We start from the raw sequence: 72,089 nt of genomic DNA, 5'->3' as shown, positions 1-72,089 counted from the left end.
AGAAAGGTGTGCTTTAGCCCCTCTCAGTGTGACTCTGATGGCTGAGGGTCCCTCTCAGTTCTCCTCTCCCTAATAAAGATCTGCTGCTTATGAAGGTTGCATATTCTTTCTCAGTATGTCTCTCTTATCAACTTCTTCACTTTCCTTTCACTGGGAAGTTCTCTGATAGGTGGATTTAAAAAGATCCCTTATATGGCATGGGGAAGAAGGCTTTTTTTCCCCCCCTTCTGTACTCAAGATTGAACTCAGGACCTACACCTTGAGCCACTCCACTAGCCCTTTTTTATGATGGGTTTTTTTTGAGATAGGGTCTTGCTAACCATTTGTCTAGGGCTGGCTTTGAACTACAGTCCTCCTGATCTCTTCTCTCTTGAGTAGCTAGGATTATAGGTGTGAACCATTAGTACTGGGCCTGCATGAAGGCTTAAAGTTTTCTGATAAATGGGTTAAAGGATTCCTTACATGGCTCTTGCAGGAAGTTCCTGGCTATTTGGTCTTTGTTCCAAGGTGACTCCCTCCTTCCCCTCCTTATGCCAGGCTCATGTCTGAATTCTTAAAGGCCTCTGTGCTGTCCTGAACTTCTACACACCCATCTGTTTCCTTGCTAATCCTGCACATTCACATTCTTTGTTCTTTTATCAACCTTTGGTCTGACTGCCTAAGGCTAAGTTACAGCCACTTTCTGGTCACTGCCCTGACTTCCCAAAAACCAAGTTAGCTCCTAACAATGTGCATGCTAAGCAAACACTTAACAAGTGAGCTACACCCCAGCCCTTGCTTCAAGCTCCTTGAGTACATATTCAGTCATGTGTATTCCCATTTGTGAGACTGAAAAGCACAAAGATATAGACAAGGAAATGGCCCATCATCAGCACCGAGATCTGGAAGCAGCACTTTATTGGCAGAGCTGCAGCCCAGCAAGATAATTCCCAAAGTCTGAGCTCCTGAACACAGTAGGGGCTTTTATACATAAGCAAGTTCTGAGTGAAGAGGAAGATAGCCTTGAAACAGGGGCTCCATTGACTACAGGTTGGTGGGATCCTGCTATATATCATGAACCATATGTTAATGTCAACAATCTGGAATGTGATCCCTTATCAATATCTCAGCCATGATTCTTGGACCTATGTTTCCTAACTATATGCTTAGTCCCCATAAATATTTACCTGTGTTTTCTGGTGATTTTGTCGGGGTTTTGACTAATAAGGTAACGGAGTCATGTCCATTTAAGAGTTGGTTTATGTAAAACTTTCTAGATGACCTCATGGTTAAACTACTGTTGTCTTGGGTGATTCTAATGCAGTTGGTACCCCATATGTGTCTATAACTGGGCTATTTGGGTCACTGACACCGTTCTCTTTCCCCAAGTGATGAAAAATCTAAGGTTTTACTTCAATATTAACAACTAAACTAATATGTGTATTAACCCCTATAGAGCTGTGATGCTGTTGCTGGTTCCTGTGTATTAAGTATATTTATATTTTTCAAGTATATCAAGCCTTCTACAATACAAAATTTAGATAAACATGGTAACAAAATGTTAATGGTACTGATACGCTGTTCTGTTAGTTGCTAAATTGTCCATCAAAATTTTAACCATGCCTCTTTTAAGTTTTTGTCATTTCAGTCTGATCCTTCTGGGACATTTACAAGCAAATCTATAAAAAATGACTCTAATAAGTGCTATGTGTGAACCAGGTTAGCTTCTTAGACATCTGCTTCTGTTAGATTGTTTTTTACTGTCCTTGTCTAGAAGCCCACTGCCTAAGAGCCACTGCTTCTAAGCCTCTTTGTTGCTTAAATTTGGCCAAAAGGGTCTAGTTGGCACTGACTCCCACCTGATCTGCTCGTTATTCCCTCTCAGTGTGGGACCAAAACCAACCAAACAAACAAAATCCAGGAAAAAAGCAGCCAGTCAAAAAAGATCTTCAGTCTATGGCCATACCACCCTGAACGCGCCTGATCTCATCTGATCTTGGAAGCTAAGCAGGGTTGGCCTGGTTAGTACTTGATGGGAAACAGATCTTCAGAAGAGACTGCTCAGAGACAAGCAGTTTGGAGACAAAGGGGGGAATGCCATCAAAGTTCCAATGGAGTCACTGGTGCTGGACCTCTCAAAAGTAACCAAGGCAGAGAGGATTAAAGAAATGGTTCTTATGCATGTGTGCCTATCTGACATCAAGGCTCTTCCAGACACAAACTCCTATTTTTAGTCAGGGACTAAAATAGAGACAAAATAACTATTTTTACTGGCTCCAAACATGTCCTTTAATACTTAAAGTTGGTGGTTTTAACTTTTTTAAAAAACGAGTTTTCTTAGACATATATACTGACAGTATATTGTTGCCAAGGTAATTCTACTCAGTTAAAAAAAGAAGGATATGATAAATAAAAGATTTTTAAAAAACTACTTCAACTCAGTTGGACAGGTCCCCATGTAGTAATATTAGCAACTCTTACAGCTGTTAAAGTTGTAGGTATCACTCCTGGATAAAAGGACAGCCACCCCTGCAGAGCCCAACATCTGATAGGCTGTCTGTGATTCAACTAAACCCCCTCAGATTAAGGTTCCAGAGAACGTCAAAACAGCATGCCATCACTTGAGAGATCTTTAGCCCTCCCCAGCCACATCCTGGAAGCTTGTTGGTCAATGCACGGCAGAAGCCTGAGGATTCACCCACCAGGACACAAATGTATCTTCTTTTCTGCCACCCATACCTTATCCTGCCAATTAGCATTGTTGCCATCTGTTTGCACTAGGACTGGCTGTCACTGCTCCCCAGGATTGAAATGTAGGCCAAAGATTACTGCTGGCCGTCTTTTATCTCCTCATAGTAGGAAGACTTACTGCTGTTTGGTGCTATCTGTAACTCAGATCACAGTCTCAGGCATGAGGTCTCTGATGTGTTATTGCCTTCTGACTCTACTGCATTTTAACGTTGTTCAATCCAGAGGCCAGGATGACTGCTCAGCCTGTGTAAAGCCACTTTCCTTCCAGGGAAAATTGCGGTATGCTTTCACCTTTTATCAATATCTGTCACCCATGTACAGCATATCAATTTCTAAATGCATCAGGGGAGGGACAATTTACTATAAAAAAAACCTGACAGGCATAACCAGGTCCTGCAAAAACAAGGGCACTATAGGGCAGATGGGTTGCTGGCAGAAAGATAGGGACCCCTTAAAGGCATGGAACAATGAAATGACAGGGGGAGGAAATAAACCTCTTTATTTCTGGGCACCCTACCCTTCCACCCCCACCCCCATATCAGTTGACTAAGGGGAGAGTTGCAGATCTAGAAGGGCCACCCAAAGGTGATTACTAAGGTGGACATGAGCCTGTAAAAGACATTGATCTGCCACCACCACGACCCCATTGAGGCTTCTTTCTGGGACAGGGAAACTTAACTTGAAATCTCAACTGTACAGCTACTGCCATTAGATGTACAGTTGACAGGCTATGATGCAGCAGCCTGGGAATCTTCTTTGTCTGCAGGACCCTTGCTTATCAGTGCTTGCCAGCTAACTGGAAGGGCATTTGGACATTAGCATTTCTCACCCTCCCCAGATAAATACAGTGCCTAACAATCAAATCCTTCCCGTACCTTTAGTGGTTCATATGCAGTTGAAGAGAGCTATCCAGTTCATACCTTTATTAATTCGACTGGGGATAACAGCTGGGATAAAAACAGGCATAAGAGAGATTGTTTCATCACCCGCCTACTATAATCAGTTATCTGTGGACTTAACAAATGACATAAAACAAGTGACTATGTCTCTAGTGACCATGCAGAACCAGCTGGACTCCCTAGAATCAGTGGGCCCCCCAAATCGGAGAGGGTTGGATTTACTCACTGCTAAAAAGGGAGGGCTTTGCCTTTTCTTAAATAAACAGTGTTGTTTTTATGTAAATCAGAAGGAAATAGTCAGAGATATGGCCCACTCCATTATCCGGCCCCCTCCTCATGCTTCTATTGGCACTTGGGTTTCATCTGTGCATTCTTAACGTCATAACTAACTTCATTAGCTCGCAAACGGAGGCGATAAAGTTGCAGCTCCTGGTAACACAATATAGGTCTTTGGAACTACAGAAACCTTATTTCTAAAGTCTAGTGTTGATGCTTGTCCACAAGTGGAAAAAGCATCAATAGGGGGAACGAAGAGGAAGATAGCCTTGAAACAGGGTCATAAAACATGGTAAGCTGTCAGTTAAAATCTGTAACCTCAGACAGGGCTGTAAAGCATGAGGACTTGCCCATTAAAGCCATGCAAAAAGTTCAGGATAACGGGCACCATGCAGAGATAAACACTCATTCCCGCCTTCCTTTGTCTCCACTTGTAAATAAACTTTCCAAAGCGGGTCTCCCCTGCTGTTCTTATCTAAACAACATTAGGTATCTAACTCACTACTAGCCCCTAATTGATTGGAGAGCACATTCCTTGTACCCGATGCCCTGCACTGCCTTTTAAATATCTTGTGAATCCTTTGTTCAGGGCTCAGACATGGTACACTTCTGAGCCCGCTTTTACATCCCTAATATAGATACAAGCCTGTCAGTAGCACAGCAGGGCTATTGCTGGATCAAATGGTAGATCGATGTCCAGCTTTTTAAGTAGCCTCCAAATTTTTTTCCAGAGTGGTTGTACTAATCTACATTCCCACCAACAGTGTAAGAGGGTTCCTTTTTCCCCGCATCCTCGCCAACACCTGTTGTTGGTGGTGGTGGCTGATGATGGCTATTCTAACAGGGGTGAGGGCAAGGGGTGGGGAAGGGAAGGGCAAGGGGACTTTTACTTTTGTTTTTTACTTTTGCCATTATGGTACTCTTGCTGCAAGCACCTGTCAGCAGCTGCAAGCCTCTGCTTCTGCCTCTGTGGTTAAGTGTCTGTGAACTTGGTTACTGCCTGTCAGCAAAGCTGTTAAAATTGATTTTTACATTTTGCTCTACCACATTCCTTGAAGCTTGAATCTGTCAAGATTAAAGAGTGTCACTCTCATACTCTGGGTTGGTTACAGGATGATATTTTCACATAGGTAACATATGAGAAGCAGTTTTTTGGTTTTTTTGTTTTTCTTTTTTTGATTAATATTTTAATAAAGGAGGAAACTCAGTTTGTGATTAAGGGAAGGATACAAGGGAGAAGGAGGAACTTCCCTAGTAGCAGTACGATGACCCCTACAAGAGTTTTGAATCCACCCAGAAATGAAACCCATCCACCAAAGAGGTTATTTGGACTCCATCCCTTCCAGGTTTGTACTACTTTTTTGATATTGGTGGCAATGTTTTTTACTTCTTGTCCATTATCATTTATCTGGGGGCAACAGTCTGATTAATTTTTTTACATATTCTTCCTTTTTATGCTAATAGATAATCTAATTTTAAGCAATTTTGATATATTGTGGTGTGCATTTGGGTTTGTTGTTTGGCTAGAAGTTCTAATGCTGTAGCAGTTTGGTTAGTTACAACTTTTACTATTGCTTGTAATCTGATAGTTGTATTTAGCATATAGATGGGGGTTTTATATCCCCAGCTACCATCTTGTGCCCAGGTAGTTGAATCATAAGTTTTAATAATCCTTTGGAATGGCCATTTATCTTCTGTCTAGCATGTGTGCCTCCTATTTTTGAGAGATCTTTTAGTTCAGGAAGGTCCCCTTTTTCGTCTCTTTGTTGTAAGTCCCAGCTTTGTGTAGATCAGTCAGCCCACAGAGTGACTGAAGCAGGGAAAATTGTCACCATGGAGCTGTGATGGGTTGCCAATGGAGGATGAGCTTTTCTGGCTACTGTGGATCTGGAAAGCACCTCCACTCCACTCCACTCTGGTGGATGCTGCAGGTTTTAGACCACTATGATGAATCCAGGGGGTCACCTCAGCCAACTTAACAGCAGTGGGGGTAGATAAAAGGATAAAATAGGAGCCCCTCCATATTCCTTTACTCATACTAAATCTCCTGGTTGATAAGGGTGTATTGTTGAAGAGAGGTTTATTGGGAGACATTCCTGGACCCATTTATGAACCTTGACTGGAATTGTCCCTAACCTTGTATCTGTTGTTTTAGGGTAATATTGCCAGCTTTTGATAAAGGCAGGCCCATTGTCTGATCCTATGGTGAGAAGAATGCCACAGCAGGGAATAATCATTTCCTTTAGGAGGAGCCAGGCCACTTTTGGGGCTCTTTTGGTTTGGCCTGGGAAAACTTCCACCCAACCCAAAAAGGTGCAGACACATACTAGTAGATACTTATTTCCATTGGCCCAGGGAAGCCCTGTAAAATCCATTTGGATGTTTTAAAACAGGACCCTTCCAATACTCTGGATGCCAGATGGTGGTTTGAATCTCTGGTTGGATTGTTTTTTGGCACAAAGCATGCATCGCCTGCAAATGGCACAGACTATGATGGACAGTCAGGGGATGTAGAGATATTTTTTGAGAGTGGCTTCCAATGCGGTCTGGCCAATGTGGGTGTCTTGATGGTAAGATTGTACCAAAGTGAAGGCTAGAGTTTCTGGGATAACTATCCATCCATCTTTGAACTGGTACCATCCTTCCTCAAGGAGTCTTCCCTCCTCAGTGTCAAGCCAATTTTGTTTATGTTGAAAATACTCAGGGTTCCAGTTTTTTAATGGTAGGAGGGCAGCCTTCAGAACAGGTGCAAGTGTTACCTGCTGGTGTCAAAGTGTTGCAGACCAGGGTTGAGGGTCCTTGCCTTGACAGGCCAGAGAACTTGCTCGTGAGACAGCTGAATGATGAGCCAAAGCTGGTATGTGAAGTAGGATTTATTAGAGAGAAAAGAAAGGCTACAGCTAGAGCACTGCAGCAGAGCCTGGAAACCAGTAACTCCCTGCTTAGGTGAAGGCTGGGGCTTTTTATGGATGGTTTAACTCTGGGTTAGGTGGTTTTTTTCTATAGGCCATGCATTTGCATGCAGGCTCTCTTAGATGAGCTGGTCTGTTTGCCCCTTATTGCAGGGGGGAACAACCTTGAGAGCATTTTGTTTATCAGCCCTGTGGCAGATTTATGAGACCCTGTATTTCCTCCTCAGGGTGTAGGAATGCAGAGTTATAACTCCTTCTCAGGATGCAGGACTCATAGTGCTCTTCATGGGGGATGGGCTACTCACTCATCTGCCTTAGGTATCCAAACCCAACAGAAGGGAGGTGGATTCACTGCTAGCTGCTATTTGTCGTGCCTGGATCTGCCTTTTGGTTTCCCCAGGCAGTGATTGAGTTTACCTTTTGATGGCCTTGGCAGTGTATTACTGCTACTTTCTTGGGGGCCCAAACAGCTTTCACTAACTCATGTATTTCATGTATTTCTTGGCCATACTTAATGTCTTTACCTCCTGAATTTATGAGTCCTTTTCTTTGTACAAAGCTCCATGGACATGTGGGGTAGTAAAGGCATACTTAGAGTCTGTGTAGGTGTTTGCTTGGACCCCTGTTGCCAGTTGTAGGGCTCAGGTAAGGGCTATGAGTTCAGCCTTTTCAGCAGAGGTTCCTTTGGGTAACTTTCTGGCCTTGAGGACAGCATGGAGAGTGACCACTGCATAGCCTGCTAGCCTTTCTCCTTGATGAACAAAGCTGCTTCCATTGGTGAAGTGTTCCACATCTGGGTGATCAAACAGTTGGTCACTTAAGTACGGATGGCCGGGGAAGACCTCATTCATAATTTCAATGCAGTCATGGTGTGTTCAAGCACAGGAAGGAGCATGGCAGGATTTAAGGTTTTTACCGTCTCAAGTGAGATGTGTGGGTTGTCACATAGCATGCCCTGGTATTTGGTGATGTGGGAATTTGTCAGACAATATTGTCCTTTATATTTCATGAGAATTAAAATTGCATGAGGAACTTGTACTGTCAGTTTTTGTTCCAGAGTTAACTTGTCTGCCTCAGCCACTAACAGTGCTATTGCTGTTAGTGCTCACAGGCAGGGAGGCCATCCCTTGGCAATAGAGTCTAACTGTTTAGACAAATACACCACTGGCTGAGGCCATGGTGTCTGAGTGAGCACCCTGATTGCTATGCCATTTCTCTCGTATACATGAAGGGAGAATGGTTTAATTTAAATTTGGAAGTCCCAGCTCTGGAGCTTAAAAAAGAGCCTGCTTGAGATCTTTGAAGGCTTTTTCCTGTAGTCCTCCCCACTCCAGCAGGTCCCATTCCCCCCTCCTTTGTGACTTCATAAAGGGTTTTTGCTAAGGCAGCAATGTTAGGGATCCAGATTCAGCAAAATACTGCTGTTCCTTGAATTTGTTTTTGGGTAGTGGGAATAGGGATGGAGCACAAGGTTTTTTTCCATTCGTTCCCCAGGCACCTAGTTCCTTGAGAGATGTGGAAACTGAGATTTGACCCTAGACAGCAGATTTGAGCCTTTTTAATTGGATACCTTGTAACCAGGCTTCCAGAGATGTTTGAAGAGTAGATGAATTCCCTCCTTCATTCTTCTGAAGTCCTTCTTGTTAATGTTAGATCCCTGACATCCATAGGATGGGCAGAAAGTCCTGGGGCTATCATTGAAACCAGGTCCCCTGGCCCATAACTGCTTGCAAAATCTCCCTGCTTGCAAAACTGCAGAAAACTTCCTGTTTTTCAACTAGCTGTACATACTGAGCCGTTCCACCTGGTGATCACTGACAATCAGGGCCCAACAACCCAGTTGTTCTCTGAAACAAATACTCTCCCCACTTTGATGGATGGTCCCTCCTATAAAGCCCACAACTCAATCTACCTGGGCTGCTGCACTCTGAACCTGAGAGTCAGCCTGGCAGTCTGGCCTCCAATAAATCTTTCTTTTCTACATGTGGTGTGGTCTCTGTTTGGCAGTTCCTTACATCTGGTGCTGAAACTCAGGAGAGGTTAACAGGATGCCTCTGCCCTGGGCTAGTCCCTTGGCTTTTGTGTCCTGCCTTCTCCTGGACCCAGACTGCCGAACTGACCCCACATGCCTACAGACTTTGGATCTTGGACCATTTTGCCTTGCTGGCTCTCCCACCCACCACTAGACTCCCTTCCACTACTCTCCACCTAATCTACTCCTCTCCTCTGACTTGGTAAGTGTCACCTTCTTGGGGCTGCCTGTTCGTTTCTCTCAGAAATTGTAGCTCTACATCAGGTTCGCCTCCTACACCTGCTGGGGCACCCACTGTTTAGCATGGGGATGCCTGGCTAACCGGTTGGGCTTTCTGTATGGACCGTGACCTAGATTGGGGATGCCTGCCTCTGGGATTCCACTCTGGTGACACTTCTCCCTCTCATTCTCTCTCTCTCTCTCTCTCTCTCTCTCTTCTTTCTCTCTCTCCCCTCCCCCATCTCTCCTCCCTCTGTCTCTCTCTCTCTTTCTCTCTCTCACTCGCTCTCCCTCTCTGTCTTCCTTTCCTCCACCTAGAGTGAGAGCTTGACAGTCCCCTCCAGCTTACTTTGACCAAATGGCAACTGGATGATTCTGCTGTTCTTGCCTGAGTCATATAAGGGAGGCTAGATCTTGACCTAGATCTACACTGGCCTGATGAGTAAACTCACTGAGGCACCTGCCTCTCTCACACTTTCCCTCCCACTCTCTCACTCTCTCTTTTTCTCTTATTCTCTCTCTCTCTCTCTTTTTTCCAACTACACCATGGGGACCACACACTCTAAATTTGATAGCTAGGACTTGGTCTCCAACAAGGTATTAAGCCCAAGTGATTAATCTTTTACTCTAACACTGTTTGGCCTCAATACAAATTAGATAATCAGTCCCAGTGGCCTGAAAATGGCACTTTTGACTTCCATACCCTTACTGACCTGGACAACTTCTACCACTGCTATGACAAATGGTCAGAGCTACCTTATGTCCAAGCTTTTTTCTATCTTAGATCTCGACCCTCCCTTATTAAATCTTGCCACACCTTCCAAATTCTTCTCACCCATGACAAACCCCCCTCAAAGTCTGTGTCTCTCCCTCCCACTGACCCCCCCCTTCAGAAGATTCCTCCCTTACTTGTGACCTCACTGACTCAGTCCACCCACCTCCCAGCTCCTCTTCTCACTGACTCTCCCCGCCACCTCTTCTTCTACCCCATCTTCCCACTGCTCTGACCCACTGCCTTCCTCATCCCCTGCCAGCTGGCCTAAACCCCCACCACCATATTCCCCTTCCACAGTGGTCACTATTGACCCTGTGCCATCAGCCCCCCTATGCCCTCACCCTCACCCTTCTCTTCTCTGCCAGTGTCTCATACGTGTTCCCACACCTCTTCCCAAACCCAGCCAGCCCATCTATACCCTCTCCAGGAGGTGGCAGGAGCTGATGGTATTATCAGGGTCCATGTGCCCTTTTCCATGACTGATCTCTCACAGATAGAGAAAAGCCTTGGCTCCTTCTCTAATGACATAGCCTCCTACATTAAAAAAAAAAAATTCAAATATCTAACTCAAGCATATGACATGACCTGATATAGCATATATGTCATCCTTTCCTCTACCCGAAATTCGGATGAGAAGGAAAGAGCTTGGCTGGCAGCCCAGACACATGTTGATAATGTACACCACACTGATCTCATTCTCCCAGTGGGATCCATGGCAGTGCCACATGAGGACCCACATTGGGACTATTAAGATCCCACAATTCTGGCTGTCTGAAATTATATGCTTACCTGCCTCTTTGTGAGGCTACAATCTGCTTCCCACAGGGCAGTTAATTTTGATAAGCTTAGAGAAGTTATCCAGCATCCAACTGAAAACCCTGCTGACTTTTTGGGATGCCTGACAGAAACCCTAACCTGCTATACTAAGCTTGACCCTTCCTCAAGGGCAGGAATGCTTATTCTCAACTCCCACTTTATTTCCCAATCCTTCCCTGATAGTCAAAAAACAAACAAACAAAACAAAACAAAAAACTTAAACAGGCAGAGGATGGCCCTCAAACTCTGCCAGGGAGAGCTTGTGAAAATGGCATTTAAGGTATTTAACAACTGAGAGGAGGCCCGAGACCACTGTAAGGCCAAGCTCTTGGCAGCTGCCCTGAGGCCACCTCCTCTGTCTTCAAAAAGGGCTGGACAATGCATGCCTCCAGGGGCCTGCTTCAAATGCAACCAGATGGGACACTGTGCAAAAAATTGCCCTTCACCTTGCGCGTTGCCAGGACCCTGTCCACAATGTGGCCAGAATGGACACTGGAGGGTCAACTGCCCCTCTTTGTCTCCACAAGGTAGGTCAGTCTCCCATCCCCATTCCCACCAGACTAAAGGCCTCATGGACCTCTTGGGCCTGGTGGCAAAAGACTGACACAGCCCTGGAACCTCTTTTCATTGGCCATGGATTCTTAGATGAACTGATTTGTTTGCCCCTTATTGGGCGGTGGGGTGGCAAAAATCTTGAGAGTATTTTGCTCATTAGCCCTGTGGCAGATCTCCTGTACCTCCTCTTCAGGATGTAGGAATGCAGGTTTATAACTCCTTCTCAGGGTGCAGGAATCATAGTGTTCTCCATGGGGGGATGGGATACTCACTCATCTGCCTTAGGTCTCCAGACCCAACACCAGCATGCAGACAAAGAGGGAAAGAATGTTAGTTTAATTAACAAGCAGAGTAAACAGGCAAACTGGCTACACAAAACAATTTTTCTTCTTTTGTGGTCCCTGTTACAAGAAGGGAAACTATACCATTTTAATAAATATTTAAAGGGACAGACTCAGACACCGAAACAAGTAAGTAAAAACTAAAAGCCAGAGCAGCTAGCTCCCTCCCATCTCCTTTTAGATGTTAAATTACAGGAACAGGGAAACAGAAAGGTGCTACCTGCATCTGCCTTCCACTTTAAGATATTAACAAGCTGCAAGAATCCTTGAATAGGTAGAGGAAAAGGCTTATCTGGCAAAGGGGAGTCCTAAAGCTCACTTACTGTCCCTGTTTTGGGTGGGTCTAGATCACATCTCCGTACTTTGCAATAATAAACAGCACCCATCTTGGGCACTCAGAGTCATTATCTAATGGTTAGGGTTGCTAGACTTTTGGTGATGCAGAGTCTTCTATCCAAAGATAGTAAAAGACCATATATACTAAACCACCATTTTGAGTCTTTGCTCCCATTGTTTTCCTGGGGAACAGGAAATGTTTCTCTCTCTTTTTCTCCCCATCCCCCACCTTGTCCATACTAAAGGACTGAGGACAGGCCTCAGGAGGTCAAGGAGACACTTCTCTTCCCTAGGAAACGCCTGTTTGCATCTGAAAGGGATCTTCTGCCATCAGGCAATGCAAATAGGCTATAAAACCCCACTCCCCAACCTGGCCCACGGGATCACCAGTTTCCAGGTCCCCCTGCATTCTCCAATATGCAGTCTTTCTCTTCTCTTTTCTCCAACTAAATTCTCTACAAATAAAATCTTTCCGATTGTGGCGGTCTTCTTTCCCTACTCGGAAGCTACCGCTGCCTCGGGACTCTCAAGATGGCGACCTCTCTGGGTTCCAACACCTACAACAGGCAGAACTGGGAGGATGCGGACTTCCCCATCCTGTGCCAGACGTGTCTTGGAGAAAACCCTTATATCCGAATGACCAAAGAAAAGTATGGGAAAGAATGTAAAATCTGTGCCAGGCCATTCACAGTGTTTCGCTGGTGCCCTGGGGTCCGAATGCGCTTCAAGAAGACTGAAGTGTGCCAAACCTGCAGTAAATTGAAGAATGTTTGTCAGACCTGCCTTTTAGACCTGGAGTATGGCCTGCCCATCCAGGTTCGTGATGCAGGATTATCTTTTAAAGATGACATGCCAAAGTCAGATGTCAATAAAGAATACTACACGCAAAATATGGAGAGAGAAATTTCTAACTCTGATGGAACACGGCCAGTTGGCATGCTGGGGAAAGCCACATCCACCAGTGACATGCTGCTTAAACTAGCCCGGACCACACCCTACTACAAAAGGAATCGGCCCCACATTTGCTCCTTCTGGGTGAAAGGAGAATGTAAGAGAGGAGAGGAGTGTCCATACAGACACGAGAAGCCTACAGATCCTGATGACCCCCTTGCAGATCAGAATATTAAAGACCGGTATTATGGAATCAATGACCCTGTAGCAGATAAGCTTCTAAAGCGGGCTTCAACCATGCCTCGTCTGGACCCCCCAGAGGATAAGACTATCACCACACTATATGTTGGTGGTCTGGGCGATACTATTACTGAGACAGATCTCAGAAATCACTTCTACCAGTTCGGAGAGATCCGGACAATCACAGTTGTACAGAGACAGCAGTGTGCTTCCATCCAGTTTGCCACGAGGCAGGCTGCAGAAGTGGCTGCTGAGAAGTCCTTTAATAAATTAATTGTCAATGGCCGTAGACTCAATGTGAAGTGGGGAAGATCCCAAGCAGCCAGAGGAAAAGAAAAAGAGAAGGACGGTACTACAGATTCTGGGATCAAGCTAGAACCTGTACCAGGACTGCCAGGAGCTCTTCCTCCTCCTCCTGCAGCAGAGGAAGAAGCCTCAGCCAACTACTTCAACCTGCCCCCAAGTGGTCCTCCAGCAGTGGTGAACATTGCCCTGCCACCACCCCCTGGAATTGCCCCACCCCCACCGCCAGGTTTTGGGCCACACATGTTCCACCCAATGGGACCACCTCCTCCTTTCATGAGGGCTCCAGGACCGATCCACTATCCTTCTCAGGACCCTCAGAGGATGGGAGCTCATGCTGGAAAGCACAGCAGCCCCTAGCACAGTATCACCACTCAGGGCTCTGTGGAAGAAAGGGCGCTTTAAAAATCCCAGTAAATGAATCTTGGAATAAATATATTTTTCCTTTCTTTTTAGTTTCCATGGTAGCTAAATGTGTTCAGATATAGGCAGTTGGAGAATAATAGCCATGCTTCCCTACACATATTCAAAGGATCAGTGGACCTCAAATAAGCTGCCATGAACACAGCTGGTTACTACTATAATATTACTAAGAAAACCTAACGCCTGTTCCTCTTAAAACTGTATGGGGAACAAGCAGATGGATGAGTTGGAATATCCAACGGCTTTACCATCCCAATATGTTCACTTTGTATCTTTTTGGGTGGGACGCAAAAATTGACCTGTGGTTAAAAAAACCTTTTGACCATTTTTATTGTCTATTGGAAATTTTTTTATCATCTAAAAAAATTAATACTAATCATTGTAGTGGCATAAGTGTGATTTAACTCTTGAAGTCACACCCTCAGAGATAAGCAGAAACCAGCACCCAACACAGCTCAGATCTTTTCTTTCCTTTTCCTCCTTAATTATAAAGGCATCTTGACAGTTTTACCTCTCTATGCTGAAAGGAATATGAGGTCTCAGCGGGCCCCAACCCCCTTGTTGGAGAAACCAGTACCAAACATCCCATGTAGATAAGATAAGCAATGAGGCAGGGCTCAGTTAGGGCATATAGAATGTGAGGAATGCAAGATGTGAGATACGAGCAAGATGTGAGATACGAGCAAGATGTGAGGTACGAGCAAGATGTGAAGTACGTGCAGGATGTGCTCTGCCTGCTTGTCTAATGTTGATAACAAAAATATGCACGCCACTGCAGTCTATATAAGATTTCCCCCTAAGAGGCTCAGGGTCTTGCTTTCCTAACCGGTCCTGCGTGTCCGTGTGGGAGCTCGACCCTGGCTAGCCAGTCCAATAAACTCTGCTTTGTTGATTGCATTCACGCCTGGCTCTCTGTCTCTCGGGGGAATAGGATTCCGGGTCCTAACATTTGGAGGTCCCACCGAGATTTCATTTTTCTCGAGAGACAGAACCTGCCTGCGAGAAAGCAGGGGCGATCCCAAGTCCTAGGCGTTGGGAGGGGATCCCAGACCCTCATTTGGAGGAACTTGAGTGTTCCATTTGGGCCGCGGCGGGGATTCGGCCAATCCCCAGGGAGATTCATTCTGGGAATCTCGCAAGGAGGACCACAGGGTCCTATTGGGAGAGGCTTTCCTCTCATTTGGGCTCGAGCATTTTAGGAACCCTGGCGCCAGGTGAAGAACTAATTGAGCTAGTCGACCGACCACCCGTCAAGTGGACGCCTTTCGGCCTGATATCCCAGTTGGACGGTGAGGAGGTTGAATGGGGTGCGCACCAGTGTGAGAGAAGGACCGGTCCGAGCGAGTGCTGGAGAGTGTTGTGTGTGTGTGGAATTATTGTTGCCTTTACCCTTTTTGTTCTATCTCTCTTGGTGTTTGAGTCTCCTTCCACAATGGGACAGGGACAAACAACCCCAAAGTCTCTGATCCTTTCTCACTTTCCAGAAGTTAAAGAAAGGGCCTTAAATGCGGGTCTGGTCATCAAGAAAGGTAAGTTCGACACCTTTTGTTCTGCAGAGTGGCCCACCTTTGGAGTCGGGTGGCCCATTCAAGGTTCCCTCTCCCTAGACCTGATCACTAAGGTTAAAGCAGTCATTTTTCAGCCAGACAATCGAGGCCATCCAGACCAAGTTCCTTACATTTTGGTTTGGGAGGATCTGGTGAGGAACCCTCCCCCTTGGTTAACAGTTTTTCTGACCCACCCCTCCAGTTCGGCCCCCGGGGCTAAAACCCCAGTCACGCCCGCCTTGGTCATAAAGGAGGAGGAAAAACTTCCTCTTCCCACCTTGACCGGTCCTCAAATTAGGGCATCTCCTTCACCATCTCCGGTCTTACCAGAGAGTTCCCCCCTTTACCCATCCCTCGCAGGGGCAGAGGAAGATCGGCCGCCTCCATACGTGACTCCCCCTGGCCAAGCCAGTGCCCCGGAGGAGGAAATTTCCTCATCCTCCTCAACAGGACTGGCAGCAGGAGGAGGAATGGGTCGAAGACTTCGCCCCCGAGGGATCCGGGAAAGGGAGGGGGAAGACGGGCCCCCCTCATCAACACAGGGGGAGGAAACTGTCCCTACACTTCCAGTCCGGATGGTGGGCCAAGGGGGACCGGGAGGAGGGCAACAGTTTCAGTACTGGCCCTTCTCCTCCAGTGATCTATATAACTGGAGGACGCAGAACCCGCCCTTTTCTGAAGACCCCAAGTGTCTCATAGATCTCCTGGAGTCCATCATGCATACACACCGCCCCACTTGGGATGACTGTCATCAGCTGCTCAATACTCTTTTTACGACGGAGGAACGAGAGCGCATCCTCAACGAAGCGAGGAAGAATGTCTTGGGGGATAATGGGAGACCCACAACTCTCCAACCGGCCATAGACGAGGCTTTTCCCCTACGCCGCCCTGATTGGGATTTCGGGACCGCAGAAGGTAGGGAGCGTCTTCGGATCTACCGCCAGACTCTGATGGCCGGTCTCCGAGCGGCCGCTAGAAGGCCCACCAATTTTGCAAAAGTAAAAGCAGTCATTCAAGGGGAAAACGAAAGCCCAGCCGGTTTCTTAGAGCGCCTCTATGAGGCATACCGTCAGTACACCCCTATTGACCCTGAGGCGGACCTCCACCGGTCTGCTGTGGTACTCTCATTCATTAATCAGGCAGCCCCAGACATTAGGAGAAAACTCAATAAACAGGAAAACTTAGGGGAGATGACTATAAGGGAAATGCTACAGGTAGCAGAAAAGGTCTTTACCGCTAGGGAAACTCCAGAAGAAAGGGAGGAAAGACAGAGAAAGGAAGACAGGGAAGCCCAGGAGAAATTGAGAAAGGAGGACCGGGAGTTCCAGGCTAAGGAAAACCGAAAGCAACAGAGAGAAATGGCTCGTATTTTCCTAGCGGGTGTCCGGGACCAACCCAGAGGAGGGGGCCACGCCAGGACCCCGGATAAGGAACACTGTTTTTACTGTAAGGAAACGGGGCATTGGAAGAGAGAATGTCCTAAGTTAAAGGGAAGAAGAGGGTTTGGAAGGAGACTGGGGGAAAACAGGGAAAGGGAACGAGCAGTAGAGCAGGCCAGAGTCCTACTAGCCGGAGAAGAGGACTGAAGGAGACGGGGCTCAGACCCCCTCCCCGAGTCCTGGGTAACAATGCATGTGGAGGGGAAGCCGATGGGGTTCATGGTGGATACCGGCGCCCAATATTCGGTTTTAAACAAGGCACATGGACCTTTGAACAAGGCACGAACAAGTGTTGTTCAGGGGGCCACCGGTACGCAGTTATGTACATGGACTACCAAAAGAAAGGTGAACTTAGGAAAACACCAGGTCACACACTCCTTCTTGGTCGTCCCTGAGAGCCCCGCTCCCCTGCTCGGACGGGACCTACTCACCAAAATAGGGGCCCATATCCATTTTGAACCAGATGGAATAATTGTGACTGATCGAGAAGGGAGCCCGATTCATGTCTTGTCCCTATCATTGGCTGACGAGCATCGTCTGTTTGAGAGTCAACAGGAACCAGGAGGGGACATGACTCATTGGGTAAAAAGATTTCCCACGGCCTGGGCGGAGACTGCGGGAACCGGCCTCGCCAAACACCTCCCGCCCGTAGTTATACAATTGAAGGCTTCTGCTCTCCCCATTCGGGTGAAACAGTATCCTATGCCTGAGGAGGCCCGAAGAGGCATAGCCCCTCATATCCACAGGCTAATAAAGGAAGGAGTACTGCGACCTTGTCAGTCTGCCTGGAATACTCCTCTGCTCCCTGTCCGAAAGCCGGGAAGCGGGGACTATAGGCCTGTGCAAGACCTACGAAAGGTAAACGAGCGGACGGAGGACATTCATCCCACCGTTCCAAATCCCTATACCTTGCTCAGCCACCTACCCCCCTCGCAAGTATGGTATACAACCCTTGATTTGAAAGATGCTTTCTTCAGCATTCCATTGTCAGAAATTAGTCAGCCGCTATTTGCTTTCGAATGGCAAGAAGATGGGGGCCAATCCGGACAGCTCACTTGGACCAGACTGCCGCAAGGATTTAAAAACTCTCCCACCCTGTTTAATGAGGCCCTGAGCCAGGACCTGGAACCTTTTCGTCGGAGCCACCCACGAGTCACTCTATTACAGTATGTTGATGACTTACTGTTAGCGGCAGAAACCCGAGAGGAGTGCATCAAGGCTACTGAACACCTGCTAACGGAATTAGGTGAGCTGGGGTATCGGGCAAGTGCCAAGAAAACTCACATCTGTAAAAGGTCAGTGACGTATTTGGGTTATCGGATTGCAGATGGGGCAAGGTGGCTGACTGATGCCATGAAACAGACTATTCTGGCTATCCCATCCCCAACATCCACTAGGGGGGTGAGAGAATTCCTGGGCTCCGCGGGGTTCTGTAGACTCTGGATTCCAGGATTTGCGGAAATAGCCAGACCCCTATATGAGGCCACCAAAGAAGCTCCAGATTGGAGTTGGGGAGAGAGAGAACAACAGGCCTTTGATCAGCTAAAAGACGCTCTTTTGCAGGCCCCTGCCTTAGCCTTGCCAGATCCTACAAGACCATTCACTCTGTTTGTAGATGAGAAAAAGGGGGTAGCCAAAGGAGTCTTGACCCAACAGCTAGGTCCCTGGAAGAGACCAGTGGCATACTTTTCCAAGAAATTAGACGCAGTAGCGGCAGGATGGCCCCCCTGCCTCCGCATCATAGCGGCCATTGCCGTGCTGGTGAGAGAAGCCGATAAACTAACCTTTGGACAGGCCCTCTGGGTAACGGCCCCTCACCCGGTGGAGGGAATCCTTAAACAACCCCCTGGGAAATGGATGACGAATGCCAGGCTCACCCACTACCAGGGGCTCTTGTTGGATTCCCCTCGGATCACATTCACAGATCCCGTAATCCTGAACCCTGCCACCTTGTTGCCTAACCCGGAACTGCAGACACCTGTCCATAACTGCAAAGAATTCCTCTCCGAAGTTACACAGGTACGGGCTGACCTAAAGGATACCCCCCTGTCCGGCTGCAAATTAAACTGGTACACGGATGGAAGCAGTTTTTTCCAAGATGGAGCCCGAAGGGCAGGGGCAGCTGTAGTCGACCAAGAAGGAAATACGGTATGGAGCAGCGCCCTCCCACCCGGAACATCAGCCCAAAAAGCGGAATTAATTGCCTTGGCAGAGGCCCTGGAGAGGGCAAAAGGAAAGCGAGTCAATATCTACACCGATAGCCGCTATGCTTTCGGTACCATCCATGTCCACGGGGCCATCTATCGCGAAAGAGGATTCCGCACAGCAGAAGGAAAACATCTAAAGAACCTAGCCGAAGTCCAGCGTCTATTAATGGCAGTGGAAAAAACCGAAGGCAGTGGCAGTGATGTATGTCCCAGGCCACCAGTCTGCCAAGACGCCGGAAGCTGTCGGTAACAACAGAGCAGATCAAGAAGCAAAGAGAGCAGCAATGGTGAGTCCTCCCATGGAGACAGGGCAACCTTCCACGGTTGCGGCGATAGACGTGCCGGTCCCAGAGCTCCCTCCACTACCCCCCCGACCAGAATACTCCACAGAGGATTTCACTTGGATGAGAGCCCACTCCCCCTTTAGAGAAGGGGAAGACGGATGGAAAAGCGACTTGGAAGGCAAGTTAATTCTGCCTGAAAAACTCGGACGATTCCTGTTGGCTAACTTACATAAGTCCACCCATTTGGGGCGGAGAAAATTACTAGACTTGTTGACATCTGCGCAGCTCCGATTTCCGAACCAGACCATAGCAGTCCGCCAAATTGTGGAAGATTGTGCCAGCTGCACAATCATGAAACCAGGACGAAGGGAGGGGCACCATACAGGTACTCGGGAACGGGGGAGGGCTCCGGGAAGAAGTTGGGAAGTGGATTTTACTGAGGTAAAACCGGGAAAGTTTGGGTACAAATATTTGCTGGTATTCATAGATACCTTTTCAGGCTGGGTGGAGGCTTTTCCTACAAAGAAGGAGACGAGTCAGGTAGTGGCAAAGGCTTTGCTAGAGGAAATCATACCCAGATATGGGGTGCCCGAGGCAATTGGGTCAGATAACGGTCCGGCTTTTGTTAGTAAGGTCCTGCAGGGACTAGCCCAGACTATGGGGGCCAATTGGAAGCTACATTGTGAATATAACCCCCAGAGCTCAGGGCAAGTAGAAAGGATGAATAGGACACTAAAGGAGACTTTAGCCAAATTGGCCCTGGAGACTGGCGGTGATTGGGTGACGCTCCTTCCCTTGGCCATCTTCCGAGTCCGGAACTCCCCCTATGTCCATGGGCTAACTCCCTTTGAGATCCTGTATGGGGCTCCACCCCCCATCATTCAGAGGACCTTAAGCCCAGAACTAGGTGATCTGGCCCCAAATTACCTGACCATGTTGCAGGCTTTAGCTAAAGTGCAACAACGGATTTGGCCCTTAATTCAAGCATACCACGCTGTTAAGAGGGACCCGGCTCCGGAACATGGCATAGTCCCGGGTGACATGGTATGGGTTAAAAGGCATCAGTCCAAAACCCTAGAGCCTAGATGGAAAGGACCTTATGTTGTACTGTTTACTACCCCTACCGCCCTCAAGGTTGATGGCATCGGACCTTGGATCCACCACTCCCACGTGCGTCGAGCCAATCATCAAAAACAAGAAGGGGTCAAGGAGTGGACTGTACGGCGGCACCCAGACAACCCATTAAAGCTAAAGCTTTTGTGGCCCCGGGAACATGCAGAGCCTTCAGGAGCAGCCACGGATGGGGTGGCTGATCGCTCTGATCTTGCTCAATGCCCAGAGCGGGAGCCTCGCAGAAACCAACCCTCACCAGCCCTATAAGCAAACCTGGATACTCACCGATGGGGAGACTCATACCACCCTCAACGAGACTACTCGCACTGCCCCCATAGGAACTTGGTGGCCGGAGCTTCAGTTCTGCTTCAGAGACATCAATCCTGCCTACAAGTCTACTGCCCCGGAGTCAGCCCGACGTTATGGGTTTTATGCCTGCCCCGGCCACAAAAAGAACCAGGAATGTGGGGGGATACAATACTCCTTCTGTAGGTCATGGGCATGTGTCACATCCAATGATAGTGAATGGAAATGGGGGATATCAAAATCAGACCTAGTCAAATTTGCCTTTGTAAATGGGATATTAAGGGGGCACAGAATTCCAATACCCACCCATAAATGCCAGCCCACGGATCTAGATAGAATCAAGGTCACTTTCACTGAAACTGGCAAGAAGGACACCCCTGGGTGGATACAAGGTAAGGTATGGGGACTTGTATTTTATAAATATGGTGGACATGCTGGCTCGACCATAGTGGTCAGATTAAAAATTGAGCCCATAGGGCCACCGTCCACAGCTGTAGGCCCCAATAAGGTACTTAGGCCACCCAATGTAAAGCCATCTCCCCAACCTTCCACAACTCACCACCTTCCCTCAACCATAGCTCGGGCTAATGTTACAACTCCAAGACCATCAGAAACCAGCCCTCCCCTGGTGAGGCCCAGTCTCATGACCGCATCTAAAGACCCCCTCTGGGAGCTAGTGGGTGCTGCCTTCCTGACGTTAAACCACACCAACCCTAACATGACTAACTCCTGTTGGTTATGTTATGATGTGAGGCCCCCATTCTATGAGGCAATAGGGCTAAACACCACTCACGATACCTCATCTGAGGAAAACCCTACTCAATGTTCCTGGGGAGACCGTAAGAGAGGTCTGACCATACAGCAGGTAAACGGCCAAGGAACCTGCTTAGGAAAAGTGCCAAAGAACAGACGGGACTTATGTACTGTTATTAACGCCAGTTCTACCTGGGGAAATGCTATTAAATGGGTAATTCCAAAGGACAATGGGTGGTGGCTATGCTCGCAGTCCGGACTCACCCCATGCCTATCAACTAAGGTGTTTAACAGCTCTAAAGAATTCTGTGTTATAGTGGTTGTGCTGCCCCGCATCCTCTATCATTCGGAGGAAAGTCTATATTCATACTGGAATATAGGAACAGGTGAGAGAAAGAAGAGAGAGCCTATTTCTACACTAACCATTGCTACCCTACTTAGCCTAGGGGTGGCTGGGGCAGGGACCGGCATAGCCTCCCTGGCTACTCAACATAAAGGGATGTCTTCGCTGCGCGCAGCCATAGATGAAGATATAGAGAGAATAGAAACCTCCATTAGCCACCTAGAAAAATCCCTCACTTCCCTGTCTGAGGTAGTACTTCAAAACCGACGAGGTCTGGACTTGTTGTTCCTCCAAAAAGGGGGACTATGCGTTGCTCTAGGGGAAGAATGTTGTTTTTACGCTGACCATACCGGAGTTGTTCGTGACTCCATGTCTAAACTCCGAAAGAGCCTGGAACAAAGAAAACGAGAAAAAGAGGCAGGGGAAAGCTGGTTCGAGTCTTGGTTTAACCAGTCCCCATGGTTGGCTACCCTTTTATCTGCACTGGCAGGGCCAATAATAATCATCCTACTGCTTGTTACCATAGGACCCTGGATTCTAAACCGACTTATGACTTTTGTCAAAAGTCGAATTAATACTATCCAACTTCTGGTCCTCCGCCAACAATATCAGGCTCTTCATCCTCTCGAGGATGATTCCTCAATTTAGGCCATAAGAAAGGGGGGAATGAAAGGAATATGAGGTCTCAGCGGGCCCCAACCCCCTTGTTGGAGAAACCAGTACCAAACATCCCATGTAGATAAGATAAGCAATGAGGCAGGGCTCAGTTAGGGCATATAGAATGTGAGGAATGCAAGATGTGAGATACGAGCAAGATGTGAGATACGAGCAAGATGTGAGGTACGAGCAAGATGTGAAGTACGTGCAGGATGTGCTCTGCCTGCTTGTCTAATGTTGATAACAAAAATATGCACGCCACTGCAGTCTATATAAGATTTCCCCCTAAGAGGCTCAGGGTCTTGCTTTCCTAACCGGTCCTGCGTGTCCGTGTGGGAGCTCGACCCTGGCTAGCCAGTCCAATAAACTCTGCTTTGTTGATTGCATTCACGCCTGGCTCTCTGTCTCTCGGGGGAATAGGATTCCGGGTCCTAACATATGCCACCAGAAAAAAACAAAAGTAAAAATTACTTTTTATTCCTGTCAGTCAGATGGAAACAAAAATTTATGGAGCTGTGTATTACTGAAGAAACTGGTGTCTGAGATGAAATTGTTTTAAAGAACTTCCTATAAAACACTTTAACAAACTGAAGGAAGAGCCTTGGAGTGTGTTTGAATGGAAGACTTATGACCTACAGCTGGACTCTGATCTTCAGCATTCACCTTCGTGTGTCTTCAGCGTCTTGTAATTCCCTGCTTCTGGGCAGGGGACTCTGGTCTTAGAATGTTTGGATATAACTGAATTGTAGATGGTAAAGGAAATTTGATGTTGTATTGTATTTTTTGTTTTTAAATGATTAAAACGGGTCAGTTTTCCAAAAAATAAAAAAAAAATAAAAAAAAATAAAATCTTTCCGACCTCTGCGGTTAGAGTCTGTCTGTGCTTTCATTCTCAGAGCAGGCTCAAGAACCCTGAGCACCTGAAATCCCTGCGCGTGTCATCCGTGCATCAATACTTTACTCTGTTATACTGAAATAAATTCTTGCTAAAACTTCCACCTTGTGAGACTCCTTGTTGTGAGACATCTAGAAATGCTTTTCATATTTGTGGATCTCAAGGACTTGTGATTCTTTTGTGTGGCAATTGGGAAGCTGTGGGAGCCCCCTCCCTCATCTGTCCTCCAGTAACACTACAAAAGAAATAAGTACTCCATTAAACACGATGAACTTCCTTGTATTGATCACACATTTAAACAATATTTGCATTCATCGCATTAAAAAAATCAGTTTTGCCTGTTTTTTGTCAAACCCAAGGCCTCCTGCTTCCCAGCAGAGCACTCTACCACTGAGCTGTGCCCCCAGCACTTCACCTGTTTCTTCTCAAGTTCTTTTATGTGATGTCTGGAAAACTTAGTGGAGTCCATCTTATTTCTACTGGACATTGCTGCTGATGCACAGATGACACACGCAGGAATTTCAGATGCTCAGGGTTCTTGAGCCTGCTCTGAGAATGAAAGCACAGACAGACTCTAACAGCAGGGGTTGGAAAGATTTTATTTGTAGAGAATTTATTTGTAGAGAAAAGAAGAGAAAGACTGCATATTGGGGAGTACAGGGGGACCTGAAACTGGTGATCCCATGAGTCAGGGTGAGGAGTGGGTTTTATAGCCTTTTTTTTGCATTGCCTGAGGGCGGAGGGAGATGCCTTTCAGATGCAGACAGGCTGTTCCCTAGAGAGGAGAAGTGTCTCCTTGACCTTAACTCCCTTAGAGAATTGCCTTCCTTTTCAATGTTAAGGCTGCCTCCTAAAAAGACCAGTGGCTGCTGGGGTCATAGCTCAAGTGGTACAACGCCTGACTATAGGCCCTGAGTTCAAACCCCAGTGCTGCCAAAAACAAACCAAAAAATCAGATGCCAGCAAGGGTATGACAAATGATATCTTAAAATAATTGTCATATTGTTTCCATTTATGAATATTATATATGTCTACATGAAGACAGAGTTTTGAACCCAAGGCCCAAACTCCTGGAATCCCACATGTCAGATCTGGCCACTCGCCCCTATATGCCAAATAAAGAGGCCCAGTGAAGGCAGAGAAAGGAGACTTATTACATTGCTTGGGACATGCTGTGGGAAGAGGCAAAGTTATCACTCAGACTGAGGCAGGTTAGACTTATGGAAAGTTGGGGACTGATACCCCTCCCTGACACACCTTAAGAGCTCCATTTTAGCTGGGCATTGGTGGCTCACTACTGTAATCCTATCTGTTAGGGAAACCTCGCAAAAGAAAGCTCACGAGAGAGAGTCTCACGTCCAGCAAGCAAAGTTTAATGACAGGCTAAAGCTGCCAAGCTGCTCATGAGAGTGGTGCAGCAGCTGACTCTCAGGCAGGAAGGTTTTTATGTATACTTGGTATGAGAGAATGAGGAAGTGGGTGATGTGAAAAACTTACTGAGGTTGTTGAGACGGAAAGTTCTCAATTGAGCAAAGGGTCTCTGGTGTGTATCTTCTGAGAATTGACAGTTGTTTTCTTTGAGGTGTGTTTTCCAAGAGCAGAGGGGTGGTTTTATCATTAACCAGGGGGCACAATGGAATCAGAATGGAGATCCAGCCGGGCCCAAAGTGGAGGTACTTTTGCTTGCACATTTCTATTACTAGCTTCTCAGGAGGCAGAGATCAGGAGGGTCACGGTTCAAAGCCAGCCCTGGCATATAGCTCACAAGATCCTATCTCAACAAACCTTCGCAAAAAAAGGGTTGGTGGAGTGGCTCAAGGTGCAGGCCCTGAGTGCCAGCCCCAATCCACCAAAAAAAAAAAGCTCCATTTTAACTACAATAAATTGAAAACTATAGGAATTTCCTACCTCATGGGTGAGTGAGGCATCTGAGAATGAACATAGTGGCAAACAGGTGTCTGTCCAGCTCCCCCCACCCCCAAAGGTCAATGCAGCCAGGTAATGAAAAGTAATCTCTCTCCATCTTCAAGTTTAAGGTGGTATAAAAACGACCTAAAATAAACTAAATGTACCATATGCTAAAACTCTTCATTCTCACTACACCCATGTGTCCTGCTTGGATTCCTCCGTACTGGAGCAAGGACACTTTCTACCATTAACAAGCCCGTATTCAGCCATCCTCAGGGTACAGACATGGGCTATAGGTTTAAATAGACAAAGAACTGGAGGCAGGGGGAGATAAGGTATGTATAGTTAAACAGTTCCAGTCACAGCTATGGTCTGGTTGTTCATTATCTCAATCCTTATTCTGGGAGAGGTTCCTTAGTTGTTACCTAAAGGGCAGTCTATCCCAAGGAGGCTCTGTTGTTGGAGGTGGTTTCTGTCCCTTGCCATGAAGATGTTAGAGGTTCTGTCTTTACTGTAATCCAAGAAGATTACAAGGGGACTAAGTAGAGATGCCATGATTTTCTCCTTCTTTTAGTTCATTCCTGGGCCTTATTAGGAGTCCATTCTTGTCAGCAAAAAACAGCTCCGGCACCACTTGCATACATATTATTAACAAATAGATATAACCTTCTATAGGAGGTGAAATGCAAATGCGCACTGTCAGGGTCAACTCCCAGCGCCAGGAAACTGCCTGAGAAGCTCTGCAGAACAACCTGTGTCTCCACCCTCTTTGAGATAGGGGCTGGATTAAATCCGCTGTCGATCAAACAGAGGGGGCGGGGCCTAGAACCTGTTCATCAGGAGTTCTGCGGTGGAACTGTCCAATCAGGCCGCAGCAGGGGAGGAGGCGGGCTTCTGCAATCTCGCGGGTTTTCTTTCTCCTCCCAGCTCGCTTTCCTCTCCTGGGAAGACCCAGGTTGCCCTACCGCCCTCTAGCTCCTTGACCTACGGGCGCTGGGAAGTTCCTAAGGCGGGCCAGGGTCACCCCGGAAGCCAGTCATGGTGAGTGCGCGGGGCCACGGCTGTCTGGAACCGGCAGAAGCAGCTGTGCGGACTCGGGGGTTCAGCTCCGGAGTTTGCGGGGCGAGTCCCCGCTGACGCTGCTCAGCTCGCCGTCCTCTCGGTCCCCTGCGGCCGCGGGGTGGGTTGGACCGGCAGCGTCCCCGGCGTCCCTTCCCACCCCGGTGGCGACTTGGGCTGGCGCCCTCTCTGGGCAGCACCTCCGCATCTCCCAAAGTGTGCGGTGACCGGGGGAGGAACATCGGGGTCCTGACTCGGCTGTGGGGTTCGTGTGGGGAGGAGCGGCGGTCTGCGGGGTTCCCAGCGCCCTTTTTCCTGGAGTCACCCGTTTCCCAAGGCTTCCAAATGTACGTGAAGCAAGTCTGAAATCTGTTTTCCTTTTCCCAACCTCGCTTGTGTCCGAGGGCTGGTAGGAAAACCATGAAACTCTAGTTTCCTCCCAGTTTCCCAAGTGCCAGTTCCCGTCTCCAGGTCACAGCATTCTGCACTGTCTTACTACAAAGTAGCAATGAGGGCTTGCTACAAATCGATGCAGTATTTTAATTGTCCTTTTCCCCACAGAAGTGATGTCTGTGAATATTTCAGAGACGCTCCCTGTTCAATTGCTTTGTGCCTCTCCGGTTTTCGCCCTAGGCAAACACACCTTATCAGAATGTCTTTGGGTTGTGTTTCCCCATTGTTAAATGTACAGGGAGATGTGTCGTCGGCCATGGCCTGTCTTCCTAGTCCTAGGTTTCACAACTGCGTGTGCTGAGGCAAGGTGCCCACGACTGCCTTGTCCTAGGTTGTGTCGTGAATCTCAGCCCCTGTGTCCGCATCTCCTAGAGGACAGCCTGAAGTGTGGGGTACAGCCTCTCAAGAGGAGCAGCTGGAGGCTCTGAGGCCCAGAGATCTCTGGAACAGGCCTCATCCCAACAGATAATTCCTTAGGACATTACCTCACTTTGTGTACAGACTTGAAATAAACAGAAACACCATTTTTCACTGCTTTTCTTGATTTTTGCAGTCATAATAGTTGTTATAAAACTTTGAGGGTATTCAAGAGTTTCCACCAAGTTTTTTTCTGCTTGTATTTCCGTGTTTCTGTGGAGGGACCTGTGTTTAGAACAGCTCACTCTAAAATTTTTCTAACCTCGCTCCTCCTGGACTCTGGTAATTATCTAAATGACTTTCTTTGCCTGGGGGCTGGAGGTGTGGCTCAAGTGAAGAGCATCTGCTTAACAAGCACAAAGCCCTGAGTTCAAACCAGTACCTTTAAAAATAAACATGTAAATAAATGAATAAGTTAATAAATAAGAAATGTGCTGTTTCTACACTGTTTTAATTACTGTTGCTTTGAAATAAGTTTTGGATTTAGGAAGAGATAGACCAGCTTTGCTGTTTTTAGAGATTGTTGTCTTATTCAGAGTCTCTTGTGATTCTGAATGAAGTATGCATTCATTTTTCAGTTTCTACAAGGATTCTCTTAGGAATTATATTGAATCTATAATTTGTTTTGAGAGTATTGCCAGCTTAATAATATCAAGCCTACTGATTCATGAACATGGATTGATTTCCCATTTACTTAAATCAGCTTCTCCATCAAGGTTTGTACGTTTAGACAATAGACTTGTGCTATTGCACATTAATTTTTGTCTTAATTGCATTTCAAGTATTTTATTGCAAATGAATACAAATAAAATTTACTGTTATATATTTTGTCCCTCTGACATTGGGTAACATTTTCATTTTGGTTATTTCAAAGTTTTGTTTTTTTTTTTTGTGGTACTGGGGTTTGAACTCAGGGCCTCATGCTTCATAGGTAGGCTTTCTTTTTCCTGTTGAGTGTTTGCAATATACGATTTTGTATATTTGCTGTGGCTGTTTTGACTGCTCTCCCCCTGATCTCTGCTTCCTGAGTAGCTAGGATTTCAGGTATGAGCCACTGGCTCCCAGTTTCCTTCAACCTTTTAAAAATGATTAGTGCTGCTATAAACTTCCAATCGTAGGTTTTTTGTGGACCCACATTTTGAACTTATTTGGGTAAGCCCACCATTGGGAATTGACATAGGTCCCAGAGTCCCCTCTGCCTTAAGAGATGGGGAATAAACAGTTCACTCTGGGAAAATCAAGTGGATGAGGAACTGTAATGAGGTTTATGTAAAACTTGTATATGTATTTGTGTGTTTGATGCCAGTGATTTCTCAAATAGTAATCTCTTCCCGTGTAACAGGCCTTCTAATAGATGCTGTGGTGAATAAAAGTGAACAAATATCCCTGACCACTGACATTTCCTTCACTGATTTCCCTGGTAACACATCCCTTACTATGTTGAGTAGAGGTGGTGAGAGCAGATATCCTCGTCTTGTTTTTAGTCTTAAGGGAAAAGCATTGTTTTTGAGCATCAAATATGTTAGCCATGGGTTTTTATAGATGCCTTCTAACTTTAGGGAGTTCCATGCTATTCCTAATATTTTGAGTGTTTTTATCACAAAGGTGTGTTAAACTTTGTCAAATACCTTTTCTGAATTTATTCTAGGTATTAACACCTTCCAAGATACATGATTTGCAAGTATGATCTACAGTTATGTGTGTTGCCTTTTTACTCTGTTGATAGTGTCCCTGAAGGGACAAAATTTTATTTCTTCATGTTCATTCATTTTTAAATTATACACACTTAATGAGCTGTACTATGATAATTTGATACATGTATATGGTGTATAATGAACAAGTTAGGGTCGTGAGCAATTCCGTCTCCTTAAACATTTATCATTTCTTTTTCTTGAGAACCTTTGAACTCCTCTTCTAGGTTTTCCTAAAATATTCCCTAAGTTGTTGTAAACCATAGAGCATTAGAAGTCTAGGACTTATTCTTCCTCTTTAGCTCTCTTGGTACATGTTACCAGACCTCTCTCTTTCCTCACTCTCACCTTACCTTCCTACCCTCTATGACCATTATTCTCCGTGTTGTGGGAGGCTACTAGCTGAGATAGGAGACACTGAGGCAACTTAGCAGGAAGCAACGTTTTATTGTGCTAGCACAGACCCAGCTGAATGCGTCCAAAGGCTGAGCCCCAAGAACAAAGGGGTCTCACCTTATGTACCCTTGCAAGCAGGTTACAGAGGCAATAAAATTTTAAAAAACAAGGTTTAACCCATATATGGTTACATGCAATTCTATAGGCTACTTCAGCCTAGTTATTTAGTGCCCCTCTACCCCTAATGCTATATGACCTTTTTCACCTTTGAATTCTTTAGGTTTTATCTCTCTGCTATGCCATCCCTTCCCCCCTGCTACTTTATCAGAACTCAGGCCTAGTTTGTTTTCTTCTGATCCTCCTCCCTGCTACATACTTTCTGTGAAATCAAATGTTTTAGCTTCTCTGTGTGAGTAAGAACATACAGTATTTGTCTTTCTGTGCCTGTCTTGTTTCACTTACTAATGTAATGTCTTCCAGGTCAAATCATGTTGCTATAAAAAGAGAATTGAAAGTTTCTGATTTTGGAGAAATAGAATTTGTCTATTTTGTTGGCCAAACTTATTTTTTTTTTGTTTATTCATATGTGCATACAATATTTGGGTCATTTCTCCTCCTTACCTCCCACCCCCTCCCTTCGCCCCCTATCCCCCCAACCCCTGACTTTCAGGCAGAAACTGTTTTGCCCTTATCTGTAATTTTGTTGAAGAGAGAGTATAAACAATAATAAGAAGGACCAAGGGTTTTTGCTAGTTGAGATAAGGATAGCTATACAGGGAGTTGACTTGCATTGCTTTCACGTACGTATGGCTTACATTCTAAGTTGATTCTTCTCGAACTAACATTTTCTCTAGTTCCTGGTCCCCTTCTCCTATTGGCCTCTGTCGCTTTAAAGTATGTGCATTAATTTCTCTGCATTGAGGGCAACAAATGCTATCTAGTTTTTTTGGTGTCTTACCTATCCCCATACCTCCCAAGTGTGCTCTCACTTTATCATGTGTTCAAAGTCCAATCCCCTTGTTCTGTTTACCCTTGATCTAATGTCCACATATGAGGGAAAACATACGATTTTTGGTCTTCTGGGCCTGGCTAACCTCACTCAGAATGATGTTCTCCAGTTCCATCCATTTACTTGAGAATGATAAGATTTCATTCTTCTTGGCTGAGTAGAATTCCATTGTGTATAGATACCACATTTTCTTAATCCATTCGTCAGTGGTGGGGCATCTTGGCTGTTTCCATAACTTGGCTATTGTGAATAGTGCTGCAATAAACATGGGTGTGCAGGTGCCTCTGGAGTAACCTGTGTCACATTCCTTTGGGTATATCCCCAGGAGTGGGATTGCTGGATCATATGGCAGATCTATGTTTAGATTTTTAAGAAGCATCCAGATTTTTTTTCCAGAGTGGTTATACTAGTTTGCATTCCCACCAGCAGTATACAAGGGTTCCTTTTTCCCCACATCCTTGTCAACACCTGTTGTTGTTGGAGTTTCTAATGATGGCTGTTCTAACAGGGGTGAGGTGGAATCTTAGCGTGGTTTTGATTTGCATTTCCTTTATGGCTAGAGATGGTGAGCATTTTTTCATGTGTTTTTTGGCCATTTGAATTTCTTTTGAGAAAGTTCTGTTTAGTTCACTTGACCGTTTCTTTATAGGTTCATTAATTTGGGGAGAATTTTTTTTGAGTTCCCTATATATTCTGGTTATCAGTCCTTTCCCTAATGTGTAGCTGGCAAATATTTTCTCCCACTATGTAGGTGGTCTGTTTAGTTTAGAGACCATTTCTTTTGTTGAGCAGAGGCTTTTTAGTTTTATGAAGTCCCATTTGTCCATCCTTTCTCTTAGTTGCTGAGCTGCTCAGGTTCTATTGAGGAGGTCCTTGCCTATACCTATTACTTCCAAAGTGTTTCCTACTCTTTCCTGTACCAGCTTTAGAGTTTGGGGTCTGATATTAAGGTCTTTGATCCATTTTGAGTTGATCCTAGTACAGGGTGATAAACATGGATCTAGTTTCAGTTTTTTGCAGGCGGCTAGCCACTTTTCCCAACAGCTTTCGTTGAAGAGGCTCTCTTTTCTCCATTGTATATTTTTAGCATCTTTATCAAAAATAAGTTGGGTATAGTTGTGTGGATTCATATCCGGGCCCTTTACTCTGTTCCGCTGGTCTTTATGTCTGTTTTTGTGCCAGTACCATGCTGTTTTTATTGCTGTTGCTTTGTAATATAGTTTGAAGTCAGGTATTGTGATACCTCCAGCGTTGTTCTTTTTGCTGAGTATTGCCTTGGTTATTTACAGTTTCTTGTGTTTCCAAATGAATTTTAGGGTAGATTTTTCAATCTCTTTGATGAATGTCATTGGGATTTTGATGGACATTGCATTAAACATGTAGATTGCTTTTGGTAGTATAGCCATTTTTACTATGTTGATTCATGAGCATGGGAGATCTCTCCACCTTCTGTAGTCTTCCTCAATCTCTTTCTTCAGGGTAGTTTTCCTTGTAGCAAATTTATGGTTTAATATCCAAGCAATCAGTGTTGAATCCAATGTTATGAGACTTTTGCATTGTGTTTTATTCCAGCAATTATCTACTTTGATGTCTTTTAGGTCTTTCATACCTTTTAGGTAAGGATCTAACTTCATGTGACTATCTAGTTTCCCAGTACCAATTTTTCCAAAGACTTCCTTTTCTCCCAGAATGGGGCTCTCCTCTTCTCCTCTTTCTCCCTCTCTCTCTCCTCCTTCTCCACTTTTTTTTTTTTTTTTCTGGAACTAGGAATTGAACCAAAGGTCATGTACATGCTAGAGGAATGCTGTACCAGTTGAGCTGGGCTCTGTCTTCTACTCCATTGCTATGTATGTGTATCTGTCTGTCTTCATGTCAGTGTGCTAGTATGGCACTGTTTTGTTTATAATTTTGGCTACTTTTTTTTTTTTTTGCAGTACTTGGGTTTGAATTCAGGCCCTGCACCTTGAGCCACTCCACCAGCCATTTTTTTGTGATTTTTTTTTTTTTTTTTTTTTTGAGATAGGGTCTCACAAACTATTTGCTAGGGCTGGTTTTGAACCACGATCCTGATCTCTGCCTCCTGAGTAGCTAGGTTTACAGGAGTGAACCACCAGCCCCCAGCTAAATTGGGTTTTGTTTGGTTTTTTTTTTTTTTTTCATGGCACTGGAGTTTGAACTCTGGATTGCCAGTATGAACTCTCTTCTGCACAGCACCTATTAGGATTTATCATATGTTAGTACAGTCTACAAAGCGCAGTTAGGGGCACCTCAGGAGCACTCTTACCAAACAATATTTTTAGTTTTCTCTATTTTTTTTTTTTTTTTTTTTGCATCACTGGGGTTTGAACTCATGGTCCCACACTTGCAAGAAAGGTGCCAGTCCTTTTTGTGATGAGTTTTTTCAAGATAGGGTCTTGTGAACTATTTGCCTGGGACTGGCTTGAAACTGTGATGGTCCTGATCTCTGCCGCCTGAGTAACTAGGATTACAGGGGTGAGTCACTGGCACCTGGGTAAGTTTTGCACATTTTTTTCCCTTTATGCTGGTAAGGGTGTTTGAATTCGGGGGGGCTTCACACTTGGTAGGCTGACTCAGTACCAGTTGAGCAACTCCATTAACCCTTTTCTTGTGGCACTGTTTTGATTACCATATCTGTAATTTTGGCTAAGTTTTGAAATCAGGAAATGGGAGTTTTCAACTTTATTCTTTTTCAGTTGTTTTGGCTATGCAGGTGGAGTTTCTTGAAATTTTATGATGATGCTTTCTGGTTTTGTCCAGGAATGTCGTTGGTATTTTGATAATGATTGCATTGAATTTGCAGGTGATATGGGATAGTTTTTCCAATATGAATTATTTGATTTCATCATCAGTAGATATCCTTCATTTATTTGTAGATTATTTCATTTCTCAGGAATACTTTAAAGTTTCTGTTGTACAAGTCTTTAATTTTCTTAGGTTAATTCCTAAGTATGTTTTGTTTTTGATGCTTTTATTCATGATATTGTTTTCTTATTTTTCCTTTTAAATTACTTATACTTGATGTTTATGTAAGTCCCGTGAGTTCATTTTGTATCCTACTGGTTTGCTGAATTCATATATTAGTTCCAAACTTTTAAGAACTAACTAAACATTTTGATTCATCTATTTTTTGTGTGGCAGTACTGAGGTTTGAACTCAGGCCTTCCACTTGCTAGGTAGGTGTTCTACCACTTGAGCCACTCCGCCAGCCCATAACAAAGCATTTTGTTTTGCCTTTTTTCCTCTGTATGTACTGTTCAGGGTTTTCTACACACAGGATCATTTTACCTGAGAACAGAGATAATGTTTTACTTCTTTCTTTCCGGTTTGGATGTATTTCTCCCTAGGATTTTGAGTACTGTGTTGAATGGAAGTGTTAAAAAAGAGAAAGTCTCCTGTTTTGTTCCTCATCTTAGGGAAAGACTCTTTGTGATGCTCCTGTGCTTTCCATGTATCACTTTTTTGTATTGAAGTATTTGCATCTAGACCTAATTGTGTGTTTTAATTGTAAATGCCTGCTCTCTCAAATACCCATTCCATATCTGTTCTCATAGCTCAAGTGTTTGAGTCAATTTGCTAATGTGCAATATTTTCATGGGTTGATTTTCACATGTCAAACTTGTCCTCATATTTCAGAGATACATTTTGCTTGGTCTTGGTGTAATCTTTTAAATGCTCCTCTTGATATGGTTTGCCAGAATTTGTTTGAGGATTTTTTATTTTTGTGTGTGGGTTTGGGGTTTGAACTCAGGGATTTGCGCTTGCAAAGCAGGCACTTGAGCCACACCTCTAGTCCATGTTAGTCTGGTTGTTTTGGAGATTGGGTTTCACAAACTGTTGGCTGAGGCTGACCTCAAATTACAATCCTGCAGGTCTCAGTCTCCCAAATAGCTGGGATTAGAGATGTGAGTTACCTACACCTAGTTTATTTGAGGATTTTTGCATAGGTATTCATAAAGACTTTCACTTGCAGTTTTCATTTTTGCAGTCTTCGTTCTTGGCGTCAGCCTAATTTTTGCCTTATAGAATTGAATTTGGGAGTGTTTCCTTCTTTCCAACCTTAATTAAATTTTTTTTTTAGTTTTTTATGATCATGAAATAATAGTCAATAAAACAATGAATAGAGTGGTTTTTGGACATTTTAGTAACAATAAAAAGAATGTCCTTGAAATCATCCCCAAGATTCACAACTGGGCTTGGTTAGTCCTTGGAGTTTTCAGATAGTTCACTGCTGCACTCATCTTCATCTTGTCTCTTACATCACCACTGTCATCATTCAGTGGCCATTTTTCATATCTTTACCATCTGCACCATCCCTGGTGGTCTAGTGGTTTGGATTTGGTGCTCTCATATCTTTACCATCTGCTATGTTTAATAAATAACAGTGTTCTTTATTTTTTCCTCCTTTAATTAATTTATTTGGGGGAGGGGATTGGTACTGGGGCTTGACCTCAGGGCTTACACCTTGAGCTACTCCACCAGCCCTTTCTTGTGAAGGGTTTTTTTGAGACAGGGTCTTGTGGAACTATTTGCCCTGGCTGGCTTCGAACCATGATCTTCCTGATCTCTGCTTCCTGAGTAACTAGGATTACAGGCGTGAGACCCTGGCACCTGGCCCTCCTTTCAATTTTTAATAAATGAGTATTGGTGTAATTAAACTAAAGGAATTTATGAGTGGTTTTGTTGTATCAGTTCATTTCACACATGCTAGTGTTTAAGTGTTTGGGCAAACCAAATCATTCAGGCATTCAAGTGAGAATAGTATTTAGGTTTTCTCAAGTTTATTTTTTCTGGCACTGGAGTTTGAACTCAGGCCCTCATTCCTGCTAGGCAGGCACTCTTACCACTTGAGCCACTCTACCAGTACCAGCCCTCAAGTTTACTTTTGCTCCATTAAAGGTATCGATGCACCGTAAATTTTGTGTATGTTACAAAAAATGACTGGTATAGTTTGTGGTAAAGTTCAAATTATGTGAAGTAGCATATCAACTTTATTTCCTATGGTCATTCTCACTTGGGATTATGTAATTGATTAAGTTTTGTCCTTGTAATCAATGTCAGATATTATCTACCCAACATTTTACTTAGCTATTTCATCATTGATAAGGAATGATCCTTTTTTCTTATATGGTGTTTCACCTGTTAATTATGTTTCAATTGTTTTTCCAGTTTTAATCATGCATTATTCATTTTTTCTGTGCCACCTAAGTGTTTTGTGTTAACATATACTGCAAATTTCTCCTGTACTCTTTTTGTCTTTTCTGTTAATTTTAACGTTTGAACTTGTCAGTCTTCTCTTTTTTGGTGGCTGGGGTTTGAACTCAGAGCTCACACTTTCTAGGCAGACACTGTATCTCTTGAGCCACCACGCCAGCCCTTTTCGGATTGGGTATTTTCTACATGGGTCTTCCAAACTATTTGCCCAGGACTGTCTTTGAACAATGATCCTCATGATCTCTACCTCCTGAGTAGCTAGGATTATAGGCATGAACCACTGGTGCCCAGCTATGATTCACTCTTAACATTTTGGTTGGTGGTATCCTTTCTATAGCTTGAGTTTACTGATACCAACAAAGGTCCAACATTGTCAGTAGGCATTTCTGAAGATAATTGGCTTCAGGAATGCCAATATGAGCTCTCTTGTGCACAGTACCTAGTAGGTTTTGTTATTGTATGTCAGTGCATTCTACAAAGAGAAATTAGGAGGTACCTCAGGAGCACTCTTACCTGTACTCACAAAGGAGGAGGGTATTTTTACTTTTCAGTTACTTTTCTTCTCTCTCTTTTTTTTTTTTTTTGGTGGCACTAAGGTTTGAACTCGGTCTTATGCTTACAAGGCAAGCATTCTTACCACTTGCCACTCTGCAAACCCTTTTTTGTGATGGGTTTTTTTGAGATAGGGTCTCACAAGCTATTTACCCAGGCTGGGTTCAAACCTCGATCCTCTTGATCTCTGCCTCTTGAGTAGCTACAATTACAAGTATGAGCCACCCGCGCCAGGATCTGTTGCTTTTCACTGTCACTCAGTTCTACTATCAGTACAGATGTGAGTATGTGAATGCAGTCCAAGAGTAAAAGTTTTGTTGACCAAATCATGGAATAAATGCTGGGAATCCAGGATTGTGTGAACATCTTGATTATTGAATATACATTCCCAGTGCCTTCAATCTCACTCAGTCTCCATTGTACGTACGTGGAATGTTTTAGCACTCAGTGACCTTGGAGGATGTGGCTGTGAACTTCACCCAGGATGAGTGGGCTTTGCTGGGTCCTTCCCAGAAGAACCTCTACAGGGATGTGATGGAGGAAGTCTTCAGGAACTTGGATGCTGTAGGTATGAATGACAACAGTGCTTTACTTAACTAGATAGGAAGTGTTTATTTTGGTCATCACTTAAGAGTTTTGTAAGGGAATAGTTTGATGACTAAGTTGGGCATGATGCCAGTATATAATGTAGCTAGAATCTAGTAATTTTTTTATTGCATGATAATTCATAATGATTTTTCTGGGTCCCTTTTTTTTTTCTTCTTCTTTTTTTTTTTAGGAAGCAAGTGGGAAGAGCAGGATATTGAAAACCAGAACAAAAATTCTAGAAGAAATCTAAGGTAATTTATATTCACAAGAGGACACAGTATAGCTTGAGGGAATCTTAGCATGTCATCTAATTTTTAAAACATGCAAGCCAAACAAATAAGCACAATTTTTGTATTTATTCTTAGAATTTTTTATATCAGAAATATATACTTAAACTAAACATAGATTTTCAATATTTTCAAATCAGTTTGTTTGCAAAAAAGTTCTAGGGGAATTATCTGAGTATCAGTGTTTTCATAGTAGCTATGGGGAAGCTATGTTGCAAAGCAATGAGTCAATTTCCTTTAAAAAGTTGGTTCATGTCAGAAAACCTACACTTTCCTTGTTACTGATGCTAATGTATGTCTAAGATCTATTAAATAGTTAATCATTAAAAACCTACCATTAATAATTTGCTTGTTGTACGCACATTGTATACATATGTAGAAGTCATATAGCAGAAAGACTAAAAAGTAAATAAGGTAATCAGTGTGGTAAATCCTTCAGTGAGATTCCACATCTTAATTTGGTAAAGAAAATTTCTACTGGAGTGTAGCTATGTTAATACAGTATGTGTGAGAAGTCTTATATCATTCATTTCTTAATAGGTGCATCATATCTCACTCTGAACCTAAACCATATAACAGTGAGGAAAATGGAGGAAAACCCTATGAGTTTATAGACGACAGGAAATCCTTTATTTCTCTGAAAAGTAATCAAAGAGAAATAGTAACACGCATTGGAAATGGGCCTTATAAATGCATAACATGTGGGAAAGCCTTCAGTTATCCTAGTTACCTTCGAAAACATGAAAAAACTCATTCTGGGCAGAATCCCTACAAATGTAAACAATGTGGTAAAAACTTTAAATATTCTGTTTCCCTTCAAGTACATGAACAAACTCATACTGGGGAGAAGTCCCATAAATGTAAGCAATGTAGTAAATCCTTCAGTTCATCCAAGTACCTTCAAGTACATAAAAGAACTCATACTGAACAGAAGCCCTATGAATGTAAACAATGTGGTAAGACTTTTACTTATTTAAAAAACGTTCAAAAACATATGACAGCACACAGTGAGAATGGATGTTTTAAATGTAAGGCTGGTGGGAAAGCATGTAAAATACATGTAAGAGTTCATGCTGTCGAGAAGCCCTATGAATGTAAACAATGTGATAAAGCCTTCTTTTCTGCCAAAGATGTTCAAAGACATATGCTAAAGCACCCCAAAAACAGGCCTTTTAAATGTAAGTTATGTGGGAAAGCCTATCAATTTCTCTGTGAATTTAGAAGACATGAAAGAGCTCATACTGGAGAGAAGCCCTATGAATGTGAACAGTGTGGTAAGGCCTTCAGTGTTTCCAGTTCCTTTCATAGACATAAGCGAGGTCATTCTGGGGAGAAGCCCTATGAATGTAAACAGTGTGGTAAAAGCTTCAAGTGTTCTGGTTCCCTTCAAGCACATGTGAGAACTCACACGGGAGAGAAGCCCTATATATGCAGACAATGTGGTAAAGCCTTCAATTATGGTAGTACATTTAGAAGACACAAAAAAATTCATACTGGAGAGAAGCCCTATGAATGTAAACAGTGTGGTAAAGCCTTTCCTTATTCTAGTTGCATTCGAAGACATGAACGAGTCCACAGTAGAGAGAAGCCCTATGAATGTAAACGATGTGGTAAAGTCTTCTCTACCAATTATGTTCGAAAGCATGAAAGAGTTCATACTAAAGTAGAGCCCTATTAATGAAAAAAAAATAGAGTAAAGCCTTCCACTATTACAGTGCTCTTTTGTAAACATAAAAGAACTTACCCATGTGCCAGTGGTTCACGCCTGTAATCCTAGCTATGCAGGTGGCAGAAATCAGGAGGATCATGGTTCAAAGTTGGCCCAGGCAAATAGTTCCCTGAGACCCTATCTTGAAAAAAACCTTCAGAAAAATAGGGCTGGTGGAGTGGTGCAAGATGAAGGCCATGAATTCAAGCCCCAGTACCGCAAAAAAAGAAACATAAAAGAATTTGTATTACAGAAGAACCCTTTAAATGCAAAAAAATTTTTAAAGTGGTAAAATGTTCAATGTTCCAGTTATCTTTAAAGGTATAAAAGGACTGCAGAATTTTGTTGTTGTCATGCAAGTGATTAAACTTAGTGCTTTATATGTGTTATGCAAACTTTATACCTCAGCTGTCTTCCCAGCCTGTGAAAATGCTTCATATGTAACCAAAGTAAAATGCTTCAATTTCCCCAACATCCTTCAAAAACATAAAAGCATTCTTACTGGAAAACAAGACCTTTGAATGTTCGATGGGTCACTTCCCTTCTTAAGTATGAAAGTACTCATAGTAGAGAAAAGCTCTATAATGTAAGAATGTGGGAAAACATTCAGTTTTTCAGATTCTTTTAGAAAACATAAAAAAATTCATACTGGTGAAAATCTGTATGTGTGGAAGAAACATGGTGGAGGCTTTACATGTTCCATTTCTCTTCCATCACATGAAAAAACTTACTCTGGAGGATATGAGTCAGGAATGTGCGAGAGCATTTGATGTTTTCAGTTTTCTCCAGAGACATGAAAGGAAAAGCTATTTGACTTTACGAAATGTGGTAAAGCCTTCAACTTCTGTTAGAGTGTCTATCGTTAAGAACATACACAACAACAAATGTTAATGAGGATTCAGGGAAATGAAACCTTCATACTCTGTTGCTGGGAATGTAAATTAATACAACCTCTATGAAAAGCAATATGGAGTCTCTTCATAAAACTAAAACTAGAACTGCCATATGATCCAGCAGTAATACCACTCCTAGGCATATATCAAAAGGTATGTAAGTCAGGTTACAATAACGACACTTGCACACCATGGTTATTGCAGCATTATTCACAATAGTCAAGCTACGGAAATAGCCAAGGTGCTCTATAAGTGATGAATAGATTAAGAAAATGGTATTTATGTACAGTGGATGGAACTGGAGAACATCATATTAAGGGAAGTAAACCAGGTTCAGAAAGACAAAGGTGTCATGTTTTCTCTTTAATGTGGAAGGTAGACCCAATACAAATACAAACATTGTATGTTCATATAAAGTTATACAGATCATTTTTCCAAATGTGGGACTAAGGGAGAAGGAAAGAATTATGAAAAGTAAATAATAATGAAATAATCTATATAGGAACAGGACACAAGGAAACACACTGAAAACTTGAACAACACAGGATAGGTGGAAAAGAGTGAGGGAAAGTAGTTGAGGGGGTAGACTGACTTAAGCACAACATATTTACAGGTAAAATACCAATGCAAAATTCTCACTGAACAACAGTCACCTAAACAGTGATGGTTAGATCACCTAAACAATGATGGTCAGAAATGTAAAGGAAGTCATGTTAAGGGAAGGGCACCAGTGGGAGGGGGAGGGTAAATGAAGAAAGAGGGTGAATGTGGCTGATGTACTTTCTATGCAAATATGCATATGGAACATTGAAACCTGTTGGAAGTCACAATAAGAAGGGAAATAGGATAGGAGGTATAATAATGGAGGCAATGATCCATTTTAAGGTATAATATATGTATGTATGGAAATGTCATAATGAACCTCCTTGTATTGCTTTCATAAACTAGCAAAAATGTTCTTTTTCAATAAACGAAGGACAGGAAGATAAAACAGGTTCTGTCCAGAGGTAGGTACCAGTGGGAGGGGGAGTGCATAAGGAAAGAGTGAAAAGGGATGGTGAATGTGGTGGAAGTATTTTGTATTTATGTATGGAAACAGAAATGAAACCTGTTGAAATTGTTCTAAGAAGGGTGGGGGGATAAAGGAGAAAGATGGATGGTGTGAATCTAATTAAGATACAGTGTAAGCATTTGTGTGTCACAGTGTTTCCCCTGTACAACTATAATATGCTAATAATAAAAAAGATACTTTTATAAAAATAAAGTTAGTGTTCTTGATGTTATAGGAAATTGAAAATTCTGGTTTAGTGTTAGTGGTGATACAACATGTTATATGTGCTATAAAATCAGTATGGCCCTTCTTCCAAAAACAAAACAGGTTTACTTCATGTTCCAGCAATTGGGTCAGCATATATATTCAAAAGAATATTATGACCTGGTGCAGGTGGCTCACACCTGTAATCCTAGATACTTAGGAGGTATAGATCTGTAGGCTCAACGTTCACAGCCAGCCCCGCGGAGATATTTCAGGAGACCCTATCTCCAAAACTCCTATCACAAGAAAGGGCTGACAGAGTGCCTCAGACATTAAAAGTGCCTGCCCAAGCAAGCGTGAGGATCTGAGTTCAAACCCTAGTGCCAGAAAAAAAAAAAATAGTGTAGTGGGACTCAGACATCTCTACACACATGCTCACAGCAGCCTTATTCACAGTAACCATAAGGTTAATTTAGTTCCACATTCATTGATGGACGAAAAGATTAATGCACAATATCCATACAATACAACATTAGTTGTCTGAAAATGGAAGAAAATTCTGACGTGCTGCAACAGGTGAATTTTGTGGACATTATGCTAAGAACAAGTACTGGATGATTTTATTTTTTTTTCTTTATTCATTTATTCATATGTGCATACATTGTTTGGGCCATTTCTCCCCCCTGCTCCCCACCCCCTCCCTCTTCTCCCTACCATCCTTGCTTCCAGGCTGGATGATTTTAATAATATGAGATACTTAGTCTAGTTCATGGAGAAAGTGAAATGGTGGTTGTCTGGGAGGATGAGGTCACCTGGGACTGGGGAATCATTGTTTAATGGATTCAGTGTCTTAGTTTGGGATAAGGAATATATTTTGAGGATGGAGGGCTCTATCCTCAAGCTAATGGCTTTTAACAACTTGAATGTACTTAATGCCTCTGAATTATAGCTTTGAAAATAACTAAGATCAATTTTGTTACATGTATTTTAACAAAAATTTAAAACAGATTCATATATAAAACAACCATTTTGCAAATTTTATTTGAGGGGGGAGAACCCACTTATAAGAGCTATAAGAAACATCCAAAGGTAAATTTAAAAAGAAATATCCAAAACGTATATACAAAAGAATTTAAAAGACTCCAGATGACAAAAGCTAGACTTAAAGTTGTTTGAGTAGGGTGATTGATGCAACTTTTTTGTGTGTTTGTGGGCCTAGGGTTTGAACTCAGGGCCAGGCATTCTATATGTGCCACTTTTGTAAAGTGGCACACTTGAGCCACTCTTCTAGTCCACTTAGCTCTGGTTACTTTTTTGGAGATGGGGCCTTGCAAATTTTTTGCCCAGGGTGGCCTCAAACTGCCTCCTCCTGATCTCACCCTCTCAAATAGCTAGGATTATAGGCATGAGCCACCGATGCCCAGCTGTGATGCAACATCTTAAAGATGCCCATTTTAACATAATTTCCTTTACCATAATGAACAAAAGGTTTATAACATTAAGTTCATGGATACATGAAAAGTTAGAAAAAGGAAAATTTTCAATAGAACTACAAAGCTATACTCATTTTCAGCTACCAGATAGTAAAAAATTTTTATGCTTTAATGCACTGTTGCAGAGAAATGGACACTTATGTTTTTCATTTACATTAACATGGGTAGCATATACACAATACTTAGGCATTAACCTTGCATCCATGCATTCTACTTTTAAGAATCCACCCCCCCCCCCCGCTACAACTTTACAAACATGAAACATTTTGAAGGTGGTTCTTTGGCTTAGTCATAGCCAAAGATGGGAAGCAGCCCTGAACCACATTAATACAGCACAGGCTGAATATTCCCACAACGTCCTTTTAAATCTCTTGAAGTGAAACATTGTGCACCTGTCTGTAGTCTCAGATAGTTGGGATGCTGAAGTGGGGGAAGAAAAATAAATTAATAAAGGAGCAAATGAATAAATCAGATGCCAAGAAGATGAAGTAGAACGATCACTTTGTGCCTGTTTGAATCAATGGTTATGAAATAAGGAGTGGGAAAAAGATGGAGAAAATTCCTTACTGAGTACTGCCTTAACATTTGATCCAAGTGAATGCCAAATACATTTTTTAAGATAAAATAGGTTCAATGACTCATGAATGCAATCCTAGCTACGTGGTTAGCTTAAATGGGGAGGACTGCAGTTTGAGGCCAGCCCAGGTAAAAAGTTCACATGACCCCATCTCAACTCTTAGCTAAGAATGGTGGCATGCACCTGGCATCCAGCTATGGAGGAATTGGGAGAGAAGGGGGTACTTTAGATCCAGAGGGTTTTGGTTCCAGACCATCCCTGACAAAAAAAGTAAGTGAGCACTATAAGGTGTAGCTCAAGTGGTAGAGCACCTGCTTTGCAAGTACGAAGCCCTTGAATGCAAACCCTAGCCCTACCAAAGAATAAAAGAAGTTCGAAAGACCCCATAGCAACAGAAAAACCTGGACATGCTGTTCAGAACTTGTCAACCCAGCAGCAGCAGGAAGCATAAAATAGGATCATGGTCCAGGCCAGCCTGGGCAAAAAGCAAGACCCTATCTCAAAAATAACCAGAGATAAAAGGTTGGAACTGTGGCTAAGTAGTAGCAAACATAAAGCCCTGACATCAAACCCCAGTGCTGCCAAAAAAAATTAAACAAATGCTAAAGTTAAATTCATTAAGATGAATGAAAACAACATACATTGATAGACCATACCAGCTGAACTATTTCTTGTGACATTAAGTTGCAATATACTAACAGAACTTTCTTAGTGGTGTATATTCTATTTTTACCAAACATTCAAAATGATATCATTACCAGTGTTTACAAACTGATGCAAGCATCATAAAGATAGAGGAAGCATCATGTTACAGCAAATCAAAACTCTAAAGCCAGCACTAGAAGTTAAGTTCAAGGGTCAAAATAGATACAGAAGTCCTAACAAAATAACCTTAGTTCAAATGTAAGGTTTTACTTAAAAAGTACACATTGTGCTCATGTATAGTTTATCTTTGAGATGCAAATAAAGTTTGAGATGAAACAAGTGAACATTCTCCACATGAAAACAAAATCCTCTAAACTTGTCTATATATCTGCCTTTATTATCTGTATCATCAAGCTATCATCCATAAGACATATGAGAGAATTGTGTTTGAAATGAATGAGAGTATCTGATAAAAGATGGAATTGTAATATACAGTAAAAGATTGTCACATAAGTGGTTCCAGGGACTTATATACTCAGGAAAAAACTTTTTGCTTCAAATCTCTCAGGATTGAAGAGAATGTTTAAAATTTTTGTGATTAGAATTATTGTATGAGAATAAAAAAATTATGACAATTAGCATGGAGAGTGGAGGTCTTTTCTCTTTTAAAAGAGCCACAATATATTATGGTATTATTATAGGACAAGATGGCTGAATTGAAGTGCCTGGTGTGTCACTGACACAGGAAAAAATAAAGGCAATAAAAAAAATGTTTTTCCAGGAACATGATTGAGGAAGATGTTGGGAAATTAACAAGGAAGTGACAGAGACCCTTCTAAATTGATTGAGATTCAGAATGCCACCTAGAGAAAAGAACAAAGCTTTTAGTTTGCAATTTCAACCCAGGCTTTCCATTCAGGGAGAATTCAGCATGGTCAGGAAAAGGTAAGCAGGAAAGAGCCAGCAAACCACATTTTACCAAACCACAGCCCCACTTGCAAGAGAATTCAACAGTTTTTAACAAACATTAAAATTCTAACACTGCTTTGCCCCAAAGAAGGAACCCACTTTGGGCCTTCTCCATCCCCAGAACAGAACATAGCCTCCTATAATAGCCACTGCTAGCTGCCATCTTGGTGTAGGAACCAATAGCAACCACCCTGATGCCCCCAATATCCTTGAGCAAGGGCTTGTCTCACTGGATGGAAGACAGGCCTCTGAGTGTCCTGTGCCTTCAGGAAACATAAGCTGCCATAGCACCAAGCACCAGTCCCTCCCATGCTTGTCTCTGGGAACTAGTGAAGTTCTCCCCAGCCCACAACCTTGTAACTGTAACTACTAGTACAGAGCTCCAGATTCACCCACACCTGTCCAATGGGAGCTGTGACACCTCCCAGTCCAAGTTCTACAGCTCGAGGAACGTGACTAACAATGGTCCCAACCCTCATCCAGTGGGAACTAAGATCTCCTTCCATGCCCTCTTCCTTGGAACTGTAGCTGCTGTTGAAGAAATCTTTGCCATCAGCCCAGCTTGTCCCTGAGTACCAGGAGAAGATCCCATCCATGTCCTGCAGCTTCAGGATATCGTACAAGCCTTGTCCACACTAGGTCTTGCTCCAGATCACATAGGGCTATTCCCATGTATGTCATTCAGCTCCAGGACCACAGATTACAAAGTCATAAATGTGCAGCACCATCTGTGCTCAATCTGTGGGACTAAAGGTAGGACTCCCCTGACATCCTACACCTTAAGGAGTGTGAATACCAGTACAAGTCGGAGAGTTACCTGCAAGTGTCCCAAAAGACCTACATCTGCACAATTTCTGGACTCAGATCAGAGTTGTTTGTGCCCAAAACACTCGTATCTCTTATTCCAATTCATTGCAACCTACAGAAGTTATCCTCTGGGTCCCAAGAACCACAAAAATGCGTTAAAGCACTAGAAGCCCCAGCAACAACCTCTTTCACCCCATGAGACCTAGGGAATGGTCCCTTTGTGTTCCAGAACCTGAAGTTCACATTTATGAATGACTTAGTCCCCAGCATCAGCTGTGCTCATCCTGCAGAATCTAGGGAAGGTCTCATTCCATTCTGTAGTTCCAGAATTGTTGCTGCTGGTACCACAGGCTGAAGCATTTCACTCATCCTGAGAGTCCTGGGGAAGGTGTTCACATCCTGTGTCTTGGAGATCATGCCTTCTGATTTGCCCTCTATATGCCCTTAGGGACCAGGAAACAGTCCTTTCTACATCCTGCATTATCAGGATCATAAATCAATACTTTTACCAAATACATCTATATTATTTCTTTCCATCCACTAATACTGAGTTTTTCTTATTCTTGTTTTTCTGTGACCTTGAGGTACACCATTTGGTTATTTACTTGAGATTTCTCTGATTTTTTTAATGTAAATACTCAGAGCTATAAACTTCCCTCTTAAAACTGCCTCAGTTATATACCATAGGTTTTGGGTTTTTTTTTTTTTTTTTCATTTTCACTTAATTCTGGGAATTTTTATATTTCATCCCTGATTTTTTAAGCCACCCAGCCAGCCCCATTTAACTATTTGTTTATTTAGTCATTGGAGGGTTATGAACTTTTGGAGGCATATATTGCATTATTTTTCATATTTCTTGTGTTTCTGCATTGTGATTTGCACATCCATGGGTATGGATATCTCTTTGCTTTATTTATTTATTTATCTTTGTTGGAGTTTTACTAGTGATGAATCCTTCCTTGGGGCTACAATACCAACTATACTCAAAAGAGAAAGTAGGCAGGACAAACAACCACATCAATTCAAAAGCACACCAGATATTTAAATATAGTATAAAACAATTGGAAACATTAACTACTGCCCCAATAAGTTTAGAAAGGAAAGGAACTAGATACTTATAGGACATACTAGGAGTTTAACAATTATTACATCTAGAGGCATTAATAATTATCTACTAAAGAGATGGAGGAATGGAAAAGAAAGCAGGAAAGAGGAGTCAAATAGTAAAGAGAGGAAGAGAATATGAGGTGGAGGTGTAGGAAAAACTAGAATGATGGTAAGAGAGAACAGGGTAATTTGTGGACAGCAAAAGAGAAAAGAAGGAAAGTAAAACAATTACAGCAATCCAACTACAACTGCCAGTGTAAAAAAATATAAATATATCTCAGTAATTCTTTGATGTAATATTGAAGTAAAATCATTTATTTTTTAAGTCTGAGATAATGTACCCTTAGAAGAAGTTGATGCATGTTTTAGGTTAGAAATGTGAATCTAAGAATCTATCCCCAGGACTTTGTGGCACAGGATGGGGTTGATAGTACTGTTGTGGGAGTTTGCTAGCTGAGATAGAAGACTCTTGCAATTAGCAAGAAGCAACGTTTTATTGTGCCAGACAGACCTAGTGGAATGCGTGCAAAGGCTGAGCCCCGAGAACAAAGGGGTCTCACCTTATAGACCCTTGCAAGCAGGTTACAGAGGCAATAAAATTTTTAAAATAAGGTTTAACCCATATATGGTTACATGCAATTCTATAGGCTACTTCAGCCTAGTTGTTTAGTGCCCTTCTACCCCTGGTGCTATGTAACCTTCACCTTTGAATTCTTTAGGTTTTATTTCTCTGCTATGCAGTCCCTCCCCCACTGCTACTTTTTCAGGTCTCAGACCTAGTTTTTTTTCTTCTGATCCTCCTCTCTTCTACAGTACCATAGAATCCTTACACCAAGGGTGAAGAGAGCATTCAACATGGTGTTTCCTGTAGTAGACCTGGTTTTATTCAATCTTTTGTCCCCTCAATGGGAAAAAATCTGGGGTCCATTGTTAAATTTCATTTGATCTGTTGGAGTCAATGTATATCATCTCCAAACCATAGGTCAGTATTAGGATCAATACTTCTGCAGATTTTTGACAAGCAAAAGACACACAGTTTAAAAGGGGAAATACAAAGCAGAACAAACAGGAGAAAAACAAATCTAGAAAACCTATAATAGAAAAATAGTTTTAAACCAAGAAATACAGATAAAGAAAAACCAATTTGTTAGTAGTATGAGTTTCATTTTATTAGAAATTGTATTTTAGAGAAGAACCCAATGCATGGATATTTTTGTGATGGGTTTTTGCCTGGGCTGGCTTAGAACAACCATCCTCCTGATCTCTGTCTCTTGAGTAGCTAGAATTACAGGCATGAGCCACCAGCACCCGGCCATATTCTTTAAAATGTGACTCATTTTCTTCACATGTTCAGTTATTTCCCTTCCTTTTGTCACTTTTTTTGGGAGGGGCAGATACTGGGGTTTGAACTTAGGACTTCATGCTTGCTATGCAGGTACACTACCACTTGAACCGCTCCTCCAGCCCTGTATTGGATTGGGTATTTTTTCAGATCTGGGAAGCTATTTTACCTGGGCTGGCTTCAAACCACTATCCTCCTGATCTCTGCCTTCCAAGGAGCTACAATTAAAGATGTGAGCCACCTGTGCTCAACTTTATTGTCACTTTTTTTCTTTTTTCTTTTCTTTCTTTCTTTTTTTCTTTTGCAGTTTTGGGGTTTGAACTGAGGACCTCACCCAGATGGGCTGCTCTACCACTTGAGCCACACCTTCCAGACCTTTTTGTTTTAGTTTTTTTTTGGTAGTGGTACTGGGGTTTGAACTTGGGGCCTCACATTTGCTAAGCCGGCACTCTATCACTTGAGCCACTCCGCTACCCCCTATTGTCACTTTTTGTTACCAATCCTTAACAATTATCTAGACTAAATATTTTTAGAAATAAGTGTTTTCTCATAACACAAATTTTAATTGTGGAAATGGATCCAAATTTAATCTTTTTGTGGCAGTACTGGGGTTTTAGGTCAGGGCTTCATGCTTGCTAGGCAGGCACTTGAGCCATTCCTCCAGCCCAGTCCTTTTTCTTTGTATATTACAAAACAATGATGCCAAAGCTATGGACTTTAAACTTGTATTTCATAACTGATATTTTAGTATTTTAGCTTACTTAGAAATGACCTAGATAACTAATGCATATTATTTAAGTATAATATAACCTCAAGATTTTAGGTTACTGACTTTTTTTTTTCCCGGTGGTACTGGGGTTTGAATTCAAGGCCTCATGCTTGCTAGGCAGGTGATCTACCAGCAGCCCACTGACAAATATTTCTGAAGCTGAGGAATTCATCTATAAATATTTATTCCATTTACTAATTCTTAACAATTGCTCATGGAAATTTTGTGGTATTAAATACACCTAGCTGGCTATCATCTAACTATTTTTATAGTATATTAGTGTTAGGCAGTTTTCACCTAAATAGCTCTATAAAGTAAAATACATGGATATTTTGTTCCACAGAAAACTGCTTTTTACTAACTCAACAATATTAAAGAGTTTTATCAACTTAAGATTTCCTCAAGTCACATAAACTTTCAGTTCATACTATTTAAATGATGTGAATCCCTTTATTTCTGTTACTTCATATCATGTGGGTGATATATAAACATAAGGACTCATGTAGACATACAAAACACACATGCACATGAACACACATAAAATTATAGATAGAAGACAGACCTTATAGTATCCATTTAGCATCTCCAGAAGTTTTTTCCCTTTGGATTATCTACTGACTGTGGATCTTTTGATTACCTTCCATCGACTTCTCCATCACTATATGCAATCCTTAACTCCAAATTTTCACTTCCAAAGGTATGACTTTTGAGTGATATATAGCAGAAAATTCTCATCTTAAAGGTGCAGAATTTAATCCAAGCACTAGTAAAACATGCGTAAAGGGCCACTAAAAAAAAAAAAAGGTGAAATGGTGAGACTTGCATGCAGACTTAAGTCAATAGATATTCTTTTTTAAGAGTTGCCCCAGAATGGTTGCTTCATGGTAGGTGGCTTGCCTGGCAAGCTCAAGGCCCTGGGTGGCATCTGCAGTACCACAAAAGAAGAATTCATCCACAGAGAGGGAAATACTTTACAAATGGAAGTTTCTTTTAAAAAGTTTTAAAACAGCATGCTAAAATTTCAGAAAGTCATATTTTGGAGACCTATGTTAGTCTTTCTAACCTAGCTTGTTTTGTAATCAGATTTATCCCTTGAATAAATAGCGCAATGAGCATTTTTCTATGCCCCCTCAAATTGAACGTGTATTTGCAAAACCTTCCTATAACTTTTAAAGCATTTCTTTCTTGTTTTAACTTATTACATATTTCAGTCATTATAAAAAGTTAGCTGTATACTTTAAAAACATTTCTCTCTTTAGTAGAAGAAAGTGTGAACATTTTAATTCTTAGAAATCAGTACCAAGAAGATGTATCAATGTAAATGGAATAAGGAGAAAGGAGTGAGAACCTAGAAGATTCCTCACTTGGATCCCTGTGAGTTAAGAGTTATAAATGGTGATAGGACAATAAGAAACCTCCCTATTTGAATGCTTTCAGTACTACATAATCCAAAGTGTAGGACTGAGAACTGTCTGTTAGAGCCCAGGTTTATTCTCCATTAGCAGACATTTAAATTTCAAGTTCTTCTAAGCGGTAAGGAAAAAGGAAAAGACTTTCTGTGAATACTCAAACCATGCCTATGAGAAGTTAAAGGGATTCTCTTGATGAAACTAGAAAGAAGAGTACAGGGAGGAAGCCAAAGCTTTCCATTTAGGACACCAAACGTTGTCATGGTTCCCTGACTGGCAATTTAACCCAGGTGTGGCAATGAGGGTGCAAAATCTTAACTATTAGATCACTAGGGAACTGCAGTAGCTTTGAGGCAAGATAATAAAACTAGGTGAAATGTGAATCAGGAAACACGAAAAGTTAGAAATTTTCCCGTACTCAGAAAGTAAGACTAGAAGTTGCTATAGCAGCAAGATTAAGTTAATCCTTCAAGAAATCACACTCAAGCATTCCTTCTATTACACTCTTTTTCTTTAAATTTAGTGTGACAGTTTCTTTAGATAAGTAAAAGGGTCTAAGGATTAAAGGTGCCTAGTTTAGTAATTCTTTCACCAAGAAAGATTGCTCAGAAGTTACAAGTAGCAGACACCCATGTTACATGACTCTTTGATGGTAAAGTGACCCTAGACTCCGGGTCTCCTTGTTTGGGAGATAACATCAAAACAACATAACAATAGAATGGCTGAAGATTACCAGGTACCTACTGTGTGCTTGGAATAATGAAGACCATTTAACTAGAAAACAACTAAACCAGAACCCACCAGCCTAGTTTAGCTGGTATTCATATTCTGGGAATGAGGTCTGTGCATTGAGCTTGTAGCTCACATTCTGCATGTTAAAAGATATGTTTTTCTTTTTTTTTTTTAACTTTTAAATTTTTTGATTTATTATACATTAATAAAATGAAGGAATTTCATTGTGATAATTCCATACATGCGAATTATCTTGAACAAGTTTACCTCCTCCATATTTCTATTCCCACTTGTCCTTCTTCCCCCTCTTTCAAACGGTGGGTTTAGTTATGCTGTCCTTATAGATACAGTACTTCCATTGTCTGTACCCTTTGTAGTATGTCTGTTTTCCCCTTCCTTTCTTCCTTTATTCTGCTTTTACTAACAAATCTTTATTGGCCCCTTATCTTATGAGTTTCTCTCATGAAGCACCTCAAAGTTCTTCTCATTAAATTCAAGAGTCTTGGATCTGGGAGATAATCGGGAAGTTGAGTCAACCATCCCCATCTCCTATAGGAATACCACTTACCTTGTACACTTCCCTGGTGACAGCTATGGTAGAAAAAGAGTGCTAATAGTCATGAAGAAAATTTTACTTTATCAACTAATTTATGGTCCAGAGAAATACAGTAATATAAATTTACTAGTTTATAAGGATAGATGAATTTAAATTACATTTATGACAAAATGGAACAAGTTAAAGTGACTTGTTCATAGGACTAAACTAAATCTCATGTATGCTTTGGGCCAATTTTTTCAGGCAAAGTATCTCCCATATGGCATATCTTTTTTAAAAGCCTGCCTTAAGGATATGGGAAGCAGTTTGGATACTACCTGCTTGTAACTCCCTGCTCTTTCCTGGGGCACTGTCTCTGTACCTTGCACCTAGGAGATAGGTCAGCAGGGAGGGGTTGTTTCCTTACCTCTGACAGAAAGGGGGTGGGCTCACCACTTATTCTCAGGTCAGAAACTTCAGAAATACATTTAAATGTGGCAGTCACTATATAGGTTGGTAGGGCTTCTGAGCACCAGGAATGTGTAATGTAGCCTGAATTGAAGATTAAAATAAACAGTAAATTATGAAGAATTAGTATGAAAGAAATAGGCACTTCATTAAACACAAATGTTTTATTTTGTTCACACATTAAAACAATATTTTGCATCCATCACATTGAAGAAATTACAATTTCATCTGATTTTTGTTGTTTTGTTTTGTGACAATGAGGATCAAACCCAAGGCCTCGCACTTCCTAGCAGAGCACTCTACCTCTGAGCTATACGCCTGGCTCTTCATCTTTTTCTTCTTAAGGTCTTTTACGTGACATCTGGAACAACTTAAAGTTATACAAGTGCAACCCTGAAGGGGGCTCTGTTTTTTGCGCTCCCTTACTGGAACGAGGTTTTCTCCTTGGTTATTACTGTACCTAACTGGGCTTAACTGGGGGCAACTGGAGATTTTAGAAAAGACACAGTGTAGACAGACAGACAGAAAGTTGGGGTCAGGTGTGTTGTACGCTCGGCTGGAGACGCACAACCCTTAATTGCTTCTTTTCTGTATCTTGATTCTTTAAGGCCTTACTCCTTGCAGCTCTTTAAAACCTTGCTTACAACCTCTTTCCTTAGGCTCACACTGTCCCATTTTTGCTCTCAGCTTATCTTTAGCTTAATTGCTGTTAAAGGCTTTTGCTACCAGGCTTGCACTGTCCCATTTCTCTTTAACTCTCTCAAAGCCAAGTCACCCCTACAGCCTGCACATGCACAACTCTTTTTTTTTTCATTTTTCTTTTATTATTCATATGTGCATACAAGGATTGGTTCATTTCTCCCCACTGCCCCCACCCCCTCCCTTACCACCCACTCCGCCCCCTCCCTCTCCCTCTCCCAATACCCAGCAGAAACTATTTTGCCCTTATTTCTAATCTTGTTGTAGAGAGAGTAAAAGCAATAATAGGAAGGAACAAGAGTTTTTGCTGGTTGAGATAAGGATAGCTATACAGGGCATTGACTCACATTGATTTCTTGTGCGTGGGTGTTACCTTCTAGGTTAATTCTTTCTGATCTAACCTTTTCTCTAGTACCTGTTCCCCTTTTCCTATTGGCCTCAGTTGCTTTGAGTTATCTGCTTTAGTTTCTCTGCGTTAAGGGCAACGAATGCTAGCTAGTTTTTTAGGTGTCTTACCTATCCTCATCCCTCCCTTGTGTGCTCTCACTTTTATCATGTGCTCATAGTCCAATCCCCTTGTTGTGTTTGCCCTTGATCTAATGTCCACATATGAGGGAGAACATATGATTTTTGGTTTTTTGAGCCAGGCTAACCTCACTCAGAATGATGTTCTCCAATTCCATCCATTTACCAGCAAATGATAACATTTCGTTCTTCTTCATGGCTGCATAAAATTCCATTGTGTATAGATACCACATTTTCTTAATCCATTCGTCAGTGGTGGGACATCTTGGCTGTTTCCATAACTTGGCTATTGTGAATAGTGCCGCAATAAACATGGATGTGCAGGTGCCTCTGGAGTAACAGTCTTTTGGGTATATCCCCAAGAGTGGTATTGCTGGATCAAATGGTAGATTGATGTCCAGCTTTTTAAGTAGCCTCCAAATTTTTTTCCAGAGTGGCTGTACTAGTCTACATTCCCACCAACAGTGTAAGAGGGTTCCTTTTTCCCCGCATCCTCGCCAACACCTGTTGTTGGTGGTGTTGCTGATGATGGCTATTCTAACAGGGGTGAGGTGGAATCTTAGCATGGTTTTAATTTGCATTTCCTTTATTGCTAGAGATGATGAGCATTTTTTCATGTGTTTTCTGGCCATTTGAATTTCTTCTTTTGAGAAAGTTCTGTTTAGTTCACATGCCTATTTCTTTATTGGTTCATTAGTTTTGGGAGAATTTAGTTTTTTAAGTTCCCTGTATATTCTGGTTATCAGTCCTTTGTCTGATGTATAGTTGGCAAATATTTTCTCCCACTCTGTGGGTGTTCTCTTCAGTTTAGAGACCATTTCTTTTGATGAACAGAAGCTTTTTAGTTTTATGAGGTCCCATTTATCTATGCTATCTCTTAGTTGCTGTGCTGCTGGGGTTTCATTGAGAAAGTTCTTACCTATACCTACTAACTCCAGAGTATTTCCTACTCTTTCTTGTATCAACTTAAGAGTTTGGGGTCTAATATTAAGATCCTTGATCCATTTTGAGTTAATATTGGTATAGGGTGATATACATGGATCTAGTTTCAGTGTTTTGCAGACTGCTAACCAGTTTTCCCAGCAGTTTTTGTTGAAGAGGCTGCTTTTTCTCCATCGTATATTTTTAGCTCCTTTGTCAAAGATAAGTTGCTTATAGTTGTGTGGCTTCATATCTGGATCTTCTATTCTGTTCCACTGGTCTTCATGTCTGTTTTTGTGCCAGTACCATGCTGTTTTTATTGTTATTGCTTTGTAATATAGTTTGAAGTCAGGTATTGTGATACCTCCTGACATGCACAACTCTTAAAGTGTTGGTCTTCAGACTTGCACTGTGCACTGTCCATGTTCTCTTTGGCTTTTCTTTAGCTTTAGCTTTCCTAAGGCCTATGTATGAAGTTCTTTTTTTTTTTATTCATATGTGCATACAAAGTTTGGGTCATTTCTCCCCCCTTCCCCCCCCGCCCCTGAAGTTCTTTCTCAGCTTTGCTTTCTGAAGCCTATCTTAAAGTTCTCAGTGCAGACTTTCTATCAACCCCTCTTTAGCATTTCCCCTTCAACAATTCTTTTTTCCCTTCAGCAATTTTTCTCTTTAGTATTTTCCCTTCAACAATTCTTTTCCATTCAGCAATTTTCCCTTCAATAATTCTTTTCCCTTCCAAATGCTTCCCACACCAAAAAGCCCAAAGTGAAAGCTTCTTCCCAATATTTAAAGGCAAAAAGCCCCCCAAAGCAAAAAACCAAAAGCCAAACAAACAGTTCTAAAGTCCAAAAGCCCAAAGTAAAGCCCCAAGAGTCAAAAGCCCCTCTTCCTCCTTCAGGGGTTTTTTATAGCAGCAAACAGGGTGGAGCCACGGGGAGGGGAATGACATTTTAACAGGAGAAACCCACATTCCTGCTTCTCAGAACACAATTTAAGAGACACAGCTGTTTTGCCTTTCCCTGTTTCGTGGCTGAGGGCTGAGCCTAGCTCAGCCTACAGGTAAAAGCAATTAACCTCATCTCACCTTGCTTGTGTCCAGTTCTCATAGGCTTTAATCTGCTCCCCACAGAGCCCATCTTATTTCTACTGGATACTGCTGCCTTAGAGGATTGCCATCCTTTTCAGTGGTCAGGCTGCCTCCTCAAAAGACCAGAGAAATGTGCATATTTGTGGGTATCATGTGATGTCTTGATACTTGTATACATGACATAATATTAGTTCTAATCAAGGTAAGCATATCTGTGTTCTCAAACTTTTCTATATGGTGCAAATCTAAAAAAAAGTCTTACATATAGCTTTTATGAAATACATAGCATATTATTGCTATCTACACTCAGCCCTACTGTGTAATAGAACACCAGAACTTCTTTCTGGTATCTGACTATAACCTGCTCTTCATTGACCAACCTTTCTCCAGTCCTTCCTTCTTCATACTCTCTCCAGCCAATGGTAACAAGTATTCTCCATTTCTGTAAGATCAACTTATTTAGATTTGACATATGTCTGAGATCATGTGATACTTATATTTTGTTGCTTAACCTATTTTATGTAACATAATGTTTTGCAGGTCATCCATGCTTTCCAAAAGGACAGGATTTTATCTTTTTTGTGGCTGAGTAGTATTCCATTGTTCATACATGTGACATTTCTTTTATCCACTCATCAATAGATGAATACTTATGCTGATTCTGATGCTCAGTTCTTATGATTAGTGCTGCAATAAACATGGAAGTGCAGATGTGTCTTCAATATATACTTCAGAAATGGGATTGGCAGATCATATGACAGTTCTGGACAATGTTTTAAGTAATATTCATATTGTTTTCTGTAATAACTGTGCTAATATATATTCCCACCAAAAATATGTTAGGGTTAACTTTTCTCTACAGCTTCACTAGCACTTGTAATCTTTATGAAGATAGTCATTCTGGACTGGAGGTGTAGCTCAAGCAACAGAGTGCCTGCTTTGCAAACACAAAGACCTGAGTTCAAACCCCAGCCCCACCAAGAAAATAGTCATTCTAGCTGGAGCGAGGTGGTATCTGATTGTGCTTCTGATTTACATTTTCCTGATGATTAGTGATGTTGAGCATTGTTCATATTTGTAGGGCATTTGTATGTCTTATTTTCAAAATTGTGTGTTTAGATCTATTGCCCATTTTAAAATCAGATTTTTTTCCTTTTATGCTATTGAGTTGTTTTAGTTCTTTATATATTCTGGATATTAAATCCTTATTAGATGTATAGTTTGCAAGTATTTTCTAGTATTCTGTTGGTTGTCTCTTCATTCTGTTGGTTTTTCTTCTTGTTGTTCAGGAGGCTTTTAATTCAATGGAATCTTGTTTACTTTTTTGTGTACTGTGCTATCAGGGTCTTATTCAGACTATCTTTGCCCATTCCAATGTCCTCAACTGCTTATCCCATATCTTCTCCTAGTAAATTCATAGTTTCAGGACTTCCATTTAAGTATTCAGTCTATTCTGAGTATATTTTCAATTTTCTGTATGTGGTCATTCAATTTTCCCAGCACCGTCTGTTCTTTCCCCATGGGTTTATCTGGGAGGATTCTATTCTGTTCCCCTGGCCCACATGTCTATTTTTATGGCAATTCCATGCTGCTGTTTTGGTTACTAAAGTTTTGTAGTATATTTTGAAGCAGGATAGTATAATTTCTCCTTTGGTGCCTTTGCTTAGATTACTTTGGAATTTCAGATTTTTAAGATTTTAGGATTTTTTTCTAAATAGTGTGAAGAATATCATTTGTATTGTGATAGGGATATAGATGGCTTGGGTAATATGGCATTTTGACCATACTGTTTCTTCCAATCCATGAACATATGTCTTTTTCTGTGTTTCGTGTCCTCTTCAATTTTTTTCTTCAGTGTTTTTACAGTTTTTATTGTAGTGATAATTCAGCTACTCTGTCAAATTTATTTCTAGGTATTTTTGTAGCTCTAACAAATGGGATTGTTTTCTTTATTTCTTTCTCAGGTAATTGCTATTGACAGAAAGCTAGTGATTTTTTTTTTTTTTTTTTTTTTTTTGGTGTTGGTGGTACTGGGTTTGAAGTCAGGGATTCGTACCTGCCAGGCAGGTGTTCTATCATTAGAGTGACTCCAACAGTCCTTTTTGTATTGGGTATTTTTGAGATAGAGTCTTGTGAACTATTTACCAGGGCTGGCTTCGAACCATGATCCTCCTAATCTTTGCCTCCCAAGTAGCTAGATATAGGTGTAAGCCACTAGTGCTCAGCATGAATGGACTTTTTTTTTTTCATTTTTCTTTTATTATTCATATGTGCATACAAGGCTTGGTTCATTTCTCCCCCCTGCCCCCACCCCCTCCCTTACCACCCACTCCGCCCCCTCCCGCTCCCCCCCTCAATACCCAGCAGAAACTATTTTGCCCTTATCTCTAATTTTGTTGTAGAGAGAGTATAAGCAATAATAGGAAGGAACAAGGGGTTTTGCTGGTTGAGATAAGGATAGCTATACAGGGCACTGACTCACATTGATTTCCTGTGCGTGGGTGTTGCCTTCTAGGTTAATTCTTTTTGATCTAACCTTTTCTCTAGTTCCTGGTCCCCTTTTCCTATTGGCCTCAGTTGCTTTAAGGTATCTGCTTTAGTTTCTCTGCATTAAGGGCAACAAATGCTAGCTAGTTTTTTAGGTGTCTTACCTATCCTCACCCCTCACTTGTGTGCTCTCGCTTTTATGATGTGCTCATAGTCCAATCCCCTTGTTGTGTTTACCCTTGATCTAATGTCCACATATGAGGGAGAACATACGATTTTTGGTCTTTTGAGCCAGGCTAACCTCACTCAGAATGATGTTCTCCAATTCCATCCATTTACCAGCGAATGATAACATTTCGTTCTTCTTCATGGCTGCATAAAATTCCATTGTGTATAGATACCACATTTTCTTAATCCATTCGTCAGTGCTGGGGCATCTTGGCTGTTTCCATAACTTGGCTATTGTGAATAGTGCCGCAATAAACATGGATGTGCAGGTGCCTCTGGAGTAACAGTCTTTTGGGTATATCCCCAAGAGTGGTATTGCTGGATCAAATGGTAGATCGATGTCCAGCTTTTTAAGTAGCCTCCAAATTTTTTTCCAGAGTGGTTGTACTAGTCTAGTACAAGTAGCTAGATATAGGTGTAAGCCACTAGTGCTCAGCATGAATGGACTTTTTTATTCAGTATATATGAAATGAAATTACATTAAGCCTGAAGAAAGGAGGAAATTTACCACTTGAGGTCAGCTTTCTCTAAAACAAGTATAGATATTTTGTCTTTTTTTTATAAAATAAAATATGCATAACCACTTACATATTTGGTCTTCTAGAAATGGCCCACACCACCTTGGTGGAATGGTCCATCCTGAGTGGGTACAATGCTAAGAAGACAAATCATAATAGACTTCAGGAAAAGGTTTGTCAATGTGAAAAGGAAGCTGACTCTGATTTTAAATAAATCTAAGAATTAATGTGAGGGAGAGAATGAACAGAAAGACTTCTTCTTTATAGTCTAAGGACTATAAAGCTATTACCATTTTAGACTTTACCGTATTCATGGTAAGTATCTGTAAATAATTCAGTGAAGCCAAACAAAAGTTAGACAGAGATAGACACATTCAGTCAATCCAGCACTCAACTACAAATAGGCAATTTGCCTATGGGAGTTTGTGCAAAGGAAAACAAAACAAAAAACTTTTTTAAGGTACACTGGTCCAGTATCTCAGGAAGAGGCATTGAGCATGGTTCTCTGTGTTGTCCAGATTGCCTGGACCTTTAGGCTATCTAGACACTCTGTTCACAAGCCATGAGCAGATTCCAAACAGACATGCAGCTCCAGGCCCATATGCGAACAGTACAAGTCTGTGCTAACTTCAGTTACAGGTTACTAGAGACTTGCTCCCTGCTGTGAGTAGAATACTCACTGTATTGGGTGGACATGCAGCATTATCAGCACCACATCTGGTTCATGTGATGAACCTGTGGTTACAGAGCTGGCCAGGAAGTGCAATGTGTAGAGGGAATGTTGGGCAGACAAAAACAACAGCCAACCCAAATAATAATTGAGTATCTTATGATGGGTGTTGTGCATAGCATGTCTATTTCTTACCCAAATTCGTGTGAAAGTCCTAACTCCCAATGAGACAATATTTGGAAACAGAGACTTTAAGGAGGTTTTGAAGGGTAAAATGAGGTAATAGGGCAGGACCACAGTCCTTTATAAGATGATGAGACATCAGAGCTTTCTCTCTCTCTCCCCAAGAAGCACAGTGGATAAGCCACATGAAGATATATGAAAAGGAAGCTGTCAGCAATCTAGGAAGAAAGACCTTGCCTGAAATCAGCACAGGTTTGATCCAGAAATTTGGGGGCAAAAAATTCTCTTGTTTACATTATCCAGAGAGTGGTATTTTGTTATGGAAGGCTGAGGTTCCACAATTGAGAAGTAAATTACTTAATTCTAGTGTAAGGCAGTGACATTAGATAGAAATTAGGTACTCAACTCCCATCAAATCCAGTCAAGCAATACCAGGGAGAAGTATCAATGAATGGTTCAATCTCAAAAATACTCACTTTCAACAGTTTAAAGGACAGAAAGACCTGATACCATACTATTTCCTAAGGCGAATGTTCTGTTGATATGTCAGCTTAGCAATATATAAAAACATTTCCTAAACACAATGGAATTAAAAAAAATTTTTTTCTAGTGATTGTAGTTATTCAGGATGCAAAGTAGCCATACTAGAAGGAATTTCTCATAAGAAGTAATTCTACATTGTAGTTGCAGTTATGCAATATTTCTGCAGAAAAAAAACTGTTAACAAATTACACCTAAGAAACTCAGTTAAGGTTCCAACTGCTTTAAGAAACAGAAAGCCAAAACTTCCTTGCCTTAAAAAAATAAAAATGGATGATCTACTTATGGCAGATACATCCTGTTGAGACTTCTAGCGAGTTGCACCCTCATGCAGTCCTCTGCCTTGGGAAATGGTGGGTCTGTAACTTAGCTCTAACCAAGAGACTATGACAAGAGTGAAGTGAAGGGATGTCAGCCTGCAATTACATTGTATTTAAGACTGTCACAGCAGACTGTACGAAAATCTCCCCTGCTAGCCTTCAAGAACCAAGCTGCCTATATGCCCTGTAAATGGAGAAGGCAAAGGGACAGGAAACTGGAGGGTCTCCAGTTGACAGCCAATAAAAAATTACGTCCTCACTCACAGGTATGAAGGAAACACTTTGGAAATGAGTTTGGAAGCTGGTATTCCTAAATTGAGCCTCCAGATGAGAATGCAACATAGTTGACACCTTAATTACAACCTTCTGATGTATTGAACAGAGGAGTCAGCTAAGCCATATCAAGTTCTGACACAGTAGTGATCCCTATGTTACTTGGTTTGTGGCTACACATAATCAAACTCTAGTAGAGATAGAAAAAAAGAAACGGAAAATTTCCTCAATGGAACCAATTCTGCCTAAACCCAAATGAGCTCAGAAGCAGTGTTCCCCAGATTGATCTCCAGATGAGAAAGCAGCCTTGCTTCATCTTCATTGAAGCCTTCGGAGATCCTGAGTAGGGAACCCATTGTGTTAGTCGGCTTCCATTGCTGTGAGAAAATACCTGAGAAAGCCTGGCGCCAGTAGCTCATATCTGTAATCCTACCTACTCAGGAGGCAGAGATCAGAAGGATCATGGTTGAAGCCAGTCCAGGCAAATAGTTCTCAAGACCCTATCTCGAAAATAGTCAACACAAAACAGGGCTGGCGGAGTGGCTTATGTTAGAGCTCCTGCCTAGCAAGCATGAAATCCTGAGTTCAAACCTCAGTACCACCATTTAAAAATAAAAAATACCCAAGAAAAAAAAGTTAAAGGAGGAAATGTATATTTTGGCTGTGGTTTCAGTCCATGGTCAGCTGCCTCCCTTTTTCCTGGACATGCTGTGAGGCAAGTACATCATGGCAGAAGAGCTGCTCACTTTATGGGAGCCAGAAGCAAAGAGAGTAAAAGTGAAATAGTCTGGGGACAAGACATACACATCAAAAGCATGTCCCCAGTGACCTGCTTCCTCCAATTATGCCCCATTTCCTAGTCATCCAACTATGGCTCATTAATGGGTTGGTTAATCCATAAAGGTAGCACCCTCATGATACAGTCACCTCTCAACACCACCTCCAGCTGGGGACCAAGCCTTGTAACACGAGTTTTTGGGGGACACTTTTTTGGATTCAAACCATGACAACACCAAAGACTCCTGATCCACAGAAATGGTGAGATAGAAAATGTGCATTGTTTTGGTGGATATTTGTTATGCAATAGAAACCTAATGCTCTATATAAATGTCCCTAAAGAGAACAACTTCTGAGCTGGCTGTTCCCATCACAGTCGTTCAAGAGCATTCTGGTCTTCACACCTGAGGGCTGCAATCTGTAACCGGGGCGCAGGTACACAATGACCAATGTCTTGCTGTACAATATCATTTTCCATGGCTCTCTTTTCCTTTGAGGGGTGTTTTCCAGACATGTTACAGAATCCAGCTAGTTCATCACTGAACAGAACTCTGCTTAAAAAGATCACTAAAGGAAATGTTAGTTGTGACTAATTAAAAGAGCTCAAACTAAAGGCTGAGTGTATAGCTCAGTTACCGTAAAGTGTTTGCCTAGCACGCATAAGGGCCTGAGTTTGATCGTCAGCACCTGGGGAAAAATAAATAAAAACAGGGCTCAAGAGCCCAAGCCAGATAAATCTAGTAACTCTTACCAAGATATGGCTAACATGACGAAAGAAAGACTTTGCCAGGAAGCTGAAGATGGCTCTTGTGCAGCCAAACAAGTCTCTTGTCACCTCCTCATTTATGAGTGTGAAGTGCCACACAATACTCAAAGTGGTTTAGTCATCCAATTTGCTCCTCACTGTGACTCTCTGAGGGAGGTCCTCTTATTACTCCCTGTTTGAGTATGAAGCAACAGAAGTTCAGAGTCTAGAGCCTAAAGGTATATACATAATTGCTGAGGCCAGGATTCAGTATTTCTCCTATTAATGGCAATGTACACACTGTTCACAATCACTGCAGAATCACTGTGAATCACTGGGAATCACAGATTCCCGAGTACACAGCACTTAGTACACACACATGCCTGTGCTGCTGAGGAATATGAGCATTTAAACATGACAAATACCAAAACAGGGAAAATTTTCCTTCCAGGGACTGTTACACTAAACGCTATTGAGTGTTATTGTTCATGCTGGTTAAATTTGGACTTAAGATGTTAACATTGTATACACAATTTTTACACTTCTATGTGCATGTTTCTAAGCAGAACCCACTAGATGGCCTAGTGTAAGACGCAAACTTTAGAAAAAGTTATCATTTCTACTTAAAAGATAGACTGTGAGTAAGAGTCATATACATTATATTCAGTAGGAAAGTAGGGTGAGAAGTGGGCTGAACAATAGTTTAGAATTAATATATGGACAAGCTATAGAGCTCGGAGTAGCATTTAATGTGGAATATCTGAATATAAGTCACAATATGAAAAGTATACATGTTACCTATTCAGTCTCCCTGGGTTCCATTCAGGAAAATTTGTTAGAAAATTCATATGCACAAAGCCTGCATAACTGAGGGGTGGCTGCTTTGTGCATGCTAGGAGCTGTTATTCTGCATTCCTGGCAGTATGCTTCTATAATACTAGCTACATGGGAGGCATAGGTAGGAGGATCACAGTCCAAGACAGGCTCTGGCAAAAGCATGAGACCCCATCTAAAAAAATAACTAAAGCAAGAAAGGGTTGGATGTATGGTTCAAGTGGAAAAGTACCTGTGTAGCAAGTGTGAGGCCCTGAGTTCAAAACTCAGTATCATTAAAAAAGAAAACAAACAGACAAAACCACATGAAATCCTTAATCAGACTGCAAGAAACACAATGGGAATGTTCTGGTCTATTAAATGTGGTCTTGGCCAGCAGCTCATCCCTATAGTCCTAGCTGTTCAGGAGGAAGAGATCAGGAGGGTTGTGGTTTGAAGCCAGCCCAGGCAAACAGTTTGCTTGAACCTATCTTGAAAAAATTCATCACAAAAAAGGGCTGGCGGAGTGGCTCAAGGTAGGCCCTGAGTTGAAACTCCAGTACCACACACACACATAAAATGTCCTGAATATGAATTTATCACTTTTGGGAGTGGGGGTAGGGGAGTGCTACAGTTTGAATTCAGGACCTCTCACTTTCTAGGCAGGCACCCTACCAATTGAGCCAGCCATTTTTTTGTAATGGGTTTTTTGAAATAGGGTCTTGAGTACTATTTGCCCAGGGCTGGCCTCAAAATGTGATCCTCCTGATCTCTGCCTCCTGAGTGGTTAGGATTACAGGCATGAGCCACCAGTGCCCAGCTTGCTTTCTTTATGTAATGTTAAAAATAGGGGGGAAATCTCTCTGAGTAATAATTAGCTCTTACATATAGTTAGCGTTAAAAAAGGATGGTGTTTTGGCTTCACCAGACCAGCCTGCTGATGCCAAGAGCTCTTTACTTCAGGTTCTCAAGGGGGAACTTGGAAACACATGTCCTCAGAACAGGATGTATTCAGGAAGTTTCAACTTGGAGATTAGAAGGTTTCCATTTAATTTGTGAAATTCTCCTACTTTCACTTCTTACTCATTGTATTTTTAGACTGAATTTCAAATTTCAGGATACATTGGAATGCTATTCAGTTTCCTTGGTAATTGACTTCAGGCAACAAGATTCAGGACAAGACCTAAGCAATGCTAACAACATGAGCTGAATGAGTGACTTCAACCAGGGAGAAATTATACTGGCCCAATTTCCTTAAATTTCTCTACATTACTGAAATATCTTTATGTACATATGTAGACTTCCTGTTTGAACTGGTTCTGCACTTATGACCTAGACAGACATGCTGCTCTACAAGTGTCAGTGGTCAGATGTCACTAGCACATCATAAAGTTAAGCCCTTGTTCTTTGCCATCTTTAAAATATCCATTCTTGCCAGGTACAAGTGGCTCATGCCTATAATCCTAGCTACTCCGCAGGGAGAGTTCAGGAAGGTCACATTTTGAATCCAGACCTAGGCAAATAGTTCTCGAAACCCTATCTCAAAAATACCCATCACGCACACAAAAAAAGGGCTGACAGAGTGACCCAAGCTTTAAGACCACCCGCCTAGGAAGCATGAGGCCCTGAGTTCAAACCCCATTACTGCAAAAAAAAAAAAAAAAAGACACTAATTCTTAGGGAAGAGTTGGCAAACTTTCCACAAAAAGCAAGAAAAGTAGCTTAGACATTTTGGAGGTTGAAGGCTTCTGTCACCTCCTGTTCCCTGTGAGGCTTGTGTTTGCCTTCCTTTACATCTCCACAAGTGGAAACCTCATGCTCAGCTAGAGACACCAGTGTAAACACAGTCTTCCTTCTCCCCATGCAGTTGGCCCCCTTGATCCTGATGGTCACCTTCCAGTCCTGGCTTTCTCATTAACCTAGGGAGTTCCCTTGACAGATGTGTAATTAAGGAAAACTGGCCTGAAGGAAGCTGTGCAGAACCAGAGCCCAGAATGCATTTCTTTTCTTCTTCCATCCTACCTGGAAACCAGACACAACTCAACATCCTACCCTCGGGATTCTTCCCAAAGCCAGGAGGCCATAGCTGCCACCACCACCCCTCCAGGGCGCAGAGTGGACTTGGGTGTCATGTGGAGCTGGGCTGCCAGTGCATAAACACATGGGGGTGCAGACACTGTCTGGGCCTGGAGCTGAAAGGAGTTGTTTGCACCAGGTCCAAGAGCATGTCACACACCCTCCTCACCTTGTATAGCTTGCCCTGAGTTATTGCTGGAGCAGAGCAGTGCTGAGACTGACACAGTCTCTGTTGGTCCCAAAAGCAAGCCATCAGAAAAGGGAGTATGCATCATTATACCTTGGATCTAATGGGACTTAATATACATAATACCTATGCACACATACGTACATATATGCAGCCAACTCTATCTTGATCTAAGTCAGTGGTTCTTGGATTTCAGGGCATATCAGAATCATCTGGAGGGCTTGTGAAAACAGACCATGGTCCCTGTGCTCAGAGTTTCTGATCCACTAGCTATGGGTGAGGTTGTAAAGTATTTTTAACAAGGGGATACTGGTCCTGGGATCTGCAGACCTCACCTTGGAAGTACTGTTAACCTGTGTGGACATATGCACACCACTATGTAAAACAGAGAGTCTTAGAACCAGGATCTTCTTCTTCAGAAAAACAAGAAGCAAAGCCAGTTGATGCAGATCATTTAACTGGGACATAACAAAACTGTAAGACTTTATATCTGGCAGCATGTGAAGGTGGACAGGCTTTAGGTGTGTTCTTGTGGGCAGGTAAAAGACATGGAGAGTGAAGAGTAAGGATCTTATTAATAGATAGTATTTCTTGGGATCCGCAGTAGCACAAAAACAGGTAGAGGCAAATAAACAATGGAGTTACATCTTTCAAAGGCAGAGAAAAAAATGCCAACACAGAAATCTGTATATAACAGTGACTTCTTTTAAAAATGAAGCAAAAGTCAATTGCCAATGAGAATGGCAAAATGAAAAACCAAAACTGCAAATGCCAAGTGTGAGTGAGGATTTGGAGCAATTAGAACTTGGGATACAAAATGGAATAGTAGTAACTCTGAAAAAAACTGTTTGCTAGTTTCTTTTAACGTTAAACATACACATATATGACTCTGAAGTAAATTTACAATTAGTGAATAATTAAAAACCCATGGAGGACAACAACCACTGTGTTTATCACCCAAAGTTGGCAATTAAAATAGATGTCCCTTCACAGGGGAATGACCAAATAGTGCACATCCATACAACTCAGTACTACTCCATAATAAAAAGAAACACTAATGATTCCACACCACAACATGGATGAAGTTTTTGGAGGAGGACATACAGGGGTTTGAACTCTGGGCCTCATGCTTGCTAGGCAGGTTTTCTGCCACTTGAGCTAAGTCTCCAGCTCAACATGGATGAATCTTTAATGTATTTCTCTAAGTGACTGAGCAGGACTTGAAAGGCTGTATAATATAATGACTTGTTTTACATGACACTGTAGAAAGAGCAAACTAATTAGGATGGTAAGTTTTCAGTGAGAATCAAAGGATGAGATCAGGAAGGATTGACTAAAAAGGGGTGGTACACAAGAATGGAGTGATGAAATAATGCTGTATGGAAATAAAGAGGTAGATACATACCTCTATGTAGTTGTCAAAGCCCATCAAACTGCATCCCATAAAGAGTGAATTTTATGCCATGCATATTTTAAAAATTAAGCAGTATCTTAACCAAAAAGAAAAGCTGGAGGCAGCACAATACTTAACTTCAAGGTGTACTACAGAGCCATAGTAACCAAAACAGCATGATAAAACAGACACACAGATGAATGACACATAATAGAAATCCTATAAACAAACCTATACATCTACACCAAACTAGTATTATTTTTAATTTTTTTTTGTGATACTGGGGTTTGAACTCAGGTCCTACACCTTGAGCCACTCCACCATCCCTATTTGTAATGGCTTTTTTTGAGATGGAGTCTTATGAACTATTTGCCAGAGGCTGGCTTCGGACCATGATCCTCCTGATCTCTGCCTCCTGAGTAGCTAGGATTACATGTGTGAGCCACTGGTGCGCCCCCTCCACCCCATGCCCCGGTTTAATTTTTTTTCACTTGGGGCTTCATGCTTACTAGATAGGTGCTCTCTTAATCAGCCAGCCCTTGTTTGTATTGGGTTTTTCCGATAGTGTCTTGAAAACTATTTGCTTAGGTTGACTTTAAATGTGATGTTCCTGATCTCTGCCTCTGAGTAGCTAGCATTATAGGTGTGAGCCACCAGTGCCCAGAAGCAAACAAAGGTACCCAAATATTTTGACAAAGGTACCCAAAATTACAAATTCAACTATAATATATTGTAAAAACTGTTGTAAATGTCACAATGTTCTCACAGTACAACAATAATAAGAAATAAATTCAAAACAATTATCCTTATTTAAAAAACATACACTGGACAAAGGACAGCTTCTTCAATTATGACACTAAGAAAACTCAATATTCTTAGGCAGAAGACTGAAATTTGACCACTTTTTCTCATCCTGTACAAAGATCAACTAAAAATAGATCACATCTTACTTTTGTAAGACCTCAAACTCTGAAGCTACTAGAAGAAAACATAGCAGAAACTCTTCAAGACACTGGAACAGGTGATAATTTTCTGGATAGGACTCCAAAAGAACAGAAAACTCAGCAAAAATTCACCATGGGATTACATCAAACTAGAAAGTTTCTGTGTAGTAAAGGAAGCAAGCAACATAGGGAAGATACAACCTACAGAATAAAAGATAGAAAAAATAGGCAAAAGATCTTAATAAACTGTTCTCAAAAAAATGAAATACAAATGGTCAGTAAATACACGAAAAACTGTTCAATATCTTCAGCTATCAAGGAAATGTAAATCAAAACTACAATGGTATACCTTTTCACACCAGTTGCAATGGCTGTTATTTAAAAAAAAAAAAAAAGAGAGACCAAAACAAAAGCCTAGAGCCAGTGGCTCATGCCTATAATCCTAGTTACTTGGAAGGCTGAGATTGGGAGGATCCTGGTTCAAAGCCAGCCTGAGCAAATTGGTCACAAGACTCCATCTCCAAAATAACCAGAGCACAAATGGACTGAGTTGTGTGGCTCAAGCAGTAGAGTGCCTGCTTTTCAAGCATCTTCTTTGCACAAACCCCTTAGTTCAACCCCTAGGGACTCCCCCCACACCATACACACACAAAACCAAACAAAACAAAGCAAAAACCCAAATTATAAATGTTAGGAAGAATGTGGAGAAAAAGGTAGTCTTACACACTTTGGTGGAAATGTAAATTAATACAACAATTATGGAACAATATGGTGGTTTCTCAAAAAATGAAAACTAGTTCTATCCTGTGATTCTACCATCCCACTTCTGGGTATATATCAAAGGAAATTAAATTAGCATATTAAAGGAATCCTAAACACCCATGTTTTTTGCTGTAGTACTCATAATATTAAGATATGGAGGAGATTCCAAGATGGCAACTAGAGGGAGGAAGCAGAAAGCGTACTTCCTAAAGTAAACTCTTGGAGAGATGCTGGAGATACACCTGACAAGAAAAACCACCAAGAAGAGGCAAAACTCCAACACCTCCGCACCCGCAGCCTGCGCATAGCATCCCCACTCCACGTTAAACGGAGAAACCAGGAGGGCTCCTGCGCTGCCAGACACCAGCTCCTAACCTGCTTTGGAGACCATGAGGTGAGCAAATAAGTGGCATGCGGTACTCCCTGGGACAAATCAGCATAGCCCCCTGGATAGACTGACCCTTGCCCAGGGAAAAAAGAAAAAAAAACCAAACTTAATAATAAACAAGCAGCTGAAAAAAAAAAGATATGTAGCAGAGAGGGCAGGGCTCCCTGAGCTCTGGAGAGTGGCACTCCCTCACTCGAACTGTAAATAAACAAGCCGGCCAGAGAAGGCAGGAGTTGGCAGCACCTGCCCAGAAACCTTGGAGCAGGGAAACCTTGAAACAGTGGTTGTCATGTGGAAAGCTCCACCGGAGTGGGGGAGGGGCACTTTCCCACGCGAACTCTAAATAAAAAGCCAGCTGGAGAAGGTGGGTGTGGCGCCACCTCCCCCAGTGTGCTTGGAGAAGGGGAAGGCATGGCACACTGCACCAGAGAGTGGGGGAGTGCACATCCCCATGCAAACTCCAAATAAAAAAGGACTGCAATTGCAACAGGCAAGTAGGGCTGTATACTGGAGAAAACAAAAGGGGCATGCGTCCAGGAGAACTCTCAATAAACATAGCCTGTGGGGCTAGGTGAGTGTAAAACTCATTCCTGAGATTTGCCATAAATAAAACCTGCAATAGCAGTGGCTGACAGTAGGTTGCAGGTGAGCTACAGACTCAGATAGACATTCACAAAGCTGTCTGCAGACTCCTTTTTCTTTTTTTACATTTGATGACACAACAAAACTACTACTCAAACACCAACACCAGGACTGGATGCTGAAGGACTAACACCAAAACTATTAAGACTGAAACTGTATTGCATTTGAACTTGGGAAATTTTATTTTATTTTTTTATTTTCATTTTTTTTATCCTTTCTCTTTCTCTCTAATGCCTGTTTAGCTCACTGTTGATTTGTACACTATCGCTCCCTGTTTATTTCTTCATCTCTATTTTTCTTTTGTTTTGTTTTTCCCTTTTTCTTTACTTTCTTTGCTTTCCCTCTCCTCTCACCCTTCATTCTAGATATCATTGTTACTATTACAAGCAAGACAATACTGAATTATACACAGTATAATTATACACAGTAGAGGGACAATAACAGTAGCAAGGGGAATGATGGGAAGATGGAAAAAAGAGGGAAACCACTTCCCCCAAAAAATAAATTAGTACAGGAACAGGAGGGAAATGAAGAAAACAGATGCCCAGATCCAGACTCCAATAAAATGAAGATAAACTATGCCAAAGAACCCAATGGAGCCCACAAGGACAACCTGTAAGAAGAAATCCTGCAAGTAATCAATGAGAATTTTATAGAGATGATACTGGATAGGGTCAACCAAAATGTACAGGAGACACTCAAGAAATTCCAAGACAACAAAAATAGAGAATTTGAGAAAGCACAACAACAAATAAAAGAAACTATAGAAGCACTGTATAAACATCAAAGTGAAACAAAGAACATGATAAATAAAGAGATAAATGAACTCAGGACAAAAATAGACAATATTAAAGAGGAAATGACTCAGAATATGGAAAACCGCAGAAAAAAGAACGAAACACAAGTGCAAAACAAAATGGAAGGCCAATCCAGCAGACTAGAACAAGCAGAAGACAGAATATCAGAACTTAAAGATGAAATGGTAATTAAAGGAAAATCTCAAGAATTATTAGTTAAACAACTCAAGACCTGTGAAAAGAAAATGCAAGAACTCACTGACTCCATCAAAACACCAAACCTGAGAATCATGGGCATTGAAGAAGGAGAAGAGGTGCAAGCAAAAGGAATGCATAATATATTCAACAAAATAATAACAGAAAATTTCCCAAATCTAGAGAAAACTATGCCCATACAGGTATAAGAAGCCTCCAGAACACCAAACAGACCTGACCAAAATAGAACTACCCCACAACATATTATCATTAAAACAACAAATACAGAGACTAGAGAAAGAATATTGAAGGCTGTAAGAGAGAAAAAACAAAAAACATACATAGGTAAACCCATCAAAATCACAGCAGACTATTCAACAGAAACATTAAAAGCGAGAAGAACTTGGGGTGAGGTCTTCCGGGCACTGAATGAAAATAACTTCAACCCTAGGTTACTCTTCCCAGCAAAACTATCATTCAAAACAGATGGAGCAATAAGTCTTCCATGATAAGCAGAAACTAAAACAATATATGACCACAAAGCCACCACTACAAAAGACTCTTCAAGGGATCCTGCACACAGAAAGTGAAACCCAACATAACCATGAAAGGGCAGGCAGTACCAAACTACAGGAAAAGTAAAAGCAAGAAAGTAGAGAGTAACATCGATTTAGCTACACACAATCAAACCTTCAAACAACTAAGACAACTAAATGACAGGAATCACCACGTACCTATCAGTACTAACACTTAATGTTAACGCACTTAACTCCCCCATCAAAAGGCAGTGTTTGACAAACTGGATTTAAAAGGAAGATCCAACAATTTGTTGTTTACAGGAGACCCATCTCACCGACAGAAATAAGCATAGGCTTAGGATGAAAGGCTGGAATTAAGATTTACCTAGCCAATGGCCCCCGAAAACAGGCAGGAGTAGCAATACTTATCTCGGACAAAATAGACTGCAAACAATATATTGATCAAATGAGATAAAGAAGGACATTCCATACTAATAAAAGGGGAAATAGACCAAAAGGAAATAACAATTATCAACCTGTATGCACCCAATTTCACCAAACATACACTGAAGGACCTAAAAGCACTTATTAACTCCAACACAGTGGTTGTGGGAGAATTTAACACCCCATTATCATCAATAGATAGGTCACCCAAACAAAAAAATCCATAAAGAAATCCTAGATCTAAAACATACCATAGATCAAATGGACCTAGTTGATGTCTACAGAACATTTCATCCAACTTCTACACAATATACATTCTTCTCAGCAGCCCACGGAACCTTCTCCAAAACAGATCATATCCTAGGGCACAAAGCAAGCCTCAGCAAATATGAGAAAATGGAAATTATACTATTCATTCTATCTGATCACATTGCATTAAAACTAGAACTCAACAACAAAAATAAAGACAAAAAACATGCAAACAGCTGGACACGGAACAACTCATTGATTAATGAACAATGGGTCATTGATGAAATAAAAGAGGAAATTAAAAGGTTCCTGGAAGTCAATGAAAATGAAAACACAACCTACCAGAACCCATGGGACACAACAAAGGCAGTCCTGATAGGAAAGTTTATAGCCATGAGTGCATATATTAAAAGGACTGAAAGATCTCAAATCATTGACCTAATGATACATCTCAAACTCCTAGAAAAACAAGAACAAGCAAAACCCGAAACAAATAGGAGAGAAATAATAAAAATAAGAGCTGAAATTAATGAAATAGAAACCAAAAAAAATACAAAGAATTAGTGAAACAAAAAGATGGTTCTTTGAAAAAATAAACAAGATCGACAGACCCCTGGCAAATCTGACTAAAATAAGGAGAGTTAAAAGATTTTATGAGTTATTTTCAACCAGTAACAAAAATATATAAAAGGTATTAAGGATACAGTTTTAAAAAAAAAAAAAGGTAAAAAAATACTTTTGGATAAAGAAAGGATAAAGACAAGCTCCCTCAGAGGGTACATATTAAGTTGTCACAAAGATATAGATGCTTATGCAAGTGATTAAATTAACTAAAATCTAAGAGTTACATTAAAGGTTTTGTAGTCAAAAGTTAATGTACTGATGTTAAACTAAAATTTAATTCTCTAAGCTCATAACAACAAGGCTATTGTTAAAATATTGTATTGTTCTTGATAACATTTACAGAAAAATTGTCTTAAAATGGTTTTGTTTTATCAAGATAACTGTCAGGAATTTTTGATGCAACAGGTTAACCCACAATTTTGTCAAGACAACAAGAGTTTATTAAAACAGAGAAACAAGAGGCAGCTGAGCACAGGGAGTACTGCTGCACT

General features: G+C 41.8%; 3 protein-coding genes across 3 annotated transcripts; all 3 read left to right on the top strand.

Moving 5' to 3' along the window:
* The first annotated feature begins 12,349 nt into the window (after nt 1-12,349).
* Nucleotides 12,350-14,263, top strand: LOC141417446 (pre-mRNA-splicing factor RBM22-like). The gene has a single exon (XM_074056126.1). It carries the CDS (start codon nt 12,423-12,425, stop codon nt 13,683-13,685), a length of 1,263 nt encoding a protein of 420 aa, XP_073912227.1. The 5' UTR covers nt 12,350-12,422; the 3' UTR covers nt 13,686-14,263.
* A 917-nt stretch (nt 14,264-15,180) lies between these two features.
* On the top strand, nt 15,181-16,881 carry LOC141417444 (uncharacterized). The gene has a single exon (XM_074056121.1). It carries the CDS (start codon nt 15,181-15,183, stop codon nt 16,879-16,881), a length of 1,701 nt encoding a protein of 566 aa, XP_073912222.1.
* A 9,205-nt stretch (nt 16,882-26,086) lies between these two features.
* Nucleotides 26,087-38,656, top strand: LOC109674229 (uncharacterized). Its single transcript, XM_074056122.1, has 4 exons — nt 26,087-26,241; nt 36,451-36,577; nt 36,788-36,848; nt 37,425-38,656. The coding sequence occupies exons 1-4, from the start codon at nt 26,239-26,241 to the stop codon at nt 38,560-38,562; spliced, it is 1,329 nt and encodes a 442-aa protein (XP_073912223.1). The 5' UTR covers nt 26,087-26,238; the 3' UTR covers nt 38,563-38,656.
* The last annotated feature ends 33,433 nt before the right edge of the window (nt 38,657-72,089 follow it).

This window comes from Castor canadensis, chromosome 15, assembly GCF_047511655.1.
Source record: "Castor canadensis chromosome 15, mCasCan1.hap1v2, whole genome shotgun sequence".
Taxonomy (NCBI): domain Eukaryota; kingdom Metazoa; phylum Chordata; class Mammalia; order Rodentia; family Castoridae; genus Castor; species Castor canadensis.
This window is presented reverse-complemented; position numbering and strand designations above follow the sequence as displayed.

Bases quoted from the DNA above. Each gene is read 5' to 3' on its own strand.
- LOC141417446 (XM_074056126.1), top strand. From the start codon at position 12,423: ATGGCGACCTCTCTGGGTTCCAACACCTACAACAGGCAGAACTGGGAG.
- LOC141417444 (XM_074056121.1), top strand. From the start codon at position 15,181: ATGGGACAGGGACAAACAACCCCAAAGTCTCTGATCCTTTCTCACTTT.
- LOC109674229 (XM_074056122.1), top strand. The intron at 36,578-36,787 runs GTATGAATGACA...TTTTTTTTTTAG, and splicing joins CAGGAACTTGGATGCTGTAG to GAAGCAAGTGGGAAGAGCAG. The intron at 36,849-37,424 runs GTAATTTATATT...ATTTCTTAATAG, and splicing joins AATTCTAGAAGAAATCTAAG to GTGCATCATATCTCACTCTG.